The sequence below is a fragment of the Thamnophis elegans genome, chromosome 1 (assembly GCF_009769535.1).
Source record: "Thamnophis elegans isolate rThaEle1 chromosome 1, rThaEle1.pri, whole genome shotgun sequence".
In the NCBI taxonomy this organism is placed as follows: domain Eukaryota; kingdom Metazoa; phylum Chordata; class Lepidosauria; order Squamata; family Colubridae; genus Thamnophis; species Thamnophis elegans.
The window spans coordinates 98317829-98389917 of NC_045541.1; positions in this window are offsets into that span (position 1 = coordinate 98317829).

Sequence of the window (72089 nt, forward strand, 5' to 3'; positions counted from 1 at the left end):
TGTGGCAACCAAAACTGAATGCAGTATTCCAAGTGTGGCCTTACCAAGGCATTATAAAGTGATATTTGATATCTATGTTTCCCAAAAGCAATTATGACTTGAGTCCTGATCCCAGTTCTAACAAATTAGATACATTAACTTCCACATATCTCTGAATTAGCTGCAGCAATATTATTATCCTCATTCTGAACCCAGCTAGAGCTAGATCATAACTGATTTGATTTTTCAGATCAAAACATTTGCTATTGTGATTCTGTGGATCTAAGACATGAGACATTAAAAAAATGGCCATGGGTTTGGTGAAACTTTCAATATTCTTCTTTCTCACCAAGCTAAAAGTCATGGCCATGGTCATCTTGCCTGATATGACTTTGTTAGTTCAGGGTCTTAAAAGGAAACAAGGACAGTTTAGGACCATGATGTCAAACCTATGGCACACATGCCAGAGGTGGCACATAGAGCTCTCTCTGTGGGCACGTGCAGACCAGCTGTCCGGTGCGCATGCACACGACAGAACCCAGAAGAGCAGCTGGCCGCCGCATGCATGTGCACCAGCCAGCTGCTCTCTTCTGGGTTCTGGCGCTCGCGCGCTTACATGCATGTGCTCCAGTTTCGGCACTTGGTGCTGAAAAGGTTAGCCATTACTGGTTTAGGATATATAGAAGCAGATGGGAAAATATCACATTTGATCTGAGTGTAATGATTGTGAATGTTCTGCAATTTTGACTCAGCTGTGCCAGTTTTTACAAAAAAATTGTTTTCGTATCTTGGTGCTGAGCATGCCTTTTCAAGCTTCTGGACCATGACCACTAGTCTGAATACAAAGTACTTGTTTATTTTTTGCTTGGTTGGAGAACACTGCCGAGCAACAGGAGGTGCTTTTGACAGCTGTATTAATGAGAAAACATGAATATAAAATGCTTGTCTTATTAACTCTTTAAACAATCCATCTACATTTGGGGGGGGGATCTAAATAACACAACAAATCTTTTGGCATCTCAATTTACAAAATCTGTATCTACACAGTGCTTTAGAGGAGCCACTAAATTAATATCGATGGCACGACTATATTTGGCATCCCTCCACATTAGCTTGATACACTTAGTTCAGGGGCAGGTAACATGGTGACCATGGACACCAAGTCCCTAACATTTAATGAAAGACTGTCTTAATGAAGTGACAAGAAAATGCTGCAAAGTGATACTGAAGTGCTGCAAAAAGGAACATCATCTTTACTCACAAGAATGCTGCTGAACCTGTCAAAAGATTTCTTTGGGATGTAACACAGCATCCTGAGTGGCTTGATTGCCTTTGGTGATATGTGAATGGCCAAGCCTATGATTCATGTTAAGAGTAGGCATGCCTTCTAAGGCAGCTGTTTTGTGAGTGCTCTCACCAAAAGTACTGAAGGCACCCCAACTTAATATATGAATCATGGGCAAATGATGACAAATGTTTTACTTTGGTTTCTTGAAACAAGCCAACTTTAATCCAAAGTGTATTCAAGCTGGTGTGTCCTAAACCAGTGTTTTTCAACCTTTTTTGTGCAAAGGCACACTTTTTTCACGAAAAAAATCACGAGGCACACCACCATTAGAAAACGTTAAAAATATTTAACTCTGTGCCTATATTGACTATATCTTCTCAATTTACAATTATCTCAATTTGCAATTGTCTTTTGTGAAGTATAAATCAATTTATCAATTTAAAATCCACTCTCTTGAGATTATACTTCCTAGAATGCTAGCATCCATCCAAGGGTATGAGGTAGGTATTACCTAGTTCCTCACTCATTATTCCAAAACTGAAAGCTAACAACAGCATCATTGAAGTATAGGAACAGTATTGGGAGAGGACCAATTGAGGGCATTCAAAATCTTGGAACTGTTTTGCATGAGTATAGCCTGTGCTTTAGCTTCGGAGCCATCCTACAGGAGCGAGTCCAGTGAATTTGACGGGGGGGAGCAAAGCTGCTTCCCGAGGCGCCGCAGGGAAGAGGCGGCAGAGGTGGGTGATCGCGGGAGAAACTGCGCTTGGGGCGGCGGGGCTTGGGCTCCCTTTCCGAGGCAGCGCAGGGAAAAGAGCAGCGTCTGCACTGCTTTTGCTGGAGGTGGGGGAGCGCATGGGAGTCCTGCGGTCTTCTGCCTTTCAGGGTTCAGGGCGAGGCTCGTGCGCGGAGTTGCCCCTTTGGGCTCGTGTTCATCGCAGAAGATCTCCCGTTCCAGCTTTGCAATTTCCCCCTTCCCGAGTTTGCCTTGAACCTTGCCCCTTCCTCCCTTCCTCCCTTCCCGGGACGAGAAGAGCCCCGTCGGCTTGTCTGGGCCAAAATCTGCCTGCGGGAGGGTGACGGGAACGGGGAGGAGGAGGAGACATTGCTAGGAAAGCAGGGGTGCTGGCTTCGTTCCTCTTGCTTTGCGTTCAATCTCCTTGTCCTGATTTCTCTGCCGGGAAATAAGCCCGGAGGAGCCAGGTGCAAGTCAGCGGGCATTTGCGTGGTGCCGCAAACGCGATCCCGGAATCCCCGGCTGGGGTTGTCAAGCAGACGAATCTGCAGCGCTCCCGAAACAGCGGGCTTATTGGGGGAAGCAGTGGTTTTTTTTGGAAGTGAATGGCCTCAAAACCTGCGGAATTCAACAAGTCTTGTTTTGAAGAGCTCCGCTGAAAACACCCGGCGGGTGTTTTTCCCACGGCACACCTTACACTATGTCACGGCACACTAGTGTGCCGCGGCACAGTGGTTGAAAAACACTGCTCTAAAGGATGAAGACTTTGTGTGTAATTCCAAATTGCAGTTAATCAAATATCTAGGCAAAAGCTGTATGTCATATCAGGCTCAAGGAATACAATAGAAGAGGATGCACTTAAGATTAAGCTTCACTGCATTTCATTCTTTTATGTGTCATCATTCATTTATGTGTCATCATTTATTTATGTGTCATCATTCATACAATTACATAGAGTCAAAGCCACACTCTTGATTGATAAACACTTACTTAAAAATTCCATGGCTTCTAGAATTCTTTCCAGCATTATCAGCAGTAACTATAGGAAGTATATGTATGTTATGTTTATGAAACTATATGTTAACTTCCTCTGTGTTCATTTGTGTATGCATTTTTTCCCAGAGACTAATGAAGATGCATGCATATGCATTAATTCTGAACATTTGCATGTATCTGCATGTAAAAGTATAATCAGTACAGATGAAGATCTGTTTTCTGTATTGTATCAATATAACCACAAAGCATAATGACAGGAATGAAGGAGGTTTAAAATGGAACACTTAGCAAGACTGTAGCCATACCAATAGCACAGGCATATATACCATACCATAGTTCTTTACAGGACTCTCTGGGTGGTTTACAAAATTCAGCATATTGCCTCCAAAAATCTGGGTCCACATTTTACCAACATGGAAACAATGAGAGGCTGAGTCAACCTTGAGCTGGTCAGAATTGAACTCCTGGCTGTGAGCACAATTTGCCTGCAATGCGGAAATTCTAGCCATTGTGTCACCATGGTTCTTCATTGTGAACATTCTTCATTGTGAACCATTGTTCAGTTTCCTTTCCCATAGTAATTTACTGGTGGAATCTTTCATGGATTGTTCTTCTCTGCAACCTCTGGCCAGATTCAATCTGTTTTTGGACTCCTTTGTTTGATTTCTCTAACCACATCAAATTTAGCTCCATTTGATTTGGTTTTCTGAGTTATTTTGCTGATGGAAAGAGAGACATACTCCAAAGTTTCTTTACATAATTTATTGCTTGGTTGGGTTGAACAAAAAAAAAAGAAGTTGATAAAAATCTCTCTTTATTTAGTATTCAGGACATAATTATTGCTACCTGGCTTTGTTTCCATTTTATTCCTATGCTGCAAGGAAAAAGAAACACTGAACTTTTAAAAAGTTTTCTCATCAACTACACTAATAATGAGTACTTTAAACTAATTATTTTTACAGATCTAAGATCTATCAACAGGCACTTCTGTTGCGGAAAGTCATGACATTTTTGTTAGGCTTCGTAACATTTAATGAATGGAACAAAAAAACTTTTCATGCAAGAAGGAATTTAATTCTCTGAGATTTCCAGTGTACAGTGGTGTTTCCATGCTAGCTTCCTTCCTTCAATGTTGGTGGTTTTTTTCAGAATAATTTGAGTAGAGAAATTAGGCATTGTTAGAAGCTGGGAAATTCTGAATACTTTAAAGAGTGAAGCATTGTTAAATAATAAAACTCAAGAATTGTATGAAACCTGTGGGAAAAAATACCTTTCTGCCTATCAGTATGGCATTGATTAAAGCTGCATTTCCATGATTCCCCCAGGATGGAGATTATTATCATATTAATAATGGAGATCATCATCATCATCATCATCATCATCCAGAGCCGAGGTGGCACAGTGGTTAGGGTGCAGTACTGCAGGCCACTTCAGCTGACTGCTATCTGCAGTTCAGCGGTTCAAATCTCACCGGCTCAGGGTTGACTCAGCCTTCCATCCTTCCGAGGTGGGTAAAATGAGGACCCGGATTGTTGTTGGGGGCAATATGCTGACTCTGTAAACCGCTTAGAGAGGGCTGAAAGCCCTATGAAGCGGCATATAAGTCTAACTGCTATTGCTATTGCTATACATTAAATTTATTTGCCACTCATCTGGCCATGAGGCTACTATGGAGATGAAATGTCAAACCTTGAAAAGGGAAATCCACTCTCATTATATAAGGCTGCCTGTGAAGTTGAAGCCTTGTCACAAAGGACTTGTTAAGGGAATTCAGAGATCCAAAAATTTCTATCTCAGCAACAGAAGTCATGGCCTATATCTACAAATGGGTCCAATACAGGGATGGGATTCTACCGGTTCAGACCGATTCGGGTGAACAGGTAGCTCCAACAGTCAGCTGGAAGTAAACCCGTTCACTACAATAATCAGCTGGGCCAGCCAACCGTACCTGATCTATTCTGACCTTTATTTTTTGCTTTCCAGCTCATATCAATTGCATGACACAGCTGATTTCCCCCTCCCAGCTGTTTTACTTACCGTTGCTGACTTGGAAGGTAAGCAGCTGAGCTTCTAAATGTTCCATTATCAGCGCTGCACAGGAACGCCAATCACACATGTGCATGCTCACCGAACAGGTTGTTAAACCGGCAGCATCCTACCACTGGTCATACATACATACATACATACATACATACATACATACATACTGCTAAAGTGGTAACTGGGATGCTTCCAGACAGATGACTACAGTACCAATCAAAAGACATTACATTTTCTGTTGTGCACATGTGCAGAATATTCTTCATTGAAAAAAATTAATTTTATTCCTTTCTTATTAATGATATGTGCATACACAGATTGCTTTAAGTGCAAATGTGCATGCACACAGAGCGTATGTTTGGTGTGTGAGCGAGCGAAGTGAGCAAAAATTTTCGGACACCAAAAAATAAATAAATAAATTTCAGGCTCAATTGTTGGAACCCACCCCTGCCCATGATCATATGACCCAGATTCAGATGCTTGGCAACTGTTTCATACTTATGAGCGTTATAGTGTCCAAGGGTCACGTGAGCACCTTTTGCCACCTTTGGATAAACCAAGTCAATGGGGAATCCAAATTCACTTAACAACCAGATTACTAAATTATCAACTGACATGATTTATTTAACCACTGTGACAAGAAAGGTGGTAATATGGGGCAACATTCACTTAACAAATGTCTCACTTAACAAAATAAATTGCAGGTTCAATTGTGGTCGTAAGTCATGGACTACTTGTACAATTTCCTAGAGAATTCAGCAGCAAAGGGACTTTTTGGGAAGAAGAGATTTGGTGGCAGCAACTTTTGCACAAATATATGGTCCATGAGTGCCCATGTAATTTTCTTGCAAGTGTTCTCTAAGATTTCTGGCAGGAAATCTTTTCCCAGTCATAATTGGAAATGTATAGGCGGTATTTTCTCTACAAAATGTCTGTTCTCTCACTGAGCTATAATTCCAGTGTAAGCTGCTAACCCTATGAATATCTAAGAATCCTTCCCCTGTAAACCATGTACTATAATTTCATAATGAAGGATGATTGTATCATCCTTCACTATGATATTCTGGCTTTCTTCCATTCTACTGCCATGAAGAGCCTTCCCATGCAGCTAGAATAACATGCAAAAATCTGATTGACAATAAAAGTAACTTCTTCCTTTGTAAACTTCCTTTCTTTCTTATCCAATTTCACAACTACAGGTGATGTCAATAACTTCCACCTACTTTCCCTATAGCTTTTAGTTAATCATGAGGTCAGAGGGGAAACCAGGATGCAGAAGTGCCCACACTGCCATCTTAACTTCTAGCTGAGTGAGAGAACAGTCTTGGAGGAAACATTATAATCTGATGCCAGATAAGGAAATATTGCCTGTAGAATTTGATGAGAGATACATCAAAATTGTTTTCCAGTGGTGCAGTTATCAATTAAGAATGCCATATGTAAAATCACCATTAGTCACACAAAATTATAGAAAAAAATCAGAGCGAAGTGGCAGAAACTCAATCTCCGAACAAAAGATATGCGCAAATCATTAGCCACTTATTGCTTCCAAATACGCCATTCTATTAGAATTGCTTATAGCATCATTGTTTGATTAATTAATTGATTGGGCTCTTGAAAAGAAGTAATTTGCCACCCCAAAAATGTAGCAATGTGGTATGTTATTTACTGTCAACAGTCTCTGCTTCGACCATCTAGTGGCCCACTTCCAACCTTCTGGAATTGAAGATTTGGACTGGATTTGTAACACTGACAGCATGTTGACCAGATTCATATATCATCTTAAATAACAAATAAATAGCTCAATGTGATTTATCAATCAAGGCACTGTATTGATAATATTCATAGATCCCATGTATAGCCCTTGTGTAAATGAAATATCCTAAGTGGTGTAAATATCTCTTGGATCAAATGTCACTTTAAGCTATTACTTGTTTAATCCAAGATCTGTTGAATAATCATGGCTTGGTTTCTCATAATATTAAACCACAAACCTCAATCACTGTTTTTATCCTTTGGATATAAATCAAATAAACAAACTATGATGATTGGTTTCCCTGCTCATTCTAAACCAAAACCGAACAAGTTTATGCTTTATCACAACATACTATATAAACCCAATCTTGAAATCAAAATGTAAGAGAAAAACAGGTGTGTGAGCAATTGCAATGGCATTTATGTTTACATATTGTTCCAAGGCTTTGAAATATGCTTATCACTAAATCAAATTCAATTACGAAGTAAATAAGAAATACTATCTATTTAAATTGCCAGATTAAATTTTGACATTTAATAAATGAAGTAAAGAAATCTTGTTTCAATCGGTTAATTACACAACCAGAAAATTTCTGCAAAGTTAACTTTCAATTAGACTTCTTGACAGACAGAAAAGAGTATCAGTTACATGTCAGAACTTGGAACAGGTATCACAAAGCCAAGTATTCAACAATTTGACAAAGGTGCAACATGGAAATAAAAAAAACAAACAAACAGCTTCCTGTTATGTTTCTCACTATAACTGACAGATTCAGATTTTAAAATATTTATTTATTTATACAAACAATTTACAGAGCCTCATAGTGTTAATTCTGGATAGTGTACAAAGATTAAAACCATCCTAACAATATAAACTCGAAGAATAACCTCTTAAATTAAAAAAAACCCTAACAACAACAGATCCCACCAAGATGTCTGACCTAAATACCAGGAGAACTGCAATGTCTTCAGAGCTTCGCAAAAGCCTAACAAGATTGAGGTCAAATGGATATCTGGGAGGAGGCTATTCCACATGGCAGAACAAATTTTGGGGTGCTATTATTTTTTGCTTTTGCCTGCAGTGACCACCAACAGTATCAGTCAGGACACAATAATATGATCTCCATGGGCATTAAGAGGACCTTGCTACTTTCACTTAAATGAAGGAAGCTGCATCATACTCAAAGTTCTACTCTTTTTGCACTTGCTTGCAATGTCACAACCTAAGAGGCAGAATTGATGTCATAACAGATCGACGCTGCTTTTGCCACTCTGTCCCCCCACCCTCCCAATATCTTACTGGTTATCTCATTATAGCTGTCAGAATATAAATTGTACTATTCTAGAGGGGGAGAGAAGGATTTGAAGGAGTCCCTGGCAAAATGCCATCTCAGGTTATTGACTCCTGTCACTGGTAGCTGAAGCCATGCAATGTTCTGTCCTCTGTTGCAAAGCACCTAATATAACTGCTTCAATGTGCTGACATAGCCGTGTTGCAACTCACTATGGGAAATTTAAACTGACAAGCAAGTCAGCAACAACTCAGCCTTCGAGGGCAAAGCAGCTCGATATCAGAGTATGCCTTAGTCCAGTACTATACAAATAGCCCAAGACTTGCACCGGTCACTTAGTAACCGTACAAAGTTACCCCCTCAAAAGGTGGTTTTGTCTTTCCAAAGCTAGCCATATAAAAGTTATGCTGCTGATATTATATATAACTGTTCGATCAGGTAATGGAAAGGCACACTCAGGCTAAAGGCAACAACAGTTCTTTATTGTAACAGAACAACTATGTACAATCCAGTGAAGGTTCAGTCTGACAGCAGCCCTTTTATAGGGAGCTGTCAGACCCTTCAACCAATGAGATTAAACCCTGTTCCCGCCGGAACAGAGGACCTTGGTGGAAACCATTATAACAGTTGCTAGTATCTAACAATAACAATAACACACAGTGTGTGTTTTCCAATGTTTTATCCATAAACCCTAACAAAAAAAGTTTTGTTTCTGGTCTGAACTGTAGATTAAATTTTCAAGATTTTGTCTATTACATTTCTGATTTCAATCCAATATTGCTTAGCTCTTTTTACAAGTTCACCAAAGGTGGTAAAAGGTTCCCATTTGAATTTTACACTTCCAGCTAGTCCTCGACTATAATTCACTCTGGGATTATGGTCATAAATTGTGCTAGTCATTAAGCGGATCATCACATGACCGACTCAGTATTATATATATTTTTGCAGTGCTGTTAAGTAAGTGCTGCAATTTTAAGGGAACCCGTTGTCCACAATGAACGTTTCTTGCCAAAAACCAGAAGTAAATGCTACTCACACGACCATTGGATGCTACAAACAACCATAAATTAGGCCAGTTATCAAGCACATAAAATGCAATCAGGTGATGGTGGGGGAGCAGTTTGTAATTTTAAATTGGCTTGTAAGTACCTTTTGATGGGTAACTTTGTACGGTTACTAAGTGACTGGCTACAAGTCTTAGACTATCTGTATACTACTCAAAGCCGTTCACTGTATATATTTTTCTTTTCTTTCTCTTTAAACCTCTTCGTGTATCTATTCCTATTCTCTTTTTATTCTTTATCTTTTCTCTTCATTGTTATCTGTGTTGTTTTTAATGTGTGAATTTTATAACATTTAATAAAATTATGAAAGTAGGACTACCTATAAGTCCACTATCATTTTCAATGGTAGCACTACTGTTTTTTTGAAAACATTTCTTCTGCACTATTCCCTTTTGAATGTCTGGATAGCATGTTCTTTAATATATGCTGCCTAATAATTGTGAGATTTATCTATGGCTGTGTAGTGTGACTATAAATGACTGGATTTTTATTTCTTGTGCCTTGAATTTCAAAGAATTGTTTTTTTGCCCTAATGTGTTTCTTTCTTAGACTGAAGCTGATCTACACTTCTCTTTGCTAGAAGAAAAATGCTAAAGATTTTTAGCAACAGAGATGAAGGTTCATATAACTTTTTCATCATTTTCCTTGTGACAAGATTTACATCAAGTCTGATTTATGAAAACTAAGATTGATTCTTCAGGAAGATTCTCCCTGCAATTTTTCATGTGGATGAGAGAGTTCTGACAACCAAGCTACTGGTTCCCATAAGAAGAAAAAAAGAGAAATATACAGTGGGAGTTGGGGATGTGAAATAAAGTTGTTGTAGGAGAAGGTATAGCAGAGCTTGGGGGCAGAGTTAAAAGAGGGATCAGCCTAGAATCACTACATAGCTTCAAGCAGACTAAGTCTAACTCCCTTTAATTCCACTGACCCTTAGCCAACTCCAACAGGTGCCAACCGTGAGTTAAGAAGATTCCGGTGCATAAGCCGTTTAGCAATAAATCGGTTTATCTGGACCATCCTGTGTGGACCTGCTCTTTCACACATGATAGTTGCACAGGTTATATAGTAATTTTTTACACCACAGTGATGGGAGCTGTGTGTGTGTCATAAGAGCTGGGCTAAATGTCACATCCCAAATTCAAGAAGTAATTTGAAATTCCTTAACTATTTTTAATTGTAAGAAAATATATACAATGGTTTAAATATCCCTGTTTAAAAAACACTGGTGGGATGAAATCATCTAAGGAAACTGTTACTGAACAGTCAATTAGAGATGTAAGAAATATCAGTTAAACCAAGGGTGTCAGAAACATGGCCCGTGGGACAGATGCATCACGTACTGGCCACCACCACCTCCAGTTTAGCAAAGTGGGAGGGGAGTCACAATACATCACATAACAAAAACATGATGCCACAAGTTCGATACCCCTGGGTTAAACCAAACTAGCTGGATTTGAATTAAAATGAAAAGAAATTTGACAAACATCTTTGTGTGTACCCTAAATGATAAATCTACCCCCACACATATATACAAAATCACTCACAGAAAAAAAAACCTCATCTGTTTCTAGTATTGCTTTCTCAACAAATCAAAGATAAATCTTTATTTAAAAATGATAACTATTTGAGAGGAGAAATTAGTCTTCCAATTTTCATTCTTAGATTGTTAGAAATACACATCTGATTTACACTGGTGCTTCTTTCTCCAGTAAGTTATTCCTGCAAAGCTCATCTTTGGATTTGGAATGAGAAATACCAACAATAGATATTCTCTCCTTACTTATGCTCTTATTATTGTCTTTCTCCATTTTACGATCTCAATTATAGAAAAACAGCTCTTAACTGAAAAGGATTTGGCATTTTATAGGATTTCTTATTTGGATCATTTTATTCTCCAACAACACCATAAAGACCATTTTCCTCCTTGTATTTAACTAGCTGATTATTCTTGCACTAAAAGGAGGAAAGGCAGTCTTAAAGCACAGAAGAGATTTTCTCAACCTCTATGTTCCTGATATTCTATGGTTCATGGTTTTTACAGCCCCTTAAAGGGATTTTGAATCTTCACAAGTGCCTCTATCTTGCCAGTAGATTTAATATTTCCCTGAGGTATCACAAGTTGGAAGCGGATAACTGAAATTCTGCACGGAGGTAGACAAAGTATTACTGAAGGGTTTTAAAAATGGGAGACTAATTCTTCTCACTTTGATAATGGGGGTATCAAGTAACCCTAAATTATCTCTTGCGACAGTTTCACTCCTTGAGAAGCCAGCTTTGTATAAGTGCAGCTCTAAACCAGCTTCTGCATTTTCATTCCCTTGTTTGATGTATTTCAGGTTGCTCTGGGGCAGCTACCAAGCTCTCCTTCCATTTTCCTAAAAGACTTGCCTTCCAGGTCTGTGATTCCTGTGTCCTGCCCAGGAGAATCCAGGCTTGAATGCTTGACTTTGCTGAAGCGTTGGAGAGCTTGGCAAGGCTCCAATTAAAACAGAGCTGCAGCCAGTTTTCTCAAAGAAAAACTGCATTTTCATATGTCATTCCTAGAACCTCATAGCAATGGCCAGCTTTATACCTACAATATCATGAGTCAAAAGATAAAAGGCTCAGATAAAAACGTAGTTTCCATTCAAGCAATTTGCTTTTGTGAGGCGTCTGCTTGCAATTTCCTTTTCGTTCGTATGAAAGAATGTTTGTCGGGTTTATTTTATTATAGTGCACATTGCTGCTTATTAGTCTCTTTTAAAGGCTATTTAGTAAAAGCAGAAGACTTTTTCTCCATGAAAGGTGAAGAACCGCAGACACTGAACTGTATCAATGAGATTAACAGTGAGTTTGTTTGCAGCATTGTTCCTTCTTTAGCACTGACAGCAAAGCCTATAATAAACAATATGCTTTACATTTATTATGAGATCTATATCTGCTTCTCAGGACCTTTCCAGTATTAATTCAATTAAGTCCATATTTTAAAAGTATAGTCTAAAGTTTCATCCCTATTTATTTTCTTTCCAAACTATCTACCCAATCTTCATAAAATAACACACTTCGTTTGTTTGTCTGAGAGGTTAAGTAAGCCCCAGTCATAAAATATTCTGATCTGTAGCAAGGTAGCTGAGGGAAAACTGTTCAGATGGGACCAAAATCTGGCTTGGGTTATTTATTTATTTTAATGTGGGGGTGGAGAAAGAGAAAAAGAGAAAAGTTCATTTCAGAATTTCACCCAATTCTGTATTACAAAAGACTAAGAAATCAAAAGCACATTGGTTTTTCCTTGAAATTCATAGCATGGAATGAACTATCTATTATCCATTGAATATTCCCTTCATTTCCCTCTATGAAACAGAACCACATTAGTGTCTCCTTCTTTATAGTATTTATGTTCTGGGAAGAAATTAATTTGTCCAAAAGGATGCAATTATACAACTATACATAAATTTATAACTTGTCTTTCTTCAAGGCACGATATAAATTTATATCTCGTCTTTCTTTAAAATGCTATCATACAGTTTTTTAAAATATGAGAAATTATTAAAGGCAATAATTATAAGTCAGTTAATGAGAATCAAGGGCATTTTGAAAAATAAGATGGACAGAATAAACGTATTTAAATTTAAAGATTATGCAAATTCTTTATCTACTTGTTTCTTAATATTGTACTGGTTTTCCTCACTTACCAATCACAATTAGGATTGGCAACTCCATCGCTAAGTGGTAAAATCATTGTGTCAAACAACACATGACTGCACCAACATAAGATGTCAGTTCTGGCTGTATTCATTAACAATTCACTGCAGGTTGTTAAGTATGGCGTCACACAACTGCAACTTGTGACTCCTTCCCCATTGACTTAGTTTGTTGGAAGCCAACTCTGAAGACTTCAAATAGGTATTGTGTAACCACAAGATACTGCAATCATTTTAAATGAATGCCAGCTGCCAAGCATCTGAATCGCTATCACATGACTGAGGGGACACTTTGACTTGCAAATTCAAGGATCAGTTGTAAAATTACTTTTTCAATACTATCACAAGTTCAAATGGTCACTAAACAGGGAAATCATTAACTGACGACTACCTGTACCTGGATTTGTAGCATAAAGTTTAGATATCTCTTTAATAAAGTATTAACATTTAGGTTTTACAAGATTTCTTAAAGTGGAACAGTCTTTCAGGAGTAGGGACAGAATTTACTACAGTTTACAGCCTCATTTTATTAATTATATCACACTCCCCAGGATCCATGACATTTATAGCACCTAAGAAACAATGGATTAAAATAGAGAGACAAGTACTTTTAATGAAGTTCTCTTTAGGATTTTAAATGTTTTGTAACTGCATTTTCTTCTGAAGATACAAAAGAAATTAGTTCATACATTTTTAATCTACTCACATCGACAGTGGAGAGAACAAAAATGGTACTGGAATGACTGCAACCAATGCCACTCACACTTAAGGGCCATACCACTTGGTCAATTTATTCTCCAAAGTACCAGACAAGAAGCAATGGATGGAAAGTAATCAAGGAGAGAAGCTGTTTAGAATTAAGGAGAAATTTCCTGATGGCTAGAACTATTAATCAGTGGAACTTGCCTCCACAAGATGTGAGTGCTTCAACATTTGAGATTTTAAAGAAGAGTTTGGACAACCATTTTAAAGAAGAGCTTGGACAACTTCAGCAGGGGTTTTGACTAGAAGACCTCCAAGATCCCTTCAAACTCTGTTATTCTGTCTTTCTGTTAACTAGAAGACATGATTTTTCTGCTGTGCCTCCTGCTTTATTGAATATTCTTCCCTCAGAGATTACAATGAACCCCAACTATGGGTGAAATGCTACCAGTTTGGACTGGTTCACCCGAGCCAATAGTAAAAAAAGCTACAATTTCATCTGAACTAGTAGTAAAAAAATGCTACTGGTTCAGGCGAACCGGTATTTCTGACGATCGGCTGTGATGCACAATTTATATCAGCTAGAAATTAGGATTTCCTGCTTTCTAGCTAATCTAAATCATGTGGCACAGCAAATTCTCCCCCCCCCCAAATTTTCTACTTACTTTTGCAGGCACGCTTGGTAGCAGGCTCCACCCACCCGCTCAGACGTTATCACAATCATTTTTTATGCTCTGTGCATGCATGGAAGGTCCTGCGCATGCGTGGAGGTGATGCGTGCGCTCACATTTGCGAACTGTAGCAAAGGTAAGAAGATTTCACCCCTGTCCCCAACCCCACTGGCTTTTCAAAAAGCTTAAAAACTTTGCACTGTACCAAGCCTGGCTTTGGCTTTACTATCAGTTGCTTGATTATCACAACTGCTGCTATACTCATTTGTTGTGTGGATGCTTTTATTCTTTTCATATCTTTTAAATTGTTTAAAGTGTTTTAGAATTTTAGAATTGTAAACCACCCAGAGTCACTTGGTTGAGTTGGGTGGCTATAGAAATTGAATAAACAAAACACAATAAAATAAATATCTACTAACAAGGTCTCCTACTGTGCTATTTCCTCGTTATATTTGAATTCCTGATTTTTGGGCTTTATAGTAGTTCCAGGGTGGCATCGGGTTTCCTGCTTGAGCAGGGGATTGGACTATAAGACCCCCAAGGTCCATCCCAATTCTGTTATTCTGTTATATTTTGTTCTAAATTCAACAGTAATTTTCAGATTTTTAAGATGATATAATATATTCAGTTGTTCATAAGCCATTAATAATGTGCTGGAAAAATAATGTTTTTGTTACTTTCTTTTACTTGAATCTTACTTTTCGATCCATTTTATTCCCTTGCTTCCCTTCTGTATTTTTTCCTAAAATGTTTGTTCATTCTATCTTTTTTTTCTTTTTATATATGGAAGGCCCTCATCTCACTCACATTATTTCTTTATGATAAAAACATTCTGGTAAAAACTCTAAAACATCTGTGACTATGACAGCAACCACATCAAGTTGCCTGAGAACATTGCTTGCCAATAGATTTCAGTACTGCAATACCCTGGAATATTTTCAGGCCAACTACCATCATTAAATTCTCTTTGCATATCCAAATTGGAAATATTCACACATGCTGAACAAAATGAATAAAACCTAAATTCATCTTGAAATGCCAGGTGTTCTGAGTAGTGAAAGACTCAGGGGGGGAAAATGACCAAATTCAGTGGCAGGATTCAAATTTTTTTACTACAGGTTCTGTGGGTGTGGCTTGGTGGGCGTGGCTTGGTGAGGGTGACAGGGGAAGGGTACTGCAAAAACCCACCTGCTTTCCAGCTCCATTCTTCTGTTCAGGGCAAAGAAGATCAGCTGGGAGTCTGGGAGACAGCAGGGGGGGCGGGGCCAGCCTATTTGCCAGTTCTCTAAACTACTCAAAATTTCCACTACCAGTTCTCCAGAACCTGTCTGAACAAGCTGAATACCACCTCTGACCAAATTGTATACCTGACTTTCTAAAATTAAGATGAGCAAAATAGATAGTTCATTGTTAGTGTTGAAACTGAATTGAGTAGAAAGATAAAATTGAAAGACTGTTCAAACTATGGTAGGAATATTGTAGTTGGAGAAAACAGAAACAATATACAGTTGGAGAGCAAACTGTCCTATTTTTTTTTAACGCTTATCCTATCCTATGCAAAGCAGGGCAGTTTTCCAAGAGTATTATCAAAAAGAGGACTAAAGGATTGCAGGGGAGCAGATTTTTTTGAAAATGAATCAAGGAATATTTTTTAAAAAATTATGGGCATCACAGCTCCCATTGAGCAATTGTGAGTTGGATTGCTTCAGACTTCCTTGAAGCAGTCACATCTGCTTCCTTTCCTGAATAGACCTTTTTATGTTCTACTCAGACAAGCAGGTACTAGCAATTTCAAGCAATGGAGATGCTGCATGGATCTATTTTGTATTGTATGTGGGGAAAGTATGTGCACCTATTGTGTAATTCTATGTATGTGAGTTGCTGTTTGCTTGTCTGCACCCACACAAAGGTGCTTAAAGCCACAAGATCATAAGGTAGCTCAATCCATTTTCACTGCCGTACATAGTCTAATTTCAATCTAGTATCAATTAGAAACATTTGTGCCATGCAATTAATTTATCTTCTCTGAAAGAGTTTGAGAATTCTGTGCAAGACAGAATATTAAATGTAGTGTGTTGGCTTTCTTTTTTCATATTTTAACAGTTAAGGGAAATTTAAACCAATTAATTTAAGACTGTATTACAGAGTGATATATAAAAATCATTTTGAATTTTCAAGCTTCTTAATCTAATATGATAGGCATCCTTCAATAATGCATTAAAGATATAAATATATTTTTAAAATCAAAAATTCAGGGAATAAATATTTTATGTGCTCTAATCCAAATGTCTCTAGCAATATTGATTATTTAGCATAGCCATTAGAGGTCATTTTCCTCTTAAATACCTGGAGACAGTCTGCAAGGAGATGCAGGCAGAACAGTTTGAATTTTGGCAGCAGATGGTTTTAGATGATAAAGTTCTAATTACTGTGATTTCCATGAAAGGAACTCACATTTGTAAAACATAAATAACGCAAGGATTTAACCAATTGGATTGATTAAAAAAGACTGTTGGCTTTAACTCTGATATTTCTTCCTTCTTTTGTTCTCATAGCGCTAGGTTTTCCAGGAAGAAAGAGAGAATATCTTTCTGAGAGCAATTTCTACTTTTTCTAGGACAAGAAGGAAATGAATATGTGATTATTTACATGCCTTCTTCCCTTCAGCTAATGGAAATTCCCTTCAGGCAACAAAATAAGTGACAAGTGAGCAAAAATGGGTTTCTTACCTCCCTGACTATGTTTGTACGACTAAGTGTTATGTTCATTGTTTATGTTGTTATTTAAATATTGATGTTGAAGACAATAAAAGCAAAAAAATTGAATCAAGAGTCTGGAGTGAATGATGCAACGAGTCGGAGAGAGCTCTTCGTCATTAAAACTGGGCATGCCCGGTACCAGGGGGCGGAGCCCAAAGAGCTTATCTGACTCAATCCAATCACGAGAGGACAAAGTCAACCCATTCTGGATACTCCTCCCCCCACTATGAGAAGAGGCGTATCAGGTAAGTACCAACGCCCTTTTTCTAGGACAAGAAGGAAATGAATATGTGATTATTTACATGCCTTCTTCCCTTCAGCTAATGGAAATTCCCTTCAGGCAACAAAATAAGTGACAAGTGAGCAAAAATGGGTTTCTTACTTCATATACATGTTACTTCATGCCTAATAGGTTGCAAAAGACTAAGGCAAAGAAGACAAACCAACTTCTGGAAACTATATTAAATGGGAAATTCTGTATGCTTCTTTGACTGATATAAACAACAGAAACCTCTTTAACTTTTCTTGATTTATTGGGTGTGTTACTGGCTCATAAAATTAACAACCACTGCCCTAAAAGAAATAGAACCATAAAAGGACAAGAAATTAAGATTGGCATGAAACCACAAAAGACTTGTTCTCCTAAAGTATTTCAATTTCCTAAAGAAAAGACTCAAGAACTCCATTTTAAGTCAGCACATACAACTCATGCTTTAAAATAGGCATGAGAAACAAGAAACGTATTGGATGTCACTGCATAGTAACTCTAATTATCTTCGCTATGGGCTATGCTGCAAGGGCTGATGGAAGCTGAGACTGGCTGAAATTCAATTTCCTAGATAAAGGGGAGAGAAAAAAGAACCCTTGTAACTTAATATTTAGGTCTAGAGAAACATGATCTCAAGTAGTTAGGGAAGATCAATTGTTTTGTCACAAATATATATATTCTCAAATTTCACAATACCACGTTGTCCCTAAAGATGTAAATGAATCGCTGCATATCCTCTCCCATGGGGGTAGGGTTGAACTATGCGCAGACTTCTGACTTTACTAATGGTGGTGTTTCCTCTGGGCTCTTTCTTTTTAGCTTATGTACAGTATTGTTTTATGGTTTTATTCTTTAAGCCACAGATTTGATGTGATTCCGTTGGTTGGACCCAAACTTCCATAAATAAATACAACATAAATAATTTTCATTCATTTTCTCTTAAGTTTTTTTTTAATCAGCTATAAACAGATGACCTATTTGTACCTTTTCTCTGGTCAACCAGCAAACCTTTTTCTATTTTGAAAGGAAAACCAATGTGATCCAATGATTAAGATGTTGGATTGTCACCAGCAGATTCAAGTTTACTTCCACTCTCAGCTGTGAAAGATTACTGAGGGCCTTGGGGCTAGTCACTCTCTTTCAGTTCCACCTACCTCACAGGATTGTTGTAGTGAGAAAATGAAAGCTGGGAGCATTTTGTATACTGCCTTGAGCTCCTGATTGAAAGGCAAGGTACAAATTTAACAAATAAAAATAATAGAATTACAGATAAAAATATTGAACTTCATAAATACAGAAAGAGATATTCCAAGGACTACAGTTAACATGCTATACATTAGATTTGATGTCGGCAGTCAGGGGAAAAAATATTCTGTGGGTTTTGCTCTCTGCCTGTGAGAGCAAGTTTTGACAGTGCTCCTACAAAGTCCATGCAGCCCTAACCTTATCAGCTTTAAATTCAATGTGCAACTTCCCTCCTCCCAGTGCTTTTGATCCACAATTTAACAACCACAGAACTAAAGCATTTCATAAGGATTCACACACTGCTGCTCTGCAGTATTGTTTCATGGCTCAGCATCCCTGAGTTCTTTGGAACTATACCTTAGCTTTTTTTATTCTGCCAGAGACATATCAATTGCAATTAGAATACTTATTCTATCTCTTTCTTCTCCAGTTCTGAAAGACGGATACCAGAATACAAGCCTCCCTTGATCTTCTCTTTCTCTAGGACAGCATCATCTATCATAACAGAATACATGTTCCAAACACATTTGCCGAGTGATTGATGACACACACTTCAAAATTCTAAAATCAGGAAAAGGAGAACCTGGTTATTATTCTACAAGGCTATATGTTTAACAAAGATGCTTTAAAATGCCACATGAGGAAGACCTTGAGGGGGAAAGCACCTCATTCATTTTTTTAAATGTGAATTTGGCATCTAAGGCAAATTATGTGATCTCATGCAGATGTGCTTCCCTCTTAATCCATCACAATTGATGTATATGTATACAGAAGGGAAAAATAAATCCCTTTGCTAATAATTTATCTCCTTAAAGAACCTGATGTATATCCAAATACACAGACAATTAATCTAAAATGATTTACATTTCACCAGTCATTCTCATAAATTTAAAATACATGGAGTGCAGTCCAACCAAAATTTAATACATTTTCCAAGACTTGTTCCTTTCACAAGATGAGTTTATTACCAAATTAATGTGTCTCATTCCCCATCCATTTTATCACAATTAAGCTACAAGGGGCTTCTTTTAAGCCTAGCTGCTTGATGGCAAGGGTTTTTTTAAAAGCATTTCTGTGTATGTATATTGATGTGTGAACAAATTAATGAAAGTGCATGCAGATTAGTAGATGCTTTGCCCTATTCATTGGTGATACAAGCCACAGTAAATGGTTTACATTAGCAGTGTTACAAAAACAACACTACTACAATTACCAGTGTTGGGTATGGTGGTTATTGTTTTTCACACCCACCCATAATGCTGCATAATAGTGAGGCTGTAGAATTATTATGGTTCTTAATAATGAAGCCATAGAATTATTATGGTCTTATTAATAAAGCCATATGTAGACATTTCTATTTACAGAACGACTGGTAAGTACATATTGTAAAATGTGTGTTCAAATTATACGTGTGTTAAGTATAGAGCCTGGAGAGAATTCCAGTTTGATTCAGGAAAGTTTGTTTATTTGTTTGTTTTTCTGGCAAGAGTTAATGAGTTTACTGTATTTAGATTATTTACAGGATTTTATGGCAAAAGGGTATTCCTTTTTCGGGGAACAATTCAGGAGGAGGATCAAAGTGCATGCCTTTCATTGATAACATCTTTTTTTTGTCTTTATTCTGAAAGTCCTCTGGTTGCTGAAGACAAATTATATTTTCCTTCAAAGCTGGTAGACATTTAAGCTCTAAACATCTAAGCACCTTCACTTTAATCTGCCTATTAGCCAACTGCCCTGACCCACCCTTTTAGCTTCCAGGCAGTTGGCAGATCCAAAGGGATCTCAGCTTTTTAAGCATGATGAATCTGGCTTGTAGGGCTGCTATTCTTTTCCCCTAACAACTCTCTCTTTCTTCTTCTGAACAGCCATTGTTTGCCATCATTTGATTGCCTTCTGCTGCTCAGAATTCCAACTTCCTCTAGTTCAAGGGTGTCAAACTTGTGGCCCACAGGCCAGATGTGTCACGTGCTGGCCATGCCCACCCCGTTTTAGGAAGGGGGGAAAGCTGTGATACATCACGTGATGACAACATGACCACACAAGTTTGACAGCCCTGCTCTAGTTATTGTCATTGCAAGCTTGGGGAGCTAGTTTATAATGGTGTTTACAACTGCTGTAAAAAATATTGAAAACCAATTTGTATTTTTTTTCTTTTTTACATTTCTTACTTACTCTTTTACTTTCTTTTTGATTTCTTTCTCTTTCTTTTCCATTCTTATTTTATATTAATTCATATTATTTATTTTATCTCCTTTTTAAAAACTTTTAATATAATTATATCTTTTTAAATGCCAAGAAATATCTGAAGCCTCAGCATTCCCATGGAAGACTAATGGGACCTCCAGGACCACCCATTGGCCCTATAGCATAGATAGCTCATCATATGTGTTTAATGCTGCAGTGGAAAGAGATGAAAAATGAAGTAAATTTCTTGTGCACCAAAGCAACTTATTTAATTGTTCTGGATATCAGTACTTCTACTCTTCACATCCTATTGAAGATTATAATCCAAGGCTTTGATAAGAGTTTTCTTTGTTTAAGAACCTTCTTATTCTCCATAGTGAGGGGGGAGGAGTATCCAGAATGGGTTGACTTTGTCCTCTCGTGATTGGATTGAGTCAGATAAGCTCTCTGGGCTCCGCCCCCTGGAACCGGGCATGCCCAGTTTTTCTGACTCAAACGATCGTGAGAAGTTGCTCATTCTGGAGCTCCAAGGATTTACTAGGATCTAAAGGAAAATTTCATTTGGACCCGTCGAGTTTTGCCTCCCTGCTTCGCACACAGCCTCCTCCTGCAGGATTGGGACTGCCACTAGCCCCCCTGGGGCAGCACGCTGCCCTGGCCACTGAGGACATCCGAAGACTCTCAGTGAGGAGCTGGGCCGGGCAGCAGGAGGACGGGCAAAAGCCTCTAGCAGGCAGTCCTAACCGCTGAGGCTTGTAAGTCGCTGGAGCGCTCCGTTGCTCCCTTCAAGGGTTGAGCGACGAACCAGGGCTTCCAAACGCCCTGGAGCACCCGTGCTGCCTCCACATGGCCAGAGGATCGTGAGGAAGCCGAAGAAGCTGTTCCTGGCCACAGCGGCATCGGAGGAGAGGCAGGAGGAAGAAAATCCGGCTGGGAGCGCACGTGGCTAGCTCTCAGGAGCTCAAGCCTCTCTTCAGGCACTTTTAAATTTCGCGCCCCTTTGCAAGCCGGTCGGCGCCATTTTGAAGCCGGGAGGACCCACGTGGTCCAAGATGGCTGCGCCCTGCAGCTACCAGGAAGGAGAATCCCAGGCAGCTGCAAACATGGACTGCAGCCCCACCGGAGGGGCAGAAGAGCAAGCACCCAGGTCAGTGGCTTCCCCAGAGACTGCCCGAGGAGGGGGGGGAGAGGAAAGGCTAAATGCAAAACCAAGCACCTTTCCCCCAGGGCAGATCCAGAGGAAGGGAGGGGTCACAAGCCCTCCAAGCCTTCTAAATACGAGCGGAGGAGGCATAAGGCTTTAGAGAGGCTTTGCAACAAAGCAGCCAGCCATCAGGATGCCCCAGGCAAAGGGGGAGAAAATCCAGGCACTCCCTTATCCAGTGGAGGCTCAGGGGAGAATCCAGCCCTGCCAGCAAGGATCCCTATAGACACCTCGGGACTTTGGGGCTCTACTCAGGGGTGGCAATCCCCTATCACCCCTACTGTGGGGGCAGCCTTGCCTACTGGCTTTCCCCTTTTGGGCAGCCCCCCCCCCTGCTCAGGGGGGCATCAGCCCCAACCAAGCACCTCCCACAGGGGCCCCCAACTTCCAGGAATTAATGATGCACGCTTTTCAGCAATACATGGCTGCAGCTTTCCAGCAGCCACAGCCTCAGGGGGCCCCCCTCCCCAGGACTCCTGAATTCCCAGAAGCCCAGGAGGAAGAGATTCACAGCTCCTTAGATTCATCCCAGGAGGACAGTGACAATGAAAGTGAGGAAGGCGAGATCAGAGAACTCAAGCTATCAGAGGATGAAGGCATGCCTCCTCCTAAACCCACATTCACCGGGTTGTTCCAGCCCTCACTGTTTAAGTCCCTGCTCTTCAAGGCCAAGGCAACGGTCAAGCTAGGCAACAGAGCAGCGGAGGCCACATCCCAATGCCAGGGCTTCTCAGTGGAGAACATCTTCGATGAGCAGGCCATCGAGGCAGACACTGTTCCTACGCCCAAGACCTTCCTCGGCCTGATAAGGCGCCAATGGGCATCTCCTACAAATGGCCCCTCACCCTCCGCTTCAGACAGGATGTTCTTCAATGTGGACCAAGAGCTGGCTAAGCTACTTGCACAGCCCACCATAGATGATCCAATCGTGGCTCTTCATACATCCACCAACATGCCTGGGGAGCCAGAGGATGCCTTGAAGGCGGAGGACAAGAAGGCAGACCTCACCTTGCAGAGGGGCCATCTAGCAGCGGCCTGGGCTGTGAAAGCATTCACCACAGCCTCTTTCATCATCAGATCTTCCTTGCTGTGGCTGCAGGAGCTACAGCAACGCACCCCCATAGCAGATGCCCGGTCACATCAGGACATCAACAGGCTGGCAGCGGCCATCCAGTTCTCATCGGATGCCACCCTGGCTGCAGCCAGATTTGCTTCCAGGGCGATCACATCGTCGGTGGCATCACGCAGGCTGCTGTGGCTTCGACAGTGGCAGGCGGAGATTCGTCACAAGTGGTGCCTGGCTTCAGCCCCCTTCACAGGGGACTCCCTCTTTGGCTCGGCTCTGGACCGGTTCCTGGTTGAGAACAAGGACAAGAGGAAGGTCCTCGCCACTGCCCAGAAGAAAGGCAGCTTCAGGTCAACTCCATACCCCAGACGCTCCTACTCCCGGGGTCAGGACTCTGGTTCCTTCTTTCGGGGTCAGGACTCCCCTAGGGGGTCAGAGGCAGGTTTCTCGGGAAGCAGGCAGTATCAAGGGGGATTCCCTGCTAGACAGAGGTACCCAGACAGACAGCAAAGAGGCAGGCAGCAGAAGCGGCCCTTTCGAGGGGGCGGAGGAGGTGGAGGGGGGCGCTCCTTCCGCAGAAATTAAAGCTAGGTCCAGCGTTCTCCCCATTGGGGGGTGCTTAGCGCACTTCGCTGACCGCTGGGACCTCACCTCCTCTGACAGATGGGTGCAGAAGACCATCAGGCATGGCCTTTCACTCGAATTTCTTTCCAGTCCTCCGAGCTTCTTCCGGATATGTCCGGTTTCTAAGAACCCGACCCGGAGGCTGCTGATGCAGGAAGCCATCCAACACCTGTTGGAGATCAGGGCGATCCAGCCAGTGCCTCCAGAGCAACAGGGTCAGGGGCACTATTCCATCCTGTTTGTCATCCCCAAGGCCTCGGGGGGCTGGAGAGCGATCCTTGACCTGAAACGCCTGAACCCTTCCATTCGCTATAGGAGGTTCAAGATGCACTCCCTACACTCTATGTTGGAGGGGGTTAGACAAGGAGACTTTCTCACTTCTATAGACCTCACTGAGGCCTATCTGCACATTCCCATTGCCCAGGATCACCGTAGGTATCTCAGGTTCTGCTACATGGGACACCACTATCAGTACCGGGCCCTCCCCTTCGGGCTGTCTTCGGCCCCGAGGGTATTCACAAAGGTAATGGCAGCGCTGGCAGCGCACCTGAGACAGATCCCGGTGCGCATCCAATGTTACCTGGATGATCTGCTCCTGCAGTCATCCTCCTTTAGGGGCGCTCTGTGAGACCTAGATGTCACCATGACAGTCCTGAGGGACCACGGGTTTACAGTGAACCTAGCCAAGAGTCACCTCCACCCCTCTACTAGTCTGATTCACCTAGGAGCCAGAATAGACACCCAGGCGGGCATGGTCTTCCTGTCGCCCGACAGACAGATAGCGCTTAGACAGCTAGCCTCCTCGATAGCCAGGAAGCGCAAGGTGTCCCTAGCCACTCTATCTAAACTACTAGGCACCATGGTCTCCGCCATTGGCATCGTTCCGTGGGCTCACCTCCACACCAGAGATCTCCAATGGTTCCTCTTGCCGTTCCAGCGAAGGCGCACGAGCTGTTCACAGACCAAGGTACTTCTCCTGGTAGAGGTCTCCCGCTCCCTGACTTGGTGGACGTCCCCAGCGATCACGAAGGGCGAAACCTTCTGGACACCAGACTGCTTGACGGTAACGACGGACACCAGTCTGAGTGGGTGGGGTGCCCATCTGCTGGCTCAGATGGCGCAAGGAGAGTGGACTCAGGCGGAAGGGACTCACAACATAAACTGGTTGGAGCTCAGGGCAGTCCGCCTGGCTCTGTTACGGTTCCAGAACTTGGTCAGGGGCCAGCACATATTAGTCCTCACAGACAATATCACCACCAAGGCTCACATAAACAGACAGGGGGGGACAAGATCAAGGGCCCTCATGAAGGAGGCCAAACGTCTGGGTCAGTGGGCCGAAAGGAACCTCCAGTCTTTGAGGGCAGAACACATAGTGGGGGTGGACAACACCAGGGCCGACTGGCTCAGCCGGGCCGAGGTGGACAACTCAGAGTGGAGGCTACAGCCTGCGATATTCGAGGAGGTGGCCGAGCGCTTCGGGCGCCCGGAAGTCGATCTGTTCGCCACTCCCCTCAACACTCAGCTCCCGAGGTTCTTCTCCAGGTACCGGACACAGGGGGCAGAAGGGACGGACGCTCTGCGGAGCTCATGGCCCAGGGGTCTTTTGTATGCCTTTCCTCCCTTGCCCCTGATTCCCAGGGTCATACGGAAGATCCTTCAGGAGGGGGCGGAAGTGGTTCTGTTGGCTCCTCATTGGCCCCGGAGGCCTTGGTTTGCAGATCTCCAGTCTCTGTCGGTGGAGAGGCCCTGGAGAATTCCCCAGGAGAGGATATCCCTCAGCCAGGGGGTGCTGGAGCACCCGGATCCTCAATGGCTCCAGTTGACCGCTTGGCGATTGAGCGGAGCATCCTGAGGAAAGACCTCTTCTCCCCCAGGGTGATAAGGACTATCTAGGCCGCCCGCAGGCCCTCCACAGAGCGCATCTATGGCTCCACGTGGCGGGCCTTTGACTCTTGGTGCAACTCTCGGGGGTTCAACCCCATCCAGGCTACGGTGCCTCAGGTTCTGGACTTCCTCCAGGCGGGCCTGGATAGAGGGTTAGCTCCTAACACAATTAGGAGACAGGTTTCAGCCATCTCATCAGTTCTCCTGTGTGGCAGAAACCAGAGCCTGACGCACCACCCCATGGTCAGGCAATTCCTTAAGGGGGCCTCCAATCTCAGACCACCTACGGTACACAGGTACCCTTCCTGGGATTTACACAGGGTATTGGACGCTCTAACGGGCGCTCCGTTTGAGCCATTACAAACAGTTTCCCTTAAGTTCCTGACCCTGAAGGTGGCGTTTCTGGTGGCCATCACCTCCGCCAGGCGGATATCCAAACTGCAGCCGCTGTCCACCAGGGAGGATCTCTGTGTCTTTCACCAAGATAGGGTGGTGTTACAGCTGGATCCATCCTTCATTCCCAAGGTGTGCTCCTGCTTCCATCGAGCCCAGGAACTGATTTTGCCCAACTTTTGTCCAGACCCTTCTCACCCATTGGAGAGGAAGTGGCACACTCTGGACGTTAGGAGGGCTCTGAGGATTTACCTCAGGAGAACCAGGCCAAACAGGAAATCCGAAGCCCTGTTTGTCTCCTTCCAACCAGGATCCCTGGGCAATAAGGTAACTTCCACCACTATTGGCAGGTGGTTGCGAACCTGCATTGCCACTGCTTACCAATCGCAGGGGTTACAGACACCAAATCATATCACAGCCCACTCCACGCGGAGTGCAGCCACATCCACGGCCTGGGCCACACAAGCATCCCTGGCCGAAATCTGCAGGGCAGCCACGTGGGCTTCCCCCTTTCCCTTTGTTAGGAACTATAAGTTGGACTCCTTTGCGTCAGCAGAGGCCTCGTTCGGCCGCAGGGTGTTGCAGGCGGTTCACAGGGCAGGACCTGTGCCTCAACAGGCCTGAGTGGGGGACATGGGGCCTCTGGGGTCTCCCTCCCTAGGGACGTGCAGGCTTTGGTACGTCCCATTCTGGATACTCCTCCCCCCTCACTATGGAGAAAGGGCGTTGGTACTTACCTGATACGCCTCTTCTCATAGTGGGGGGAGGAGTATCCAGTCCCTCCCTGACTATGTTTGTACGACTAAGTGTTATGTTCATTGTTTATGTTGTTATTTAAATATTGATGTTGAAGACAATAAAAGCAAAAAAATTGAATCAAGAGTCTGGAGTGAATGATGCAACGAGTCGGAGAGAGCTCTTCGTCATTAAAACTGGGCATGCTCGGTTCCAGGGGGCGGAGCCCAAAGAGCTTATCTGACTCAATCCAATCACAAGAGGACAAAGTCAACCCATTCTGGATACTCCTCCCCCCACTATGAGAAGAGGCGTATCAGGTAAGTACCAACGCCCTTTTCCATTGAAAGGGCATTGGCCTTGGCTCTGGTTGGATCAGTATCTTCCAACATTTACTCCATTCTTAAGCAAAGGTGAATGTTTGCATGTGACTTTTTAAAAGAGACCAAATTAAACCGTAATATAAGCTGCAAACCTAAAACATGGGCATTTGTAACAAATCTCACCCACACAAAAACCCTGAAATTTTCAGCTCCAACCTTCAAGTGACCTCTCTGAAGCACAGGCAAGCCTCCTTGGCCTCTAAATACTGTCATCATCTTATACATTCTCCATGGAAGTCCCTGGTGTTTATTGGCAGTTTTCTATTATCTCCATGCTGCTTTCTACTCAATATTGCCTTTACCTCTCACCTAACCTTCTTGTGGCCGTCAACTTATATTGGATGCTTTCCGCTATTTAACTAGCATACCTATGCTGGAGAAAGAGGCTTTAGTTATTCTGACCCAAAGGAGATACTTAATAGCCAATATTTAGGAGACAATCACTGCTATATTTAAAGGGTTTCACTGCATGCTATAAACTCTACAAAGCTGTCATTCTGGAAACTTTAATGAGCAATCATTCTGCAAATGGAGGCATTAGATTTTTCTTCCCCTTGCACTGCCACCCTTCCATTCTTAATAGGGACACACAACAGCTTTCTGTCATGGGGAAGAAGCTACACTGGATGATATTCTCCTTTCTACATTACTTTAAAAAGCTGACATTCTGGACTTTGTAATCCCAGTAGTCCCATTTTCTCCATTTTGCTTTAAGATAATTGCATCACAGGAGTACATGTGTTGGGAAAATATATCCCCTGATTCTTATCTCTGGCTCTATTAAAACTGGGTCCCTTAATTTGAACTATGAAGTCTCCACTCTGGGAACTTACATCCATTGACTTTGTACATGTAACTGCCAATTAAAAGCAAAACAAAAGTAAACTTGGTTTTGAAGGTAAAAATAATATTCTTCAACCATTACGGGCCACTTGCTTTGTGCTGAAACTCCACATATTAGGATTGGAAAGTGACAGTGACCTTTCCAATTCAAAAGGAAAGATTTTTGTGTGTTTATGGGTAGGTGGATGGCTTTTATTTTTTTTATTCCTGGTTTCTGTTCTTACCCCAATGTTGTGGCCCACCAGTGACCAGTGGAGCTGGCAGCAGAGTCAGACAGTGAGGAGGATGGAGAGGAGCATGGGCCAGTCCTGGAGGCTGGGGAAGGCTTGGACGAGGACTCTGCAGCGGAGGCAGAGATGGGGTCTGTGTGAAGCCATCTGGCAGTAATCAGGTGCCTATGGAGCTAGACAGCAGTGAGACAGAGAAACAGCTAGAGCCTGTTCCAGTACGCACATGCACAGAGCTGCCAGAAGAAAAGAACAACTCAGAAATCAGGGTAGACTTGGGAGTAACGTCACAGGTGGAAGATGATTGGCCCCTTCCATAGGAAATAAAAGAGAAGCAAAAGGGGAGGGGGCTTTTGCAGAAAACAATTTTTTTGTTTGGTCATTAGAGGAATGTGAAGATCTGCCATGAATCTCAGAGACTCTGAGCCCAGTCTTTCCCTGCACAGCACCTCATTTGGAAAAAAATTTACATGTCACCTTTCCAAGATAGATAAGGTCTTTAATCATAAATATTCCTTTGAAAGACTGTTTGACTGGTCTTTGCTGAATGTGACTGAGAAGAATTCACATTCGTTTAATAAAACGGGTTTTGTTGTGACCAGGACTCTGCCTCGTGCTTTTGGGGGAAGCCTATGTAAGAACACCCAATGAGGAACTGCTCACAAGACTAAGAACAGATCTAGTGCATGCTGTGGAACACAAGAACTGAATTTTATATCTGTTAAATTGTTATTTCTATTAAGAATGTGTAATCTATATCTATATCTATATCTATATCTATATCTATATCTATATCTATCTATCTATCTATCTATCTATCTATCTATCTATATATATATATATATATACATACATACATACATACATACATACATATATATACATTAGGGTGACCAGACGTCCCAGATTTGGCGGGACAGGCCCGATTTTTCATCATTTTTCCCGCGTCCCGCCCGCTTCTCAAAAACCCCTGCTTTATTTCGGCGCTCGCTGGCTCTCCCGCCCATCATCAGCTGCCGCTAGCTCGCTCATTCCTTTCCCCCATCTATTCTATTCTACACTAAAAATCTAAGCCAGCCCAGCCTGCCACTCACTGATTGGCCTGGACTCCAGCCAATCAGTGAGCTGGCTGGGATGGAAAACGCGGCGTGCTTAAAGTTTTACATCCCAGCCAGCTCACTGATTGGCTGGAGTCCGCTTAGCACGCCGCATGATTCCACCGCCCATCCGTTGCCACTCGCATGGGCGGGGTAGCGTAGCGAGTGAGCGGGGAGAGAGCTCGCCTTTCCAGCTCCACTTCCGGACAAGCTGTGGGAAAACCTCTGCGAAAAGTGCCACCTGGGGCCGCCGCTTCTTCTCCGAACTCAGAGTAAGTGACGGGCGGGGCGAGTGAGGGGGGTGGCGGGATCGCCGCCCGCTGCACTGCAGCTGACTCACCCCGGGCCGGGCGGGCTGGGAGGCTCTGGCCGTCCGGGTGGGAAGAGCGCAGAGAAAGGCAGAGCGGCGCTCGACGCGACTCTGCTATTTCTGCTGGAGGAGTCCCTAGATAGGGAAGGCGGGTGGCGAGGCAGAGCAAGGGAGCGCAAACGGCGGATCCCGGGCTCATATGCAGAGGGAGCTCTCCAGGCACAGGAGCGCTGGAAAAGTGCTCCGCTCATGCACCCACCGGAACGGAGCACGCTCGCTTGCTCGCTCCAGCCCTGCCTGCCGGCACGACTTTGAAGTATTGGCTTGCCGCTTGCCTTCCACGTCGGCCCGCGCGGAAGGCAATCCAGCCCTTTCAAAGTCATGCTGGCAGTTTAGAACTCGCCCGCCATTCAGCGAAACATCTTTCGCTGAATGGCGGCCGAGGGGCACGCTAAAGTGCCGGCATGAGTTTGAAGGGCTGGCTTGCCGCTTGCCTTCCACGTTGGCCCGCGCGGAAGGCAATCCAGCCCTTTCAAAGTCATGCTGGCAGTTTAGAACTCGCCCGCCATTCAGCGAATCATCTTTCGCTGAATGGCGGCCGAAGGGCACGCTAAAGTGCCAGCATGAGTTTGAAGGGCTGGCTTGCCGCTTGCCTTCCACGTCGGCCCGCGCGGAAGGCAATCCAGCCCTTTCAAAGTCATGCTGGCAGTTTAGAACTCGCCCGCCATTCAGCGAAACATCTTTCACTGAATGGCGGCCAAGGGGCACGCTAAAGTGCCGGCATGAGTTTGAAGGGCTGGCTTGCCGCTTGCCTTCCACGTCAGCCCGCGCGGAAGGCAATCCAGCCCTTTCAAAGTCATGCTGGCAGTTTAGAACTCGCCCGCCATTCAGCAAAATCGTAGTGATCCGAAGGGTTTGATGGCTGGCACAATGAAGGTCTTCTTCATCTCCTTTACCTCTGCAGCGTCCCCCATTTTCCTCCCCTCCCACACCCGCAGAGCCTCTTCCCCTCCCCTTATAAGGGATCTGCAACCCATGCGGGAAGTTTGGGGGCGGGGGGGTTGCATCTTTTCCCTGGCTTCTCCGAGCTTCGTTCCTCCCGCTTCCGCTCCTTCAGCTGGAGACAATTACACACACACACCTCAAAGAATCCTAGGCACACAAACAAGCAGCTTCCCCACCGTGGGCTTTCTTCTTAACCGACAGCAGGCAAAGGGAATAGAGAGAGGCAGCGGCGAGGCTACCTTTTGCGGGGAGAGCAGGAGCTTCTACATTTCCTCCCCACTCCAGGGGAAGGATACTATGAAATCCCCAATTCTTCCCCACTCCAGGGGAAGGATACTATGAAATCCCCCAAATCCTCCCCACTCCAGGGGAAGGATACTATGAAATCCACATTTCCTCCCCACTCCAGGGGAAGGATACTATGAAATCCACATTCCCTCCCCACTCCAGGGGAAGGATACTATGAAATCCCCCAAATTCTCCCCACTCCAGGGGAAGGATACTATGAAATCTACATTTCCTCCTCACTCCAGGGGAAGGATACTATGAAATCCCCCAAATCCTCCCCACTCCAGGGGAAGGATACTATGAAATCCACATTCCCTCCCCACTCCAGGGGAAGGATACTATGAAATCCCCCAAATCCTCCCTACTCCAGGGGAAGGATACTATGAAATCTACATTTCCTCCCCACTCCAGGGGTAGGATACTATGAAATCCCCCAATTCCTCCCCACTCCAGGGGAAGGATACTATGAAATCCACATTCCCTCCCCACTCCAGGGGAAGGATACTATGAAAGGGAAGAAGGAAGGGGAAGGAGAGGAGGAAGGAGGAAAGTAGAGAAGGGAGGGAGGGAGAAAGGAAAGGGAAAGGAAAGGAGGATGGAAGGGAGAGAAAAGGAAGGAGAGAGGGTAGGAAGGGAAAGAGGAAGAGCAGGAGCAAAGGAGAGGTAAGGGAAGAAGGAAGGGGAAGGAGAGGAGGAAGGAAGAAAGTAGAGAAGGGAGAGAGGGTGAAAAGAAAGAGGTAAGGAGAGGAGGATGGAAAGGAGAGAAAGAGGAGGAGAGAGGGTAGGAAGGGGATGAGGAAGAGCAGGAGTAGGAGAAAGGTACAGGAAGAAGGAAGGGAAAGGAGAGCAGGAAGGAAGAAAGTAGAGAAGGGAGGAAGGGAGAAAAGAAAGGGAAAATAAGGTGGTGTTATAACAGGAGGAAGGGATGGTAAACAAAGCAACCCAAACTGTATATTATAACCTATTAAATGAAATAATAAATTTATAAGAATGATAAATGTTAAAACACTTGTAACCAAATGACATGCTATATGTGATGATGGGTTTTTTTCTTTTTGTTTTGTTTTGTTTTTATTGTGGGTATGTGTCGTCTATGTAACAAAAAAAATAAAAAAAGTTGATAGGCAAGAGGAAGGAGGGAGGAAGGAAAAAAGAAAAAGAGGGAGAGAGGAAAGAAGAAAAGATGGAACTAGAAAGGAAAGAAGGGAGGGAGGGAGGAAAGGGGAAGACAGGGAAAGAGCAGAAAGACAGAGAAGGTGAAGGTAGATAGGCAGAAAGAAGGAAGAAGGAAGAAATAGGAAAGGAGGGAAGGAGGAAGGAACAGAAGCGAAGAGGAAGAGAGAAATGGAAAGAGCAGAAAGACAGAGAAGGTAGATAGGCAAAAGAAATGAAGCTGAAAGAATGGAAGGAGGAAGGAAGAGAAAAAAGGAGGAACGGAGTGAGTGAGGAAAGAAGAGAGGATGGAAGGAGAAAGGAAGGAAGAGAGGGAAAGAGCAGAAGACAGATAAGGTGAAGGTAGATAAGCAAGAGGAATGAAGGAAGAAGTGAGGAGTCTCGAGGAGGGGGAAAACATTTAGTGACCAAAGTTACAATGGCATTGAAAAAAGTGACTGATGACCATTTTTCACACTTAGCGACCGTTGCGACCATTTTTCACACTTAGCGACTGTTGCAGCATCCTCATGGTCACGTGATCAAAATTTTGTTTGGCAACAGATTTGTATTTATGCTGGTTTCAGTGTCCTGGGGTGACCTTTTGACAAAAAAAAATTTTTTTTAATCAAGCCCCCCCCCCCCCCCCGGTCAAAGGCGTCCCTCTTTTCCAATCTGAAAATCTGGTCACTTTAATATACATATATACATATATATATTTGCTAATGGAGCCTTAGTTTTGTACACCTTAGTTTAATTGTATGGATAAGGTCAGACACAGAATATTCTACATTTACTGTATACCCCTTACAAGTTCTGCTTCTTTAGCAAGTAGCAGAAAGCTATTACATCTCTTTTGTGTTTGAACGGAACTGGAAGGAAATACAAAAAAGGAGGATCTTTTGTAAGTCTTTTGCAATAAATAAATACAATCCAAATAAAAGTCTTTTTTATTTCAACAAAGAATTAGAATATTCAAATTCACAGAGTCTTGCATCATATCATTATAAAATATTTGAATTGCAGGAAGTGGGAGTAGGACAGCCTTTTCCACATCAGGTGCTCTTTAGATGTGAGGACAAAGTTCTCCAGCTGGAGTGACTTTACAGTGAATTCTAGGAGTTGAAGTTTGCACTTCTGGAAAATATTGAGATGAAGGAGAATGGAATGGAATGGAATGAAGCCGGTTTCTATGTGCTTGTTAGAAGTCTGAAACTGCGTAACAATTTATTATAATTTTAAGCTTCTTGCAGACCAGTCAGGGCAACTCAAACTAAACAAACATCTACCTTCTTCGTATTTTTAAAACAAATGTTTTAAAACAGTGGTTCTTGCCACTGTTAATAGGCATCTTAGTAGATTTTCTGTAATCATTTCTATTTCTTTTAGTTCAAATTTTATTGTTAAAATGTACTGCCTGTTTTGGTTTTATTTTATGCTTCTTTTAAATCCATCACATATGGTAGAATGTTCCCTCTTTGTAATGGTAGATCTATCATTTGTTACTATATGATTTGTCCTTCTTGTTAATCATTGATAGGGTTATACACCATCTATAATACATTTTGCACCATATTTCTAATAAATCATAGCTTGAAGTGAGTGTTATTGATTCCCCCCCCCCCAGCTCTTCCCATCATTCCAGTGTAATTACTTCCTTGACATTAAGTTTCTTAGGTTTGGCTAAGATCACATGTAGCAAAAATATGCATACAAAAATAATACAGTTCCAGTCCTGCCAAGCCATGTTGATATTAAAATTTCTAATAAATTACAGGTGAAAAATTGAGATATTTAATTAATCATTTCATTTAAATAAAAATGAAAAGAGAGACTTGAAATTTACACCTGGCTGTTGAAAGAGCAATAAATTTGAAAAAATTGGAAAATCTTGGCGAAATACGGAAGTCTGCCAACTTGTATGAATGACCCCTAAAAGACAGGAACTATTCCGTTTTCCCTCTCTTCTGTTTTGTCATTGAAAGGCATTGTGTTTCCTTCTACACAATATAGAAGAATTTCTTCCCCTTCTCTGCCCTACACAGACACACCCACCCACCCACCCTCCCCTCCCCTCCCCTCCCCTCCCTCCCTCCCTCCCTCTCTCTCTCTCTCTCTCTCTGTCTCTCTCTCTCTGTCTCTCTCTCTCTCTCTCTCTCTCGCATTCTCTCCCCCCCCCCCCTTGTCTCCAGCAGTGCATGCTACATGAGGTTTCAGGTCAATTAAGGCTTTGAATAAGAGATGCAAAAAGCCTGCAGAGGAAGACCAATATTCCTCAGGGTGCAGGTAAAAAAAGAGTGACAGGGGAAAAAAATCCTTACGGCAATTTTTTTTTTAAAAAATCATCCATATAATAGACTGCAGATAATAGAGCTTCAGGCTATCTATGAAATTGGAAAGGTGTTTCAGTATAGCCCGTTGGCTGCCATATCTATTAATTGCACAGAGACTGGAAACTAGCAGCAACAATAGAAAAAAAAGAAATGATGACAGCTATGCTTCTAATTCCCTTGGCTCTATAGATTCAACCAAGAGATGAAATTATCTTTGTAGCCTCTGCCTGATGTGTGTGGAATCAAGCTTCTACTCCCCCTACATCTCCTACCCAAGAGGTTTTTGTTTTGTTGTGACTCACCGAGTTCCTGGCACTTGATGGCAGGTAAGCAATTACTGGTAGCCTATGTACACCTTTGCTAGTTGCAGAGTAGGGCTAAATCCCTACATATTTTCAAAATGTGCAGACTGCTGAATAAAAACATGCTTAGCTGTTGATCACTGTCCTCCAATGCAAAGGTCTGACTATTGCACAGTATTGTAGTCTAGAACAGACACTGTAGACACCGCTTACTTTCCTGCCCCCGCATGCTTGGTGCAATCTTCAAACACTTGATTGAAAGTTTACAACAAAATAAATGCTGGTGCCTGGCAGACAATTGTTCTTGTGTTTTCGTACTTGTGTTTTCCTCCATTCTAAAAGGGAAATGTGCATCATTTGCTCAATGCGTGTGTGTGTGAGAGAGAGAGAGAGAGAGGGAGAGAGGGAGAGAGAGAGGGAGAGGGAGAGAGAGAATGCCCTGATACTTCCTTACATAATCATCTTCCCTTCCTGGCTTCCCATGTTTCAGCTCAGTCCCAAGGGAAGGGATCATGAGAAAACTTTTTTAATTAGGCTTTTTCAAGAGCAGCACTGCTGTCCCTGTTCAAAAGGGTTAGGGGGGAAACTATTTACATTATTGCTCTTCCCACAAATCTGAGGATGTTGAAAGAACATATGTGGACCCCCTCTGCTAAGTACTGTACATTCAGCAGAATGAACTTACACTCTTTCCCTCAATTGGAAAATCTGGTAATGCTCCTGAGAGACCTGTCCTCAAGATGATAGTTTCAAAGACTTGAGAAATCATTTGATTGGCTGACAGATACCCACCTTGCATCTGAAAATCAATAAATGTAGAGGAAAGCATAAAATAACACCCAATATTATAGCTAAATGTACAATATGTTGCTTATTACATCGGCATTTTGAAAAATTGGATACATAACATCCAACCTTCTAAAATGCATGGCTGAAACACTCTTGTTTAATCATTTATCAAAGATCAATGAAATTGTATCATAACAGACCATAAATTACAGTATAAAGACCAAATATTCATAAACAAGCACTATTGAAGGTGTCTGCAGGAGGTTCAGGAGAGGGGATAAATAGGGGAAATAGTGTTGCACTATCTCTAGCCAAGATACATGTTTCTTGATGTTGCATGTGCACATGAATAGGGAGAAGCTTATGTGATGGCATCATGCCGTCTTCATCTATTTGACAAAAGCCCCTTATCCTGCTGATGCCTTTTCACTTTATAAACTACAGCACATATACACAGCACACTGATCAAATATGAAAAATTAAATTAAACAGTTATTCAAATAGAGAAAATAATAATTTGGACACTATTTTTACTGTTGCAAAATAAAATTAGAAGTTAGGTCTGTTGCTACAGATGGTTTGATTTTGCAGCTAAAGTTGGGAATAAAGAAATGAAATCAAAGGTGCTCCTCACATTCATGCAAATATAATAAGCAAACAATGGAGATCAGCTGTTGGCTGTCTTACAGAATCTCTTACTGATTCCTTAACAATGATTTGCTGCATCCTTATAGACCATCCATGAGGAGTCTAACTACAGGAGGCACAAAATATTTACAAGCACTGTTGGTTCTCGTGCAAAATTGACTGTGTAGCAGCTGGGGAAAAGCAGAGACCAAATCCTGTTATCAGAAAGGGTTAAACTGAAAGTGAGAAGTTGAGGTTTCATCTTCTCAACCATCTGTTTTTCCCAATTATTAGAAGGAAACAAATAAATACAATCTGGTTTGGAGCTGGTTGCGCTACTGAACTACAGATGATTATGTGCACCTAGAATACCAAAATATTCAATGACTGTGCTGTAAATTTAATTTAAGAATCTATTCTGATTTTGAAATTAGAAATCTATGGTTTTATTTTGATACTCTTTCCACATTAAAAGGAGTTGCAAGAAGTAAAATTACAGCATAACCTACTTTCTGAGCAGAAAAATCCCAGTACTTAACATAACTGAAAACTATGTATCAAGAAAAATATTATTGGATAAATATCTAAAATTGTCAGAACATCCCAGAGCAAGTATCAAAAGAGTAAAACAGTTTAATGTCAAATGATGTAAATAAGGAGCATAGTTATTTTTATTTCCAGTGTATATTTAATGCCTTCTGTATGGCATAGAAAAATTTCTATGAGCTTTTGATTTCTTTTAAGGTAAAGGTAATGGTTCCCCTTGCACTGCTAGGTTGGCAGAAGCTGGCACAAGTAATGGGAGCTCACTCTGTTATGCGCACTAAGGATTCGAACCGCCAAACTGCCAACCTTTCTGATTAATAAACTCAGCATTTTAGCCACTGAGCCACCATGTCCCTCTGATTTCTTTTAGCATAATCTAAATAAAAACTCTTTGAAAAGGGGTAATTTTTTCCTTAATTTAGCATACAATTTGAAAATCTTAGTAAGTATTAAGAAATAATTTTTAGTTCAATGATGCAAAAAGGGCGTTGGTACTTACCTGATACGCCTCTTCTCATAGTGGGGGGGAGTATCCAGGATGGGTTGACTTTATCCTCTCGTTGATTGGACTGAGTCATCAGAGCTCTTGGTATAAGCCTCTGGTCCACCAGGCTCCGCCCAGTTTGTAGACGAAGAACTCTATCCGACTCGTTGAACCATCCACTCCAGACCTTGTTAAGGTTTCTACTTTTTATTGAATCCTACTTTGGTCATGTTATTACAACCTACAACCTAGTAAATGTTACCTTAGCATGACAGGGGGGGTCTGGATACTCCCCCCCCACTATGAGAAGAGGCGTATCAGGTAAGTACCAACGCCCTTTCTCCATAGTGAGGGGGAGGAGTATCCAGGATGGGACGTACCAAAGCCAACGTCCCTAGGGTGGGTAATAAGTTGAAGACCCCTGGCCAAAGTAAGCCTGGTGAGATGTCTCCCTTGCCCTGTGGACAGCCTGTAGTACCCTGCGCTCAAACAAAGCCTCCACCAAGGCAAAGGTGTCCAGCTTGTAGTTCCTCACGAAGGGTGAGGAAGAAGACCCTGCGGCTGCCCTACATGTCTCCGCCAATGAGGCCTGTGTAGCCCAGGATGCCAAGGTGGCTGCACTTTGTGTGGAATGTGCTGTGATGGGGCTTGGTGCCTGCATGCCCTGGGATTAGTAGGCTGTAGCAATGCAGGTCCTCACCACCTGCCTATTGTGGTGGAAGTCACCTTTTTACCCAGAGACCACAGATGGTAGGAGACCAACCGGGCCTCGGACTTTCTCTTTGGGCAGGTTCTGTCTAAGGTGCGCCACTTCTTCTCTAGGGGGTGAGCAGGGTCCAGACAGAAATTGGGCATGCCCAGGTCCTGTAATTTGTGGAAACATGAACCCACCTTAGGAATGAAGGAAGGGTCCAGCCGCGGCACCTCTCTGTCCTGGTGAAAGATGCAGAGGTCGTCCTCCATGGACAGGCCCTGCAGCTGTGATGTCCGCCTGGCAGATTTGATGGCCACTAGGAACACCACCTTAAGGGTTAAAAACTTTAGAGACATTGTTCGCAATGGTTCAAATGGGCCCCCTTAAAGCATCCAGCCCTTTATGCAAGACCCAGGAGGGGCACCTGCGTATCGTGAGTGGTGTGAGGTTGGATGCCCCCTTCAGAAACTGCCTTGCTAAAGGTTGTTGACTGAGTGCCTGGGCTCTACCACATAGAAGCGCTGAGAAATGGCCGAGACTTGTCTCCTAAACGTGTTAGGGTCTAACCCCTTGTCCAGGCCTGCCTGAAGAAATCTGAGCACTAAGGGCTCTATCCCCTTGATGGAAAGTCTTTCCTCCTTCAGGATGCTCCGCTCAACCACCAAGTGGTCAATTGGAGCCATTGGGGTTCCGGGTGTTCCAGTGACCCCTGCCTGAGGGAGAGCCTATCCTGAGGAATCCTCTGCACTCTGTCCCCCAATACGACTGAAGGTCTGCCAACCATGGCCTCCTGGGCCAATAGGGGGCAACCAGTACCAGCTCCGCCCCCTCCCAAAGAATTTTTGGATGACCCTGGGAATCCGGGGCAAGGGTGAGTAAGCGTAGAGCAGTCCCCGAGGCCAGGGGCCAGGAGCCTTCCATCCTTCCGAGGTGGGTAAAATGAGGACCCGGATTGTTGTTGGGGGCGACATGCTGACTCTGTGCCCAGAGAGGGCTGAAAGCCCTATGAAGCGGTATATAAGTCTAACTGCTATTGCCCCTTCTGACCCCAGGCTTTGGTACCTGGCGTAAACCTTGGGAGCTGGGTGTTGGGGGGGTGGCAAATAGCTCGACTTCCGGGTGGCTGAGGTGGTCCATCGCCTATCTGAAGATCACCGGGTGCAATCTCCACTCCGAGTTGTCCACTTCTGCCCGGCTGAGCCAACTGGCTCTGATGTTGTCCCCCCCCCCGCTATATGTTCCGCCCTTAAGGAGAGAACATTCCTTACGGCCCACTGACCTGGCCTTTTGGCCTCCCGCATGAGGGCCTTCGACTTGGTCCCCCCGTCTGTTTAAGTGGGCCTTGGGTGCAGTATTGTCTGTGGGGGGCTGGAAGGTGTCTGTCCTTGACAGAGTGGTGAAAATTTTTCTAGGGTCAAGCGAACTGCCCTGCGTTCCAACCAGTTGATATTGTGAGTCAGTTCTGTCTGGTTCACTGTCCCTGCACTATCTGGTCTTGTAGGTGGGCGCCCCCCACCCTCCGAACAGGTTGGCACCTGTGGCTACCGTCACCCGGTCTGGCGTTCTGAAGAATTCGCCCTTGGTTATCGCCGGGGATGTCCACCCGATCAGTGAGCGTGGGACTATTGCCGGGAGAAGAACCCTGGCCTGGGAGTAGCTCCTGTGCCTTTGGCAATGGCAAGGGAACCCTTGTAGGTCTCTGATGTAGAGACGGGCCCAAGGAATAATGCCAAAGGCTGAGACCCTGGTGCCTAACCATCTAGACCATGTGGCTAAAGGCACCCTGTCTCCCTTGATTACCTGGATGACTAGTCGTCTTAGCGAGCACTGTCTTTTGGGTGACAGGAATATCTTACCTGCCACTGAGTCTATCAGAGCCCCTAGGTGAATGAGCCTAGTGGAAGGGTAGAGTTGGCTTTTAACCAGATTCCCCGAGAACCCGTGCTCCCTCAGGAATGGCAAGGTGATATCTAGATCCCCTAATGCCCCTTCAAAGGATGACTGTATGAGGAGGTCATCTAGGTGGCCTAGAATCCTAACTGGAATCTGCCTCCAGCTCGCTGCTAAGGCAGCCATTACCTTGGTGAAGTCTTGCGGGGAGGGATACCGGCCGAAGGGCAAGGCCTGGTTATGGGAGTGCTGCCCCAGGTAGCTGAACGTGAGAAACCTCCTGTAATCCCTAATGATGGGAATGTGTAAATAGGCCTCTGTGGGGTCTATAAAAGTGCGGAAGTCTCCCTGTCTGATTCCCTCCAAGATGGAGTGGAGGGAATGTATTTTGAACCTCCTGTTACGATTGAAGCGGTCCCGCCACTTCAGATCCAGAATTGCCCTCCATCCCCGATATCTTGGGGATTACGAAAGGGATGGTGTAATGCCCTTGGCCCTGCTGTCTAGAGGCACTGGCTGGATGGCTCCATGTCCAGCAGGAGTTGTATAGCTGCATCAGTAATCTCCGTGCCGGGTTATTTGAAACCGGGCAGCTCTGGAAGAACCCCAGGGGTTTAGACAGGAGTTCCAGAGCCGGACTGTGCCCCATGGTGTTCTGGACCTATTTATCTGATGAGGCACGGTCGCAGCAGTCGGTGAAGTATGCCAACCATCCCCCTAGGGGGGGGGTGACTCGGTTCTGGCCTTAGTTTTTGCGGGAGGGGCATCCCCCCCGCCACATCCTCCGTTCCCTCGGAAGGGCCGCTTCTGCTGCCTGCCCCTCTGCTGCCTATCTTGGCATCTCTGCCTGCCGGAAGAGCCTCCTAGTAATGCCTGGCACCTGAGTACCCCACCCCTGAACCCCTGAAGGGATCCTAACCCCAGAAGGAGGACCCAAAGTCTTGTCCCCGGGAACAGGGCCGTCTGGAGTAAGGCACCGTCCTGAACTGTCCCCTCTTAGGGGCTGTGAAGAGATCCTTCCTCTATTCCTTATTCTCGACCAGATAGGGGTCCAGAGCGGGTCCAAAAAGGACATCTCCTGTGAAAGGAGTGGATGCCAGGCGCCACCTGTGGTGAACCTCTGCCTGCCACTGTCTCAGCCACAGCAGCCTGCGAGATGCAACAGTGGAACAATTGCCCTGGAGGCAAGCCTGGCTGCAGACAATGAGGCATCTGCCACAGATTGGATGACCGCCCCCAGCTTATTGATGTCCTGGTGCGCTATGACCTCGGTAATGGGGATGCGTTGTTGCAGCTCCTGCAGCCAGAGCAGAGGAGACCTGTTGAACAATGAGGCGGTGATGGCGGCCTTCACCGCCCAGGCGGCTGCCTGATGCCTCTTCGGAGGGTGAGGCCCGCCTTCCTGTCTTCCCACGTCAGAGCCTGCTCAGGTTCCCCTGGCAGAATCAGGGGTGTTGCAGAGCCAAAGCCGAGGCGCCCCTGGTGGGTGGGATAGCACCCCCTCCATGTCTTGATCCACATTGAAAAAGGCCTTGTCTGTGGATGTGAGCATGGGAATGGCCCCTTGGCACTTGACCGATTCAAGAAAGGCCCTGGGAGTTGGCACTGTGTCGGTCTCAATGGCCTGCTCCTCAAACCTGGTTTCTGCAGAAAACCCCTGCTGCTGAGGTGGTGCCTCTGCTGCTCTGTTCCCAAGCCTGGCGGCTGCTTAACCCTTAAAAAGGAGTGATTTATATAACAAAGGCTGGAACAACCCGGTGAAGGTCAGCTTTGGGGGGGGGGCAAGCCTATGTCATCGGATAGGTCATCCTCCCTGACTTCCCCCTCCTCACAATCCAGCTCACTCTCCTCCCATGATAAGGCTGAGGAGCTAAGCTGTCCTCCCCCTGGGTTTCCAGCCCTTCAGGTATCCTAGGAGAGGATGCCACTGAGGCAGCATTTGAGGCTGCTGCAGCAATGTCAGGCATTGCTGGAAGCCCTTCATCATTATGTCTGAAAATTGGGGGCCCCTGTGGTGCTTGCTGGCTGGGGGCCCCTGCCTGTCTGGGGGGGGGTGGCAGAGGCTGATCTCAGGGAGGCAGCATGGGGGAGGGGGATTGCCATCTCTGAGGGAGACCCCAAGGACTAGGGGTGTCAAAGGGGATTCTTGCCTGCAAATGGTTGTCTCCCCTGCAGTCCCACCTGCTGTGGGGCCTCCAGGAGCCTTTCTTTTCTTTCCCTGGCAAGGGATGGATTTGAGGCCACTTGCCCTCTTGCAAATCTGTTCCAGTCTTTAATGCCTCCTCCTTTCTTATTTAGATGGCTTGGGAGGCTTGTGACCCCCCCCTTGCTTTCAGCTCTGCCCTGGGGGAGATGCTTCTTTTTGTCTCTGCCTTTCCTCCCCCCCCTTCTCTGGGCCGCCTGCGGGGTAGTCACTAACCTGGTGGGACTGCCGGCTGTTGTTGCCAGTACCTGTGTCCTGCCAGTCTCCTGTTGCCTCTGGGCGCCGCCATCTTGGAACACATGGTCCCTTATGGCTTCAAGATGGCGCCTTTGCCAGGAGATGAAGGCGCCCCTTTTGAATCTTCTGGCTGGGCGGCTTGTGCTCCGAAGAGCTGCGCTGCTGCCGTTTTCTTCACTTCCCATGCCGCTGGAGCCCTTGCTTTGCCCGTGAGCCCCCTCCAATGAGGTGGGTCACGTACCAATGGGGCGGGCACTCCGCGTTTGCAAGGCTCCCTTCCAGGGGGCGGGGGGGCTCCGTGCCGTCCTAGCCTGTCCCTTCTCACGATCCGCGGCTCTTGGGGAAGTCTCCGGCGCTGCTGGCGTCCTTGCAGCCGGGCGTGCCTGCCAGAGGCTTCTGCCCTCTGTCTCCTGCTCACCCGGCAAATTCCTGTCTGAGTGTTGCTTGTCTCACTCAGAAGCCTGGGTGGCGGGCCGCCCCCTGAGGGGCTTTTGGCCGATCCTTACAGTCCCGGGAGTTGCCAGCTCGCCTGGGATGCTGTAGGAGGGAGACACTGGAATTTTCCTTCCTTTTCTTTCTTGAATATCTTCGACCTGTTGGAGATCTAGGATGGTCAACCATCCATTTGAGTGGACTGAGTCTAAAACTGGGCGGAGCCTGGTGGACCAGAGGCTTATACCAAGAGCTCTGATGACTCAGTCCAATCAACGAGAGGATAAAGTCAACCCATCCTGGATACTCCTCCCCCTCACTATGGAGAAATAATCACTTAGTCTAATATAACCAAGAGGAAGATAAGAGGTTAAATTTCTGCTAGCCATCATGTGCTACATCAGCATGCTAATTTGTAGGAATCCGTATAGCAGATTTGCAAGTAAATCGTCAGTTTATTAAAACTTACTTACAAAAAAAATATATGAGGCACAGCCTTTGCTGACAATTGTGATATACTATTTATGCCAGTGTCAATCACCTAAAGGAATGGTGATACAATGTATTGGCCGAAATGTTTTGTCCACAGTCCTAAAAATTAATTCAGTAGATTGAAAATATAAACTTGGTTTTAGCCAAAGAAATTGTGTTCCACAAAAAAAGAATTGAATAGACTCAGTGTCAACAAAATAATAATGAAAGAAACCAATGTCTCTGATTTAAAATTTGTGCCACTAATCAATTGAAAGCTTATTTGGACAGAAAGCAGGAATTGAAATGAATTGAGCCAAAATGAGAAGAGTTTGGGGGGGGGGGCGCGAGAAACAATTGAAGGGAAGACCATCAGGAGCTGCAAGTAAGGCCACTTTTTGGAGAAGCGAGTAAACTCTGAGAAAAGATGTAAATTGAGTATAAAAGAGCTTACAATCTTGCTGTCAGAAGGTCAATGGGAAACAATGTGATTTATAAAAAGAAGTTCCCACCACTTATAGGAAGGAAGATAATACTCTGCCTTTGGAAATGTCAGTCTTTTGAGACAGACAAGAAAAACAACCAGATGATCCAATGCTACTTTATTGTAAAGCTGCAATTGACCAATTTACAGATACTGTATACAACTACATTAACCAACTATATAATTAATTAGTATGCAATTAAATAATGATTCAGTGTGCATTTGCACATGTCCACATTTCCATGGGAATTGTCCAAACATACTACTCATCTGTTTCCTGAATAAAAGCAGTTCTTTAAACCAGAGGTTGCCAACCTTTCTATCTTCATAACTAGCCACAGTGGTGGCAATGGCAGTGGGGGGAAGGATGGTTTTGCACATGCAACCTAACTCTCGCACATGCACAAATGAAGCTTTGCATGATCACCTGGCACTTGCATGCAGCCCAGTTCCCAAGGGCTGGGGACTCAGCTTTAAACCCTATATCAGGTATCACTATGTCGTGTTCTTGTCCTTCATTTTCTTCTTTTTTCTTACAAATGCATGGTCCTTTTGGAGGGAATCAACCAAATAGGAATTTTCAATAGGAATTCATTAACTCGACTGAAGTCAGTGGCTGAGAAAGAGGCCAGTGCCTAAAATCACCCAATCGGCTTTCATGCCTAAAGTGGAATTAGAACTTACTGTCTGCTGGTTTTTAGCCTGGTGGATTAACTACCAGATCCAAGTGGCTCTCTAAGTTGTCAACATAACTTGAGAATTATTTATTTATACTTCTTATATTTATATATATAGCATTTTTTCCAGGAGCTCAAGGCAACATACACAGTATTCCTTCCATAATAACAACCTTGTAAAATAAATTACACCATAGAATATTGACAGAATTTTGGTGTAATAGAATCTTTTAGAATGTGGAAAATTGTTTACATGCTTTGAAATAATGTTTGTTTCTTATTTCTTCTTCAAAAGGGGAGGGCTGCTCATATTGCTAATAAACAATTCATTGAGTATTGCAAACTAATACTGATATTCATTAATATAAAAAATACATAATGCTTGTTTCATATCTGAAGTGATGATGCTCTATATAATTCTATTATTTATAGTACAGACTGTTAACTATAAATGAAAAAATACTCCATTTAAAATATGAATCGGATAGCTTCAAGGCATCTGACTGTTATATTTTAGTAAATTATCATTCTGAACACAAATCATGAAAAGGAAGGAAGCTTGGTAGTAAATCAGAAGCCAATTTTAGATTAGGTCTTTGCAAAAACATAACGAATTGAGGAATACCTCAAACAGAATTTGGAGGATTAGCAAGGCAGAGAAAGGATATACCACTGCTGTTGTAAATAATCAAAACTTAATGAAGCTTTTCATATCGCTATGCCAGTATCACAGCAGCCAGCAATATTGGATTTCCTATCACTTTAGCAAATACATCATCCTTGAAGTACATATAAAAAAATGTATGGCTTTCTTACCTAGCTGTTGTCATAGTCTGGGTCTGAACTTATAATATATATTTGACACACAACAAAGTAGGAAAACAATAAAACAACTGGTTTCCCAGAGATACATATTTCATAGGCAATAAGTCATAAGAAATGTTTTTTGGATAAAAACGCACTACTTAGCAATTCCTGAAACATTTATTCTGATACAGGCCTAAAACACCACATGCAAAGAGATAGTACACTAAGCTATCTAAAGTGGGTTTGATAACAACTATTAAGAAAAGCAAAAGGTGCCTAGGGCCATCCCCATGGTGAAGAGACAAGATAAAAAATGCCCAGAATTCTTCATTCCACTATATTGCATCCTGTTATCAAACATGTAGGCAAAAAGTGTGATTGAATACTATCATTTAACATTGAGAAAGCAAAGACAGTTATGATATTACAGCCATGAAATGAAACCAGCTTCTGATCTTCATCCTAAACTCATTCCTTGAAGGTAAACCTCATCTATTTCTATTTAGGAATAGTGACATCTATCATGCTGCCCTAACTTAATAGTGCACTTCTAATATTTGGTGTGGGACACACAATAGTTCCATTCTAAAACTGAAAATGAAATTGAAACAAGAAACATTTGAAATGAGAGCTAAGAATTCTGGGCAATTAATTTCTAATGCTGCAAGATTCTGCCATTCAACTAATTATAGCATTGCTTGCTGTCTTCAATAGACTGGAAATGTGTCATGCAAAAACTTTCACCAGCACAAATTCTGGAATAATTATTGGTAGATTGGCCACCAACATCTTATTGATGGATGATGTTTTTATATATCATCCAAAAGGCTGAGGGACAGAACAGAAAATGATTGATGGCAGTGAGGACCAACCTCAGGTGTTGCTAATGCTGGAAGACAATTGAAACAAGGGGAGTCAAGAGTGCCAGTGGGTAAATTTGCTGCCAGTACATTATCAAAGCACACAAAATTAATTATAATGTTCATGAAGCCAGCTGCATCAAAACTGCTCTGAATCTTTGAAAGTTGATGATTTTAAAAAATGGCAAATCGTTTTAGATAGATAGATAGATAGATAGATAGATAGATAGATAGATAGATAGATAGATAGAGGTGTGTGTGTGTGTGTGTGTGTGAGAGAGAGAGAGAGAGAGAGAGAGAAAGAGAGAGAGAGAGAGAGAGAGAGAGAGAGAATGAGAATGAATGAATGAATTATGTATATATGTCTACACTCATATTGTAGAAATAGGTCTGTGTTATTTTCCCAAATTGCAAATGCTAGTAATCTACTGTTATCCCAGACCATAATTACAAGTACCGTATTTTCCCCAAAATACAACATGCCACAAAAATAAGGCCAAGCCTGATTTTTGGGGTGGGACTAAATATACGCCCTCCCCACCCAAAATAAGCTCTAGTGCATGGCCAGCACAGGAGGCAGCCCTTCCCTTGCCCAGTCATCCTCATGAAGGTTCAGCCGCTTAATTGATCAGCTGAGCCAGCAAAGGCTGTGCAACTTGGCCCAGATCTCCAGAGCACCTCCCCAGCTGCTGGCCTCCTCCCCCTTTTCCTGCTAATCGTTCTTTAGCAGCATATCCCCCAAATTTTCCACCCGAAACCTTCAGCTTTGCAATTCCGGGAGGGGCATCTATGCTGTGATCCCAAAGAAAGAACGGTGTTTGTGTGTGAGAAAGAGGGGGGGCGAGATCCAATCTAACCTCGAAGAGTTACTTCCCTCACTAACCTGCTTTCCTGCTCCATTCTCCACTGCCACGTGCAGGCAAGAAAAGTAGTCTGTGGGACTACTTCCAACTTCACAAGATTTTTATTTTTGCGAGAAGTTGGAAGGTCTGAATTTCTGGTATTTTTTTTACCATAGTCGCACAGACTAATTTTCTTGTCCTGAATGCGCAGTGGAGAAGGGAGCTGGAAAGCAGGTTAGTGAAGGGATGTGGCCTGGGGAGGCGGGGAGGGTTTGGCATGGGTGGCCTGGCTGAAGGGCCTTCAGTTAAGCTGGTGTGGGGCCTTGGGGCAGCTTCGCAGCCCCTGCCTTGCTTCGTCCTCCCCCCCTCCACCACCTAGCATCATTCTTCTTTGCAATGTGCAGCCTCTCACAATAACAAAAATTGCAGGCAATTCTTGTTACTGTGAGAGACTGCACATTACTTCTGGGCAGGGGAGGCTTGGTCCTCTTACCCAGTTCCCCTCCACTATTTCTCTTTTTCTCTCTCTCAGTCTCTCTCACACAGAGAGAGAGATTTGATCTCTTGAACTGCTACACAGTTTTCACCCAGAGGGAGACAAAGCAGGTAAAAAGTGTTTGGGCGCCCAAAAGACACTGGCCTGCATTGTCAAATGTTTGGGCTGCTGAGCACTGGCCTGTATGACTTTTTGGTGCTGCAGGAGCCAGGCTACAATTACACTGAGCCAGGTGCTCTTTGGGCCCTGGCAGCCACTGCAGTTCTCATGCCAGCTCTGCAAGGCAAGCAAGCATAGGGCTGCCCCGGTTGTCTGCTGCAGCTCTGCAGTCACCTCACCTTCCACCCAGCGTAACCCACCACCAAGCCCTGGTTGCTACCCAGCAGCCTCCACTACCTCCCACTGGAACTACCTCATGCACAGCTGGCATGAGAGCTGCAGCACCCACCAGACCCAAGATTATAGCCTGGCACCTGCAGCACAAAGTAGGTGTGCAGGCTGGCGCTCAGTAGCCCGAAGAAGACGCCTTCCTGCCAGGGTTCCGTCTCCAGTTGTGGAGCAGTTCCCAGGAGTCCCCGATTCTCAACCAGCCAGCTGCATGGTAGGAATGAGCTTCCTGCCCACCTGAAAGAGAGGCTGGGTTGAGAAAGGGGCTTCCCCCCCCCCCAAGACTCTCTCAAGCACCGGGCTGCGTGCTCCATCCCAGGGAGTCTCAATTAGGGCCAAGCTCTTGGCAACCGATTAAGGTAAGACTGTTCTTGAAAGGGGCATGAAGCACGTGGGGCCTCCTGCTGCTTTTGCAGCCTCAATCGGATGCAAAAGCAGCTGCGATTCTTGCCATCTCTTTTCCCCCCCTTGCCAGGCATGGCAGGGCTTTCTGCCTCTTGCTTAGCCACCATCCCCCTTTATGGATGCAATTTGGGGGTAGCAGGTGGGAAGGGGAGGGGCGGGAAGAAGCCAGATGTGCATCTTACCTGCCATCACATTTCTCGCTGTTGAGAGAGCTGGAAGTCAGGTAAGATGTGTATGTCGCTTCTCCCCACCTGACACCACCAAATTGGATCCATAAAGGAGGCGGGTGGCTAAGCGAGAGGCCTCCCCGAAAATTTCCGGGTTCAAAAAATATATATAAGACAGGTCTTATTTTCAGGAAAACACGGTAGTGTTCAACTTAGAACTAGTTACATAGTAACCATATGAAGCTAGGATAGAGTCCACCTTATCATCCAGATGCAAAGTTCCAATGGCCACCCTGCAATCATGTGACTGCAATTTGGACACTCAGCAGCTGACTTACATTTATGGCCATTTGTAGTGTCCCATGGTCACATAATCAAGATTTATTATATTTTTGACAGAAATCAGCATTTACTTCCAATCTCGTGAGGGGGGGAATCCATTGCAGTCAATGGGTTTGTTTAATGACTGCAACTTACAACTGTCAGTTTCATACAACGGAACTATCATACACTGAGAATTCCCTGTATGCAATAGACCAAGTGCAGAAAATTAAGATGTAATCATTGTTCAGGTGTAAATCTTTGGATATGCTTGGATCACCCAATTTGTCCATCTGATTAACATTGTAAATACACTCCAAATAATAAACACCATAAAGGTTGCAAGTCTGGTGATCTTCAAATGCTTGATATGCAATCTAACAGACGTTTGCAATTGTGACATGTTAAAAAGAAACATACTCTAACCTTCTATTTCCATGCTTTTGATCCTGAAATCTTATTATCAATTGGCTTTTTCTGGTAACTACAATTCTGGAAGCAGTTATAGGATAATATCTCACTACCTCTTTGCCTCATTAGTGAGGTGGAAAAATTTTATACCAGAAAATAACTAATTAATGAGACATATATATGTTATACAAAGATCACTTTCTTTCCAAATTTACAATAAAATAAGGAAATCTGCGCAGCACACTAATTTAAATTTAAATTGACCTGGTGGATATAGAAAAGTCTGTTCTGTTAGGTATGCATACCTATCTAGGATACTAAAAAGCAAAAGTAATGGATCTAAATCATGGTAATTCAACAAGATCAGAACTGTGTTTTGTACACTAAGTAGAATGATGTAAAAATAATCATACACAACTTCTTTTTATTATGGATTGTCAATGCCTAAAGGAAAAATGGGGGGGGGGGTAAGTAAGAAAAAGTATAAAGGAATAAGAATTTTTACGTTGTGATAGAAAAGTTGATAGATATGTGTTTTAACTGATTTAAGTAACTTTTAAGAAGAGTCTCCTAAAATTATCCAGGACAAAAAAAAAGCTGGTAAGTTGGAATTGCTCTATGAAAAATCTCTGAGTTTTTCTGCAAACAATTAACCTCTCAAATATCTTACAAATGAATATAATGACAACATTAAAAACAAATTGCAGTTTTCACTCAGTGTAATTGTAATTACTCTAGGCTGATGATGTTCTGTGAATAGTGCTTAAATAAAATAAAATCATAATTTGAATGGTGATATTAAAAAGGATGTAATTATCAATAGTCTACATAGATGAATACATCATTTAAAATCTGAATATAAAATGAAGATTTTTTCTATTTTTCATGTGTATACACACACACACACACACAGTCAAAAAACTTCTTAATGAAATATTTGACTTTCATACAGAGGGCCACTGAAGTTTGATTCCCCTTTAACAAAATATCGAGCACCAAACATATTATGCTTATCCTCTTTTTGAGCAAGAGTGTCGCTGAGCTATTCTGAATGTTTGACTCACATTCAGGTATAGAAAATACAACAGGAAGCAAGTTCCTCTTTAAGAGTTGTCTCCCCAGGTTAAATCTTTCTGCAGCAGAAAATGAGCTTTTCAGTATCAGGACCTTGGACAGTTCACTGTGATAATGCTGGCTGAATTGTCCCTTAAGAGAATTGTTGATTTAATAAAGTAAGTCTGGCTGAGAACATGTCTAATTTAACAGGACTTACTACAATGGCTTTTTTCCTAATGAGGATTTTTAAGTTCTAAGATAGACCTTCATTCAAACAGTGCTTCACAGGCATTCAACTTGATAAGTACAGGATATCCAGATTAGCCATGGGTGTTTGGAAAATGGAAGCATAAAGTAAATGGATCAAGAATTTCGGTTATAATGTACAGATGGACCAATGGGAAAAGATGTGTTGGAAGGGACTGAAATTCATACTACACTACAACTAAAGACAGTTTTGGGTTATTGTTGTTTTTGCAAAATGATGTGCTGCTGTTGTAAGATATCAGAAAAAATGTCCAAGATATACAAGTCTACTTTCAATCTATATTGGAAATGTGAAAAACATGAAGTGTCATTTCACCATGCATTTTGAACTTGTAAAAAAGCTACAAAATGGAGGAATAATTGGTGCAATGACTAAATCTTCACAAATGGCTAGTTTGTCTGATTAGAGAGACAATAAGTACATTTATTAGTGACTTGAAACCCTTTATGAACCTTTTTTCTGAAAATAGAAAAAATGAACTGATGATTTATGGATTTGATTATTACAAAAAAAGAGAAGAATGGAATTATGACATAAAGAGAGAAGATAAATAATACATTTACATGTACAAAAAGCAGCAAACAAATCATGTGTATTTGGCCTCTGATTCACTATACCTTCAAGAGTAACAAAATGTGTTAATAGCTTGAAAAATAAAATAATTCTTTTTGAAGCGCTGCACCTTAGGAACAGTCAGTAATTATACTGACTGTGAAGAAAGTCAGAGTTCAGATAAAGCTGTGGGGAAATCTAAGCATTTTCTATCTCAACTTATGGATATAATTAGCATTACAGATAATTATGTTTATGATGCTTATATTTTTCCATATAATATGCCTTATAATGGTGCAAGTTTGAAGCTTATAAAATGTTTTGTGTTTAAAACAGGAAAATTATACATAATATTTCAGGCTGCACAGTAACAGGAATTATTCCTTTTCAGCAAAAAGATAATAAGTACCAAAACATAGTCTTATCACCTCATGTATAATAAATCCATTTAATTTTTTTTGTTCGACATTCTTCAAGCAGTAACATACTTTAAATAAATTAAAGTAGTTCCCTAATTAGATATTCTTTCCTCCATTATCTAAAAGATGGAAAAAGAAGAAAATGCAGTATATATTACCAAACATGCAACAATGAAAAGGTTGCTCAGACAATTACTAATTATTGTGGAATATAGGCAGTAGGCCAGTAAAAACTGAAGCAAAAAATCAATAGATATTAAATTATCATCAATGATTATGAATAGTTACTTGGTTAAGTTCAGCAATTAAAATGTATCACATATTAATTGTCCTGCTTCATAAAAGCTTTTCCTTTTTTAAGCCTTTGCCTATTGGAAGTACTTCTAATTAAAATTACTGCTGCAACAGATGATTAAAAAGTTGCTCAGAGAAAGAAATAGCCTTGAGGGTTGCTGGAAAATCCCAGAAAACAAGATATGTTTTATAGAAAAGAAAAAAAAACCTTGTATGCAACCTATACTTGACATCTGTAGTTAAGGTTTGGACAACCCTTCCTTATGAACTGAAAAGTTGTCATGTAGTATAATTCTTGCTAGCTTAGAAGAATCAATTTAACTCAGTGTAAGCACAGCTTTCAACATTCTAAAGCCCCAAACTTTGCCACTGCAAACATGGATTCAGAATAGAACAGGAATCAACAAGACAGTATTCACAATGCCCAAAATTAAATATATTTTTTAAAAAAATTAAAAGATAGTTACAAAATAATCATGTTAATGGCTGAAATTTTAGTGTCATTTCACCCACAAAAAAATTTCAATATGCAAGCCTATCCAATACAGCCTTGATGGCGAACCTCTGGCACGTGAGCAGTCGCCCCAGTTCAGTTCTGCAGCGCATGTGCACACGCCTCCCATTGGCCAGCTGGTCTTCAGGTCTCCGCCATGCATGGCCAGCTGGTCTTCAGGTCTCTGCCATGCATGTGGGAGGGGAAGGGCATGCGCAGGGATGATGGGGTGCATGTAGGAGGCCCACGTGGGAATGAGCAGGAGGATGGGGTGCTTGTGGGGGGGCACACGTGCATGCACAGGGGCATGCATGCATTGCATTTTGGGGTTCGGGCACATGCTTTGGGCACTTGTTCCAGAAAAGGTTAGCCATCACTGCAATATAGCAATTAAGTTGTTGAACTACGTAGTTCTAGTTTGTTTTATCCATGCAAATTTACAGGTTGATTGAGTCATTCACTCTGTTTTAGCCCAAGCTACTTAATAGGATTGTTGCTGTTGAATGAAAGATCAATAAAATAAACATTCTCAATTGAAGTCATTAAATTTTTCCCCCTTATGTTTCATGAGAGCTCCCTATGTTTGGAATTAGGCATGTGAATAAAGGAGCACAAAAGAAATTAGGAGGGGGGTGGCAAAAATAAAAAAAATATGACAAGGTTGCAGTCATGGGACTTCAATTGCCAACCATAGACTCAAAAAAGCATATGGAAGACTGGTTTGTGATTTGAGCTTCTTCTCCAAGATGAACTGAGATCAACCATGACCTATGTGATGTTGCAATGATGAGGAAATGGGATGAATTCTCATACTAGAGGCCTCTAAAAGCATGATTAGTATTGTTCCAAAGGTGTTTTTTTCAAGAAGCAATTGGACTTTCTGGTTTTTCTTCGAAGAAATTTTGCTTCTCATCCAAGAAGCCTCATCCTTCTTCAGCTCATGATTGCTATTATAACTGAGAATGATTCTGTTTTGCTTCACAAATAATCATAGGCCTAAGTCACTTTTTATAAAAGGACCTTTGGATTCTGACTTTTCATGAAATAAATTCTACTTTATCTTCTTATTGGGTCAATTCATGATGTAACTATGTTTTAATAAAATTTAAATAAAAGAGAATACTGTATGCACTTTGTAGCAAATACTATTATTTGACTAAATAATAATACTGAATTAAGTATTTAAAGAAATAAATGCTATCAAAATGCACACTGCATTCTCTTCAGTTTAAAAAGAGACCGAGCCTTAGCCATGACTGCAATGTAAAAATGTTATTAGATTAGTAATCTTAATTGCTGACAAAAGGTTTCATTAAATTGCACTGTAGGAATTGATTTGCAACGGGCAATTTAAATGGGCTGTAATCTTACAGAAGAAAATTACACTATCCAGCCTCACAGAAGAATACACACTGTATATTCAGTCATCTGATACATCTGCAAAGATGAAACAAAAAAGAAAAGGAAAATCAAGCCATATGCAAAAAAAATGGCTTTACGGGTTCATATTTTTCAAGATTCGGAGGACATTTAGAAAAATATATTTTAAAGAAACCATTTGGCTTAAAACAATTGGAATTCTTCTGCTACATCTGAGAGGTAATTAGAGATACCTAATCTTGTCAATCAGAAAGGTCAGTAGTTTGGCAGTTCAAATCTCTAGTGCCACGTAATGGAGTGAGCTCCCATTACTTGTGCAAGCTTCTACCAACCTAGCAGTTTGAAAGCATGGAAAAATGCAAGTAGAAATTAGGAACCATGTTTGGTGGGAAGGTAACAGCTTTCCGTGCGCCTTCGGTGTTTAGTCATGCCGGCCACATGACCATGGAGATGTCTTCAGGAAGCACTTGCTCTTCTGCTTTGAAATGGAGATGAGCACCGTCCCCTAGAGTTGGGAACAACTAGCACATATGTGTGAGGGGAATCTTTGCCTTTATAAGCAAAGCACACAGTTCTATAGCAATAGCAATAGCAGTTAGACTTATATACTGCTTCATAGGGCTTTCAGCCCCCTCTAAGCGGTTTACAGAGTCAGCATATTGCCCTCAACAGTCTGGGTGCTCATTTTACCCACCTCGGAAGGATGGAAGGCTGAGTCAACCTTGAGCCCGGTGAGATTTGAACCGCCGAACTGCAGATAACAGTCAGCTGAAGTAGCCTGTAGTACTGCACTCTACCCACTGCGCCACCTCGGCTCTGTAAGGTCTGTTTTACCTGCTGTGGTTCTACTTGAGTTCAATATTTTGTTTTTAAAATCTTCCTGTCGTCCAAGTATATTTCATGATTACTGTAATCTAGCCATTTTAAAAATAGTTTCCTTGATTTATGAAGTCCCAAGAAAGTAAAAGCCATTCCAAATGAAAGACTACCATTCCAAAATCCAATCAAGACTGTCAATTTCTCGGTGCATGCCAAATGTGCGCACTGTTTGTTGTATTCATCTCTCTATTGGCCACTTTGAAAGACAGATGCTTTGTTGGATTCTGGAACTCCTTTTTGAAAGAAGGTATCTAAATAGTAAGAATTCCAAGTATTCTTGCTGAGCAGTCTTTTGGCTCAGATAATTTTTACTCATAAATAACCAGCTAGTAATCCAGTATTTAAAATTACAGTGAGTTAATCTTTGTCTATTTTTACCTGGAATTACTTAAATGCATTTTAAGTTTCCAAACATGATCCTCATTTTGAAACTAAGTCCTTAGGAGAGAAGAGGATAACAACCTAAAAATAAATGCTAATAATCTGACAGTACTGAATGCTTTCCTAAAGCATATTCAGAAAGCCTGCCTGTTAGGAAACAGCAGTTATCCCTATAATTATTGATAACCATTTAGATCTGGGATGTCAAACTCAAGTACTGGGGCCCGAATCCGGCCTGTGGGATACTTAGATCTGGCCCGCAGAGCTGCCATTGAAACAGCAAAGGACTGACCTGCAGTGCTTCTGCCAGAGAAAATGGGCTCCCGAGCTCTGTTTTTGGCTGCCACAGCTTCCTGCAACCCTCTGCCAGTGAAAATGGAGCTCATGAATTGACCCAATATGGAACAAAGTAGAATTTATTTCATGAAAAGTCTGAATCCAGAAGTCTTTTTAGAAAAGACCTGTGAAGCAAAATTGAATCATCCTCAGCTATAATACTAACTATGACCTGAAGAAGCTTCTTGGATGAGAAGCGAAACTGCATGTGGCTCTCCAGAGCTCCGTTTTCACTGGCAGAGGGTTGCAGGAGGCTGTGGCAGCCAAAAACGGAGTTCGGGAACCCGTTTTTGCTGGAAGAGCACTCGGACCACCACAGGTGTCCCCCGATAGGAGTGATGTAGAGCTGGCCATGGGCCTCCAAGGTCAAACACAACCCTGATGTGGCTCTCAATGAAATCGGGTTTGACACCCCTGATTTAGATCTTTCCCCTGGGATTATTTTCTTTTAATTAGATTGTCACAGTCCAGCTCTGACCCAAGTAAAACATGTTGCTGTTAGTATTTTAAATCTATTTTTAAATAACTCTGTCATTTACCAAACTGAAATTAGAAAAGTCACAACCATAAAGCTGTAAGTTGACTTCCATATTTTTTTTAAAAAAAATGTAAGGCATACAATTCTATTCATCTGTTTAAATTCCCCAGGTCAGAAATATGAGAAAATATTGTTTTCCTAGGGCATAAACACCTTTTATTAAAATTCAGATTGTCACCAAGTAATCACAGGGGAAAAGATTTTTACTTAGCAAAATTATTCAAATGAACCTAGAGCAAAGTAAAAACTTGTAGCACTCCGGTTTTCCACACTGTATTTCTACATGAAAAATACAGATTGAATGCATATCACGCCCAAATTTATTATTCAATACTTCAGAAGGAAGTTTTCTTTTTCAGATTGCATTCTTTCTTTTAATGGAAAAAGCTGAAAAATCCTAAGCATTGCAAACCACAATATATAGTTATCATAATGAGCACGCCTCAGTTGACAAAAGATGAGTTTAACATTTGGATAGCAATTTAAGAAAACTAGGCTCCAGAACAATGTCATTTTAATGCCATCATTTCAGGCTATTGTCTGAGATAGGTTATCCTTCCCTAGCATGAGAAACTGTGGAATAAATCACCCCTGTAGCAAGAGAGGGAGTCTTGCTGTTACAGAAATCTAATTCTAGAGTGATAAACCTCACAGTCTGACAGATTTCCATGTTTCAAGGGTATGGCACACTCTGCACAATCCTAATACATAAATCAGAATAAATCCTGCTGAACAGAAGAGAGCATTCTCCTGGGTAAGTGAATTCTTAAGTTAAGATCTTATGTATATTGTTACGGGGATATAAATGACTTCCCATCTAGGAAAAAAAACATACTTAGAAGAATGCCTAAATAACAAAAAAGAAAGAAGGTCTTAGGTTTATTTTTATCTTTCTGGAAGGCTGGGATTTCTCAAATGCTGGGGCCCTATTAATAATTTGATAGTAGTTGTGGTCTGCCAACAGCCTGCAGAACTGGCAGCAGAGTTCTACAGTGAGAAGTTTGGGGAGGAACATGGGCCATTCCTGGAGTCTGGGGAAGACTCGGACGATGGTTCTGTGTCGGAGGCAGAGAGGGGGCCAGGGCCATCTGGGAGTTATGTGCTGCCTCCGGAGCCTCCAGAGTTGGATATGAATGAAGCAGTGGAACAGGCTCCCCCTGTTCCCAGTGCATACATGCACAGAGCTGCCAAAAAGGAAGAACAGTTAAGACAGAAGGGACAACACAGGAGTAAGGCTTGGAGGTGATTGGCCCTTCCCATAGGACATAAAGGAGGAACAAAGGTACATAAGCCTTTGCAGGAAGCAACTTGGTTCATGCTGGTCAGTTTACCTTCTGAAGCTCCGTTTTGACTCTTTGCTCCATGTGGCCTTGCCAAGCTTTGCTCCATGTGGCCTTGCCAAGCTTTGCTCCATGAGGCCTTGCCAATTAAGTCTTTGGCAGTGTTTCAAGGAAGATAAAGGTGGGTGCTTATCAGCCTTATCCCAAAAGACTTTGGCAGCCTACTGTAGGACTCTACAACTATTTGGGATTCATTACGAGCTGTGAATGAACATAATTCACAGCCTTTGAAATAAAAAAGAGGGTTTTTGAGACTAAGCATGTGCTTTTTACTGTATCAGGAAGGCTAGGTCAGAGCAATAGTTATTGAAAAGTATTCTTGAATAATGTCATTGTTGGCCTAAAACATTTTGCTTAAGGCTAAGGAATAAAGTGAAAATTGACCATTCTATAGTGGAACCTTATTTTAGCACTGTATATGAGATACTTTGAGGAGCATCAACTCTTTCTATTTGCTTATTCCCCCATTTATGCTCTTTAGGCCTATCACTCTTTAGGCCTATCACTGTGTACTTCTGCTGACGTGCTGGGCCAGGCTGGGGTTGGCTTCATGCTGCTTCTGGCTTTATTTTTCACAAATACACCCAAAATGGCCCAGAGACCAGGCAGGGCACAGCCCAGCAGCAACAGAAGCAAAGAGAGGGTGAACGTAAGCTGGGATGGTGGGAGCCAGGGTATCCCAGGATACAAGTTACCAAAAGGGCAGTAATTGGGAAGATAGGTAAATGGGAGGACTTGGAGGAAGACACTTATCTTACTGAGGCTTGGGACTGGGAAGACCAAGTCAGGAATAGCTTGGATTGGGAAAGGTCCTCAGCTAACAATGATTAAAATTTACTTAGCAATGGCAACATGGGTTGCTGAGATTGCCATCACTTAGCAATGCAGTCACGTGACATCTTGCTTTACAACCACATCACTTAGTAACCAAAAATCCAGTCCCAATTGTGGTTGTAAATTGAGCACTGTATCTATAGATTGGAAGAAAGCAATTAATAAAGACAAAATGGTTGATCGCATCATCCAGGGCCGTGAAAATATTTACGGACTCCTCACATGCTGGACATAAATTGTTTCATCTCCTACCCTCCAAATGATGTTATAGAGCACTGCACACCAAGACAACTAGACACAAGAACAGTTTTCCCCCGAATGCCATCACTATTATAAACAAATAATTCCCTCACCACTGTCAAACTATTCACTAAGGCTGCATTACTATTAGTCTTCTCATCGTTCCTATCTCCTCCCACTTATGACTGTAGGACTGTAACTTTGTCGCTTGTATCCTTACGATTTATATTGATATTGATTGTTTCCTGAATGTTTATTTGTACACTGAGAGCATATGCACCAAAAAGATATTGCTTGTGTGTCCAATCACATTTGGCCAATAAAGAATTATATTCTATTCTTCTATTCTATTCAAGGGGTAGGAAACTCATAAGACTAAGATACATATTAATGGCATTATAGTTGGGGGGGAGGAAATCCTCAAAACATTTTACCTAGTAGAATAAACAGTCTTTTTCAAATGTACTACTGTCAGGCTGATTCTCCACATCATATATTTGTGCTTTCTATTATTATTTTTTCTCTCTCCAAATGAAGGAATTTATTTCTTATTAAATTTCACTCTATTCAAGCCTGTCTAGATCTTCTTTAATCATCTTTTCTCTTATATGGTATTAGACAGGATACATGACAGAAAGAAGAGAGCCATGATACATGGGTAGTTCTCAACTTACAACCACATTGAGCCCCAAAATTTCCATTTCTAAGCAAGACAGTTGTTAAGTCCGTTTTGTCCCATTTTCTGACCTTTCTTGCCACAGTTGTTAAGTGAATCATTGCAGTTGTTCAGTTAGTAACATGATTGTTAATTGAATCTGGCTTCCCCATTGACTTTGCTTCTCACAAGGTCACAAAAGGTGATCACATGACCTTAGGACACTACAACAGCCATGAATTCATGCCAGTTGCCAAGGGTCAAAATTTTGAGCACGTGACCACGGGATGCTTCAACAATTGTAAGTGTTCATTAATTCATTTATTAAACAATCATTAAAGTGTTCATTCATTCATTAAATAGTCATTAAATGAATGATTAGAAGTCAAGGACTACCTGTAATGTTAGAGAAATGTATAATTATATTTGCTATAAAGAAGATTGCAGGCCACTTCTTTGTATCTTTTTTCTTTCTTTCCTATTTTTATTTATTTATTGCATTTTTAGCTTTCTCTTTAATTCTTTCTTTTTTCATATTAGTTGTATTAGTTTTTATCTTCTTTTCTAAAAAAATTAATAACATTATTTAAAACTAATAAGGTGTTTGCTGCTAATTTTGTGTCATTTGCAAATATGATAATCTTCCACTCAATCTAATGACTTCTTCCAAGTCATTAATAAAAAATATTGAACAGCAAAGAGCCCAGGATAGAATTTTGTGGCGCTCCACTCAGTGCTGGTTTCAATCTGATGCATGGGCATTTATGATCCTTCAGTCAATTTGTAAGGATTTTCCTTTGTGACAGATAACAGGCAGATGAAGAATTCAAATCACTTTTAGTTGGTTATTTATAGCAAGAATACTGTATAAGAATTATCCATAAATTGGAAGGAAGGAAGGAAGGAAGGAAGGTTCTAGGAGTCTATATGCATAACTATTTCTCAAAATGTCAACAGCATATTGATAATCAGTAAACCAAGTATGTCTTAGAAAACACATAAAACTATATATAACAGAAAGTTAAATAAAAATTTGTTCAATTAGAAACCAAAGAAGAATCTTACAGCATATGAACAATTGTATCATAACTGTTAAGCTACAATGACAGTTTTATGCACATTAACCTAGGAACATCTTCACTGATACTTGTATGATTTTCTTCTGAATAAAAATATGAGAAGCATTCCCTCTGATGCCATAACCTATTTCACTTATTCTTGTTTCTTGTAGTGGAGTTGCTGTAATCTACTCAAAGTCTCCATTACACATACTACTTATAACCATTCATTTAGTCGCATTTACAACAGCACTGAAAAAACTGACTTATGATCATTTTTCACACTTATGACCACTGCAGCATCCCCATGATCACATGATCAAAATTCAGATGCTTGGCAACTGAAGAGCCGAGGTGGCGCAGTGGTTAGGGTGCAGTACTGCAAGCCACTTCAGCTGACTGTTATCTGCAGTTCAGCGGTTCTAATCTCACCGGCTCAAGGTTGACTCAGCCTTCCATCCTTCCGAGGTGGGTGAAATGAGGACCCAGACTGTGGGGGTGATATGCTGACTCTGTAAACCGCTTAGAGAGGGCTGAAAGCCCTATGAAGCGGTATATAAGTCTAACTGCAAAAAAAACCTGGCACATGTTTATGGTGGTTGCTGTGTCCTGGGGTCATGTGATCACCTTTCGTGACCTTCTGACAAACAAAGCCAAAATCACTTTACAACCCTGTTACAAACGTAATAAGTGCAGTGATTCAACTGTGGCAAGAAATATTATAAAATGGGGGAAAACTCACTTGACAACTGTCTTGCTTAGCTACATAAATTTTGGGCTCAATTGTGATCGTAATTCAAGGACTATCTGTATTGTCCGTATGTATAAAAGACAATGTTTTATTTCATTGGGATAGCCATGCAATTTGTATTGGAAGAATTAAGTGAGAGTCATTATTATGAGTTTATGCTAAAAGCTAAGTATTAGGGACTGTATACATAAGACTGGGCTCTCAAAAATAGATTAACTTAAAAGAATTAAAATGAGCCACATGTTAGCTACTTTAGTAACATAAAGTAACATAAATATGCACTGATTAGAATAAGAACAACAACCACACACACACACACACACACACACACACACACATATATATATATGCAAATTCCTCTAATACAGTTAAAACTGCTTTTTTATTTGCATCCCATCTTTATTACATTTAAAAATAACTATTTTTACTCAAAGCTGTGAACATATGTAAATACACCTTCCTCCTCCTATTTTCCCCACAACAACCACTTGTGTGGTGAGTTTGCCTGAGAGAGAGTGACTGACTCAACTTCATACAGGTAGCCTTGATGGCTAAGGCAGGACTAGAAAGCACAGTCTCCAGCTTTCTCACCTGGTGCCTTAACCCCTAAACTAAAGAGGCTCCTTATGCACCAGGCATGTAGACTCACTTTGAACCTCCACAAACCCCTAAATGGAAAAGAACCATGCAGTGTGCCTAAAGGATTGAGTGACACTGACCTTGCTCTCACAGCATGTTTATCAAAACAGGTGGAGATATATTAGTGGGTTTTACCCAGATTTCAAGAAACAGTCCTTCTGACAATCTGCACTCATGACATAGAAGGAAATGTTCCTATTATTGAAGTCCTGAAGGAGGTAAGGCTGTCATCTGTTATGTTAGACCTATCGAATTTAGCCTGAAGCTTAACACCATCCATTTGCATAATAATGACTTATTCCCTAAAAATTGCTAACGGAAATCAGCCTGCTAATGAATGTTGATGTCAAACATCTGAGATAGACATTTGGCTATGTGAAAGTGAAAAAGAAGAGTCTGGGAAATTAAGAGAAATAATAATAATAATAATAATAATAATAATAATAATAACAACAACAACAACAACAACAACAACAACAACCACCTGATTATTTAAAAGAAAGTCAAGAACATCTATTAATCGAAGTAAAGAACAAAAATCTACTGAAGGCCCAACAGACAAAACAAGAATACAGAAAAGATGTGATAAAATCAAGAATGGAGAGTTGGCAGAACAAAGCACTGCATGGCCAATTTCTGGAAAAAATAAAAGATAAAGTGGACAGTGAACCAACTTGGTTATGGTTAACAACAGGTACATTAAAGAAAGAAACAGAGTCACTAATCCTGGCTGCGCAAGAACAAGCTATCCGCACAAAAGCCATTAAGGTCAAAATCGAAAAATCCTCTGATGATGCCAAATGCAGACTTTGCAAAGAAGCTGATGAAACTGTTGATCACATACTCAGCTGCTGTAAAAAAATCGTGCAGACTGATTATAAATTGTGGCACAATTCAGTAGCACAAATGATCCATTGGAATTTGTGCAAAAATTATAATATTAAAACAGCAACAAACTGGTGGGAACATCAGCCTGAAAAAGTCACCGAAAATCAGATGGTCAAGATCTTGTGGGATTTCCCTATACAAACGGACAAAATACTGGCACATAATACACCAGACATCACACTGGTTGAGAAAAATAAGGTCACAATCATAGACATCGGAATACCAGGTGATAGCAGGGTCGCCGAGAAGGAACATGAAAAAATCGCAAAATACCAGAACTTACAAATCGAAATTCAACAACTATGGCACAAACCAGCAGTGGTAATTCCAGTGGTAATTGGCACACTGGGTGCTATTCCAAAAGCACTGGAATTAAATTTAAAACAGTTAAAAATTGACAAAATCACCATCAGTCAAATGCAAAAAGCCGCACTGCTTGGATCTGCATGCATATTACGAAAATACGTTACGACGTCCTAGGCCCCTGGGGCCCGACTAGTAACCAATGCCAAATCAGGCGAAACAACTGGCCACTGTGATACAATTCTGTTGTTGTGAATAATAATAATAAACAGTTGCATTTAATTTAGTTGCTGCTTTCTTTATTTAAAGACTTCATATCAGTCACTCTGAGCAACAATACCTGGGTCCATACTACATCATACAACCATTCTAATAGGTTGATCCATTGATCTGTAACTCAGCTATTTGTCTGAAATTACTGATAGTGGTCTAGCTCAGAGGGCAGAGTCTAATTGACTGGGCCAATCTTCAAAGAAGTAAATGGGGTAGATATGCTTATTATTTCAAGACTAGTAAGTCAAGAAAAGAGCCTAGAAGAAGATAGTGGCAAAACCACTGCTGCACTGTTGCTAGGAAGATATTTTGCTGGTTTGTCATGTTTCTAGGCCAACTGACTCAAAATTCTTTGCATACATGAAGTCACACCAGGAGTCAGGTTGACCTGAAACCTTCTACTTTACTAATAATCTTAGTTCCCCGAGGAGACCAGAAGCAAATGGCCAGGAATGATCTTGCTCCAAGGCAGTATTATGTTTGGGTAGGAAAGCTATGTCTGAAATTAAATAAAATATACCATCATCACACACATACAAACACAAACACACACAAAATATAAAGAAAAAGGTGCCATCTGCAGATGAGAATGAACATTACACTGGATGTTTTTAAATGAGATTGTCCACAATGTTCCATATGAAGAGGAGTACTTTATATTTTCTCCTACCAACATGACTCAGTTCTAGAAGCTGTTCCAATTCTCAGAAGCTGTTTTTAACGTGATGTGAAGGGTTGTAAGGATGAGGAGAAGCTGACAGATATATGACCCATGCAAAGGAATATCTTAAGGCTTTCGGGGGTGCCAGTCATGGAATCTGAGTTTAAACTGTTCAGTGGAGGCGGGGAATATATAGAGCAGGAAAAATTAATCATCTGGAAAAGAAATAAAATGGGATTTATTTTTTCCAAAAGAGACTTCTACAACATGCAGGTGCCAATTCTGACAGAAAATAAATCAGAAATGACTTTTGAGTAACATAGCAGCCAAAACAGCACAAGAATTCAGCATCGCCTGCATAATGGGAGCCAATGAAATCATAGACATTGGGTTTAAATGTTTGGTTTTAAGGAGTAATAAAATTTCATGTAATAATTTGGGCTTGGTTTTATGGCCATGTTGTGTGTGAAAAGTGAATGTTTAGATAGTAGCACACAAACATACAACTCAGATTCTAACTGCAAACCTTTCCCATGATTGTTAAAATATATTTTGAACAACCAACAAAAATCACCATGAAAAGCTGAATTTCATGCACAAGTCAGTTTGCACACAGAATTTTGTACATTGGATAACATTATACAATAGTGCTAAAAATAATGAAAGATAACATTATGGCCACTATTATTTTCAGCTATTCAATCTAAAATAAGAACACTTCTCAACTCCAGAGTATAAGAGAATAAAGGAAATTACTCTTTTTCCCTAGTCAGCACTGTGTGATTGACATAGCTTATTAATACATGCACTTAGAGAGAAAGGGATGAGATCTGCTTCTTTTCCTAAGCACCAGATATTGATCATTGCCAGAGGCAGGATGCTAAACCAGATGGACCACTAGGCTTCTTCATTCTGTCAGATCTTATATCACAGCATCACTCTTCAAAAGAAAAAGAAAAGAAACAAAATCACAGCTTCACAACAACGACAGAATGGACAAACATTTTCATAGCATTTCTCCCCCTCACACATTCATGATATACATGTTAGATATAATCCAATATATTCCACCTTAGATAAGACTCAAAGGACAGAGAATTAAAGAGCTTCAATTCTTCAGTGCAATGAATGGGAACCAGCATATAATGGAGCTCTGAAACAGCCAACAAGAAAAGGGGAATGATGAACAATTCTCATTAATACTGTCAGCCAGGCACAGGCTGGATAACTAAAAGCAAACTAAGCAATTAAATAAATTAGATCCTGTAATTATAGAACCAACACCCTACAGTCAGAGATAGCATATCAAAGAATGAACAGCTAAAGCAACATCTGGATGCTGTACTTCATTCAGCCTAATGATCAACCTCCAGAAAAAGAAAAGCATTTAGATACCCCTATGTTTGCAACTTTCTTCCCAGGGCATCAACAACAGCTTCTGATTTTGTGCGATCAAGTCACGAGTAGATTTGGGACCCCCTGCATTTGCAACAATTTCCTTTTGCCAATGGAAAACTGAAGTATCTTTGAATATCTTTCCATGGACAACCAAGCAATCACCCTTGAATGTGAAAAGAAAGGAATGAGACATTTAAAGCCAATCTTCTTCATAGGAGCTGGGAATTTAGTTTCCAATCCCAATTGTAGCATGGATAGGATTTCTGAGAGTTTTGTTTTCAAAAAAAAATCCAATACAGGTCAAAAGGACATAATAGGGTTAATGTTAGAGAAGTGTTTCCTTTAAAAGCCACCACTAAAGAGATAATCCTCAATTTACAATCATTTGTTTAGTGACTGTTCGAAGTTACAACTGAAAAAAGGGACTTGTGACCATTCTCACACATGATACTTGCAGCATCCGTGTGGCCAGTGATCAAAATTCAGATGCTTGGCAACTGGCATGTATTTATGAAGGTTCCAATATCCCAGGGTCATGTGATCATCTTTTGCAATCTTCTGACAAGCAAAGTCACCTGGGAAGCCAGATTTACATAACAACTGTATTACTTAACAACTGCAGTGATTCACTTAACAACTGTGTCAAGATAGGGGCAAAACTGATTTAACAACTACCTTGCTTAGCAATGGACATTTTGGGCTTAATTGTGGTTGCAAATGAAGAATTATCTGTAATCATAGTTATGTAATAGTTCCCCAGTCTAATACTTACAATGCAGGTAACAACTGCAGGAGTGACTTAAAGCATGAGATTTTGATTAATTAAAAATAAACTTTTCAAATAACAAGGGAAAAAGCACAAAAACAAAGCAACTAAAATGTTAATTATTGTTCACTAGCATTCATTATCATGTTTGGGATATTAGATTGTGAAAAAAAATATTTGAGAACAATGACTTCCTTTCTCTGTTATAATAGGCACAAGCTTGCTCACAGACTTTGTGGTGAACCCTTACTCTCCTCACATGAAAGCAACCTTTCGTATAGCAGCTGATTAAGGATTGTGAAATCTGAGCCTTGAAGAAAAGAAAAATCCCAAATATAAAAGCTGAGGTCCTCCTAAGATACAGATCATTATGACAAAAGAGCATTATTAAGCTGTCAAAATTCTCTTTGACTTTAAATTAAGCAAAAATTAAATCTACTGCCTCTTTTCCTCTCTTGCACACATCCAAATGTACATGTTCACCCTTATGCCATTTGAAAAAGAAAAGTCTTTACATGCAAGTAAATCTGCAAAGCTTTGTCAGCATCACACTGATTTACATAAGCCCTCCGCAAGATTTATTATTTCAACATATTTATTTCATCCTGTTTCTGCATCCTGTTGGTAATAGAATATTGGAGCAGCTCATAACAAGAGTATTCTGTTCACAACAGGCTCATATTTTTCATAATTGGTTTAGTTTTTTTCATACAAAGGACAGTTTAGAACGTAGAAGAATATTAAGATCTCAAAGAAAATCCAAAGGGAATCGATGGCATGCCTCAATATAACAGACAATGCTTCATTTATTTTAACACAGCATGTTTCTGATCGCAACTGTTTATTTCATAGATGATTTAAGCAGACGATACGCTCAAGTCATTAATATCTGTGCTCTTCGGACAGCACTGCTAACAGTAATAGAGCACATATAGCTCCAACCAATGGAAAAAGGAGTACTGTGAAATCGGTAGGCGTGTTTAAAAGATGTAGCAAAAATCACAGAATCTATGACACACTTAATAATAAAGGCTGCTGGTGGCCAGATTTGAGTGCATCATTCACTCAACCAATCTCCCATATCTTATGAAATACAAGCCCTAAGTACAGTAAGTGCTCATCAGGCCCGATTTTTTTTATGAAATGGATTTCTGATTTATGGTTAAATATAGGTAATCCTCATGACCATTCATTTAACAATGGTTTGGAATTACAACAGCCTTGGAAAAAGTGACTTATAACTTATATAACTTGTGCTCACACTTATAATCATCACACCACCTCTGCAATCATGGTGATCATCATCATGATTGTGGCTGCACTTGGAAGCCAGTTTTTATTTATGACCAGTTGCAGTATCCTGCAATCATGTGATCACGATTTGCGAAGTTTTTTGTGATTTACAGTAAAATATAAACATTAGTTGGTACCTAGTGCCGTGTAACGGAGTAAGCTCCCATTACTTGTCCCAGCTTCTGCCAACCTAACAGTTCAAAAGCATGTAAAAATGTAAGTAGAAAAATAGGAACCACCTTTGGTGGGAAGGTAGCAGCATTCCATGCACCTTCAGCGTTTAGTCATGCCGGCCACATGACCATGGAGACGTCTTTGGACAGCGCTGGCCATTCAGCTTTGAAAAGGAGATGAGCACCGCCCCCTAGAGTCAGAAATGACTAGCACATAAGTGCGAGGGGAACCTTTACTTTTATACACATTGGGGAAGCTGGATTTTCTTAACTACCAAGTGATTCAATTAACAACAGCCATAAAATTGTTGTAAAGTAAGGTCTGACTTATCTTATGACCATACAATCATTTACCATAGAAATTCTGCTCTCAACTATGGTAATGATTCGAGGACTAACTGTAATGCTAATGCATTTCCAAAATCCACCAAAACTACCATAACGTCTCAAGAGGGAAAAATATACATTAAAAACCACCTATTTTTTTAAACCCTGTTTTGTACATTAGGAATGAAAACCCTTCTACACTGCATTTATAGACTCATGGAAATATTTTGAAATAGCTTTTAACTATTAACTAATCATGTGGCTGTTTCTCTCCCATTATTGTTTAAGAGCCATTATAGAACAGTGGTTAGAATGCAGCATTGCAGGCTAATTCTGCCAACTGTCAGGAGTTTGATCCTTACTGGATCAAGGTTGACTCAAACTTCCATCCTTCCAAGGTCAGTAAAATAAGGATCTAGACTGTTGGGGGCAATATTCTGACTCTGTAAACCACTTCAGAAGGCTTTAAAGCACTGTGAAGTGGTAGATAAGTCTGCTATTGCTATGATATCTGTGTGGTGAATAAAAAGTTGAAGGAAGGAAAAAGATGAATAGGAAAGGTGAAGTCTTCAAATTTTCAATTCCATAAAGCTATTATTAAAATAAAATGTGGGGTGGTTCTCAGATGGTTAGTCATTAGTTCAACAGAACTAACAACAGAACACAAAGCATAAAGACTTCAGAATCAATTTATTTTTACATCTAAAATACCATCTTATTCAGACATTAATCAATAAGTATTTATTAGAAAAACAAAATGAAATATGTTGTATCTTCTGACACCATATTCAAGCCACGCATGTCTTTGAAAATCTAAATGAAAAAGTTAGCAAGGAAAAAAATGTATCCAAGATAAATCAATCACAGAAAATTTCATTTGACCTCATATGCAATGGTTAAATAGATCTTCCTAGACTAAGAACAATACTAGGCTCTGCCTTACAGCATATTTTACATGGTTCATAGTCAGGTAAATTAAGGTATCAGCACTTAATTCACCAGCCAAGGAAGAGAATGATTAAAAACAGCAATCAGCAACCCAGTGATCTTCCAAGAATTATTGACTGCCACCAGTCTTTCTTGTGCAATGCAATGATAGCATGTGACATTATAAAGATATATATTGCTTTGCCTATAACAATGTAATACAAGAGCACCCAAAGAAAAGATAGAAATGTAATAATAAGCAGAATAAATACCATTCCTTTTTAGAAAATAAATTCCCAGAGTTTTAAAATATTTTTCAAGCAAAACTTTAAAAATAAGAATCATCCAGGATTTTGCCTTACAATTCACATTAAAGGCAGGGGTAGGTTTGTACTGGTTTTACTACCAGTTCGCTCATGTGCATAGAAGTGTCTGAGTGGGTGCCGCCATTATTGGTTCGGCTGAACCAGGCCAAACTGGGAACAACCCATCTCTGATTAAAGGCCTTAAAACGGGGTGAATAAATCCAGTGTAATTTTGAGATAATTGATGTCAAAGCCATTTCAATATTGCCAGGATCTGATCAATAAAGCTTCTTTGCAACCACCTCCATTACATAATTTGGGGAGAATAGGAAAAGACCCCAGTGTCTGGCTTTATGGAGCACTATTACAGGTAGTCCTGGACTTACAACAGTTCACTTAATGACCATTCAAAGTTACAACAGCACTGAAAAAAGTGACTGATGACCATTTTTCATGCTTATGACCACTGCAGCATTCCCATGGTCATGATTAACCTTCAAACAACTGACTCACATTTATGATGATTGCAGTGTTATGAGGTCATGTGATCCCCTTTTGCAACCTTTTGACAAGCAAGTCAAAGGGGTAACCAGATACACTTAACAACCATGTTACTAATTTAACAACTGCAATGATTCACTTAACAAATGTGGCAGGAAAAATAGTAAAATAGAGCAAAATTCACTTAACAAATATTTCACTTAGCAACATAAATTTTGGGCTCAACTGTGGTTGTAAGTTGAGGGCTACCTGTACAAGAATATAAGGTAAGATCCACTCAGTATTAGTCTAAAAATGAATAAGAAAACAAAGTCAATGTACACAAAATGTAATTCTAAAAAGCAAATTAAAAGTTGTGCTGGAAATAGATGCAAAGGTCAATACTGCTCATTTAGTTCCAACGTTGGACCAGATAAAATCAGATAAGATCATTCTTATATAAAAAAAAAAATACCAAGCCTCAGCTTATGTACGTTGTTGTAACAGTGTCATACTTCCAAGATAGATGAGAATAAAACCTTGCAAGCACCTAACACCAGGTTATTTACTTACAAGGGAAAAAAATGCAAGACAAATTCATGTCATTTCTCTGTCATTGATTCAGGCAGGAATCTAGTTTATCTCAAATGAACAAAATCTCTTCCAAGAATTAATTATTAATGTTAGACAGCAGCCTCATTACACAGTCCCTCTTCCTGCACATTTCTCAGAGAATCAGAAAGGTGCTCTGCCTTTAGCCAAAGAATAAACAGCAATTTCCTTTCCTTGCGCAAGCCTAAATCTGTTTTACCAAACTTCCCTACCCACAACTTTAAAAAAAAAACTTGAAGGGTTCAACAAGAAAGGAAACCTAATACTCCATTAAGTGTTGTTTTGCAAACATAAGTAAGAAAGAAAGACATCATCCAGGCGTGAAGAGTCATTAAAATGGATCTTACATATATCATTATAAATTTAATAATCTGCATGATGGCTAGAGTTCAAGTTAAAATGAATGTCAGCTAAGCATGACCAATTGATGTTATCCCAGCTGCCACTGAGCCTCACTTGGGGTTATATTATACTTTCAGAGGCCCCATTTTACATGTGCACCAAACACCCAGAGCCAAGAGCAGATGGGAGATGGAGAGGCTTTTGGACATATCAACGCTGAAGTCAAAATTGCATATTAATATTGGTAAACCTGCTCAGCAGAATCTTGGTGTCAGTGTTGTCAAGGACACAAAATATTTTCCTCCTATATCCAAAACCTTTGTGTAGAGATGGCTTAAATATATATATTAAAGGCTTCTTGGAAATTAAGTCAATAGGAGGGATTTTTCTCTCACTGTCTATCGATCATTATTTCCACCTCGGAAGACGGCTGTGAAGATGGGAGAAGGATCTTGTCAGCTTCTGCTGATATAGTTAACATGATGCATTAAAAAGCACAGAGAGATTCTATGGGGGGCTCTCTGGGGAAAAGAAAAAAACCCTGTTTTGTTTCCAAAAGGCTGGTTTTATTTCCAAAGAAAAATTAACTTTACGTTTTGTCAAGGGAGTTAGCAAAAGACAATGAAACACACATCATCTTTCTTTCTCCACTACCTCTCAAATCAACTAATATAATTAAAATGGTAGAGTAAATCAGGGCAAATGACAAATTTATTGTTTACATATTTCAATGTTTTTTTATTAAACTATCTGTTTAAGCCATACTGAAAGAGAGTCTCCCCAGGAACCAGAATATATTAGATTGTCTACTGACAAGTAATCCCTATTGATTTCTATAGCTAAGGGATACTTTAAAATTTGTTGTCTCATAGCAAAAAGAAAAGCTTTAAGTCAACTGTCTAATCACTACTTTCCAATATGACTAATGATAACAATATTTTGTAGACAATGACACATCAATATATATAATATTCATATACAAAGCAAGGCAATATTAAGATATCAGCAGTCATGTGCCATTCTCATTCTGCATTTAAGCAATCCTTTTTCAATATGCATTTCTAATGTTCAAGACACTGAGAAATTTATTTCAAATCAATTGTCCAATCTCAAAACCCAACGTTTCCATCCAGAGGTCATCTTACCTTCATTCTCCAGGGAGTCAAACCAATGAATACCACGTGTTTTTTATTGTGAGTAAATATGAGGAGGTTAGTAACAATTACAAAGTCCTTTATATACAAACTATTTCAGCAAGGCAAACAATACATGAGCTTAATATTTATCTCCTTTACTGATGTCACTATGTGGCCATAAACGTATTGTACTACTGATTCTTCCTGCCCCTTTCATAAATATGTAGGTGGCTTTCATTTCTATATTCCTACCTTACAAGAAAGTACTAGACCAATTAAACAACAATGTGAGTTCAGTCCAAGGAAACTCATGTACCACCAACTATTACACTGAAAATCTGTAACTGATACAGAAATTGTCAATGGAATTCAAACTTCTCAAATTTAGCTTGGGGTGAAGCTTAAGTTGAAACACCAAATAACACTGGTAATGTCTAGGTCACTTACTCTTTTTTGATCTTCCAGTCCATGGGTCACAGGCTTTTGTTTTTTGTGCTGGCTAGATTCCAATCCAGATTCCATTTCCCAGTAATAAAATTCCTTGGATCTCCTGAAATCCGTTTTCCTCAAAATCCACAGTATAAGTAAGAAAATATTAATGGGAAATTTAAAAAATATATAATTTTCAATTCTCTTCCTTGTTTTTTATAATCCTTTCAGATTTCTGGTGTGCCATCACTTCTAATTGTCTCAACAGACAAACATTGTACATGTTGTTATCTTCTACTTCAGCTCAGATGTAGAATTCCATTGATGTGCTTTATAGGGGAATGGCCAGACGGAATCCATATCTAATAGCCTGTGACACATCATTGCTCCAGTAGCATCTTCCTCATTGCTCCAGCAGCATTCTTTTGCTCATTGCATTCTTGGCATGGATAAATTATATGTCAATAAAGGTGCAAATGTGTGCTTAATCCACTGTGTTGATAACATCAGCATCCCTTTCCCAGGCTTCCTTCTCCCAATAAATCAGTGTAAATACTTCACAATGATAATTGCTTTTTGCGAATCTAGGATGTGTAAATTATGTAAAATCATCCATGCAGTGGTGTCATCAGCTTCTTCTTCTTCCGCACATAGAAAGGCCTAAAAGGGAGATAAATATATGTGATCTCTGCGATAAATTATTTTTGTTTTGAAAGAGCAATTCAGATGAGATCTGATCAAAGAACTTTATACATGACACTTCTCCTCTAAACATAGCAATTATTACCAATGTATGATTATTTAATGATGAGTTAGCACAGTTAACTTTTTCTGTTATCAGTTGTCACTCTTTGCTTATGGAACATTTAAACAGGCTATCATAAATCCCGCAACAGTTACTGCTACTTAATCTTAGCATACATAA